Genomic DNA, 72,089 nt, shown 5'->3' with positions numbered 1-72,089 from the left:
GATATGTAAATAAATATATATAAAGATATAAATATACGATTGGTATAAGATATGTAAATAAATATGTATAAAGATATTAATATACTAATCTAGTAAGTCGCCTTACTGAACGTGTGTTCATTAGTCGCCTGGTATTCCTTAACGCGAGGCTTTCGGCATACCTTACAAAATTTCTCCCAGGCTACTTCACCAGTCAGTATTTATAGTTTAATCCGCCAATCATATTGTCGTAAAGAGGAACCCGGGAGTACTTGTATTTATTATCTCATATAGCTAGGAGAATGTATATAAAAACAAGAGAGAGAGAGAGAGAGAGAGAGAGAGAGAGAGAGAACGATGCCAACGTTATTTAAATTATAAAAATATTAATATGAGATATAGTCTTGAATCTCTTTTGAGCATTAATTCTTGAACAGTGACGAAAGAAAAGTAAAATAGATATAAATAATTAAGGCTACATAGAGAAACACACACACACACACACACACACACACACACACACACACATATATATATATATATATGCGTAGTAAGTTATGAAAATATGTCCATAGCAATTAAGGTACACAGAGGCTTCCGCTTTTCATCTCCATAAAAATCGCCAAACTAAAATATATGGAATTCGTGTAAAGGTTTTTTTTTTTTTTTTTTTTTTTTTAAATATACATGGTGTTTAATCTAATTAATCAATTTGATTCTTTGTTATTCACTCCCACGGGTTAATGTTTCCATTAGTGAGCAGCAAACTTCTATCAAACAAAGGTTTAATCGATTTTACTCCTTCCTATTTTTTATATTTTGTATAGCGTAACGCACACTTACGATAGTGAGTAAAAAGGTGACCTTATTTTAATAAATGCTTTTTCGATTTCAATTTGTAGTGTTAATTTAGTTTAATTTTCACTTAATTACTTTTTAAGTTTATTCTGCGTATACGGCTGTTAATTTAGTTTAGTTTTTAACTTAATTACTTATTTTTCTCGTGTATTGTTATCTTTAAGAAAAGTTTATTCTGTGTATACAGTTGTTTACTATTTCACTTCTACAGTTTATGAAATTTGAGATATCTTTAAAGTATATATAATAAATCTATCTATCTATCTATCTATCTATCTATCTATCTATCTATCTATCTATCTATCTATCTATCTATCTGTGTATGTGTTTGTGTATGTATATACGTACAACTCTCCTACAGCTCATACCACGGGACCGATCATGACCAAACCTAGCATGATGATGGCACATCACCTAGGGATGCACATCATTTTCCAAGGTAAAAGTCAAAGGTAAAGGTCATGATGGACTCCGACCTAGGGATGGTGCACACATTTTTTCAAGGTCAAGGTCAAAGGTTAAGGTCATATTTGGTGCGGCTCTACATAAACTCATCCATCTAGGGATGATTCCCACCAAGTTGTGGTTTGCCACCATCTCGGGGGCCAACACTATGGCGCCGGCCAACTTCTTTGTGAATCTGAATCAGATAACCCTCCTCCACACCATCCGCTCAACCAATCTTGAGGAAATTTGGCATGATAGTGGTCCATAACATGGCAAACAATTATTTCACTTTATCTCTTAACTTTGACTTTTCAAAATAACCAAAAACAAAGTAACGGATTATTAAATTCTTTTTTTTTTTAGATGCATATAATTCTTTTGAAAAATTTAATTTTTTATTTTTTACATGAAAGTCACCACTTATCAAGGCCTGGAGGCCACTCGGGGATAAGGGTTATTGCGTGTATAGTAATCAATGGGATAGTATCGTAGTAATCATTAGTATTAGAGATTTGATAAAGTGTATTACTTAAGGGGGGTTATCAGGAATTTGTTTATGTTGGACTTGAAGACATCCAAGTTGTAGTCAGGTGGGAAACAGGCAAACGGAAGAGAGTTCTACATGTGTGCACTTCTAAGAAAGAAGCTAATATAATACTTTCCCCTTTCAGATGCTGCAAAGGTGCCCGTGATGCGCAGCAAAGTCACACGTGAAGCGCGGGTATCTTTGCTATATTTTTGATAAAAATGCGTTTGTGAGACTAAACAAATGTTAACTTTTGTGATTTTTTTGTAATTGTTTCAATTTTTATGTGTAACAATATAAGTTGCTTTAAAGTTCACAGTTGGATTTCTATCACTTCAGATGTAGTTAAAAATTTTGACACTTTAAGCAATACTTATACAACATCCAATTACTCCAAGGATGTCCGCGAAGAAAGTACCCAAGCATACAGGAAAAGTCCTGCACAAAGTGTGGGTATCTTTGCTAGTATATATATATATATATATATATATATATATATATATATATATATATATATATATACATATATATATATATATATATATATACTAGCAAAGATACCCACACTTTGCTAGTATATATATATATATATATATATATATATATATATATATATATATATATATATATATACTAGCAAAGATGCCCACACTTCGCGCAGGACTTTTACCTTTGAAAAATAGCAATCTCAAATTATATATATATATATATATATATATATATATATATATATATATATATATAGTAAAACTGGTAACTCATAAAAATCTAAAGAGAGTGCTCAATACTATTGCAGAGCAAATATGTTTTATTTTTTATTACCGTTTTATCTGTTTGGTTACATATGTTTCGGATGTTGGACTATATTTACGATCAAACAGCCTCGTCAGACCTTACAGAAAAGTTTCGGATCGTAAACATGGTCCAACATCCGAAACATATGTAACCAAACAGATAAAACGGACCCTTAAGAGTTGAAAAAAATGTTCAATAGATCCGGGTGAACCTTTAACCTTTTCGCGGAAAGGTAAAGGTGATAAAGAAGAATTATAATACACTAACCCATATAGGTTGTGGACCTAAAGCAAGCAGTAGACACACGGAACAAACACTTGTTAAAGATAGCATCTATATGCCACTTTGATTCCAGAATTTAGCTCCTCAACCCCCAATCCTACCTACTCCATCCCCTAACCCATCATATAATAAATGAATGAATAAATAAATAAATAAATAAAAATATAATAAATAAATAAATCCACATCCAACCGACCAACCTTCGCTGAACTTCATCCCCTGACCCCCCCCTTTTTTTTTTTACTTAAGAACCTTCTTTTGCTGAAAGTTGATTTAAGAAAAAACTTCGGTTACCACGGGGGAAAAAAAAGAAACACAACGTTTTAAAAGGGTCCCAGATAATTAAAAAAGAAAAATAAATAAATAAATAATACCACGGAAAAAAACAAAACAAAAAAAACTACACGATCACAGAAATGCGAACAAACAAACAAAAAAAAAATTTGAACACACACGCACACATAAACCTAAAGTTTACAAGAAAATATTAAAAAAGAAAAAAAGGCCGATATGCCGTAATGAATGATAAAAGAGATACGGTCAGTTCAAAAAAAAAAAAAAAAAAACTACCCACGAATATTTCATTCATAAATAAAATAAAAACAAATAGAAAATAGGACAGTGTCATTCATAAAAATGTGTGTTAATGTCTGAATTGTTTAGAGAAACTGTCAATCATAATAAATAACAATTTAGTGTCAAAAATAATTCAAAGTTATCAGGAAATATACATTAGATTTAAACAGTCTAGGAGAAAATAAAACTAGTTAAGACGTATGGTTGGCTTACAGATTCAGTTAGAATTTTAGAAGGGGGACAAGAATTAAAATTACGTAAACGGGTATTTAGAGAGTTTTTAGATGTGATAAGCCGATGTTTTTTTAGCATTTGTTTTTTTTTTAGAGATCCTATAATTTTTTTCCAAGAAAAGTGACTTGGTAGGGATTGATAAGCACAAGATGTGCCCCTATTCGAAAAATTTGGGAACCTGGTTAATTAAGTGCTTAAAATAAGCTGGTTGCGCGTAACTACTCCAAGCAAGTGGTAAGACTTGGCTTTATTAATAAACAGGCGTTGGAAAGAATACGAAAATTCTTAAGGGGACCAGTAAACCGATGATAGGTAGTCCCGAGGCAATCACATATAGCTTAATGAAGTAAGAGACAGGCAAAAATATACCGTAGAGTACGTAAGAAACATATAACCTAGTATTTTTTTTAGAGACGCATGAATGTGGGATATATCTGCTGGATCTTGGTTAGGGGAAGTTTCAAGGATCCAAGCAAGGAAATCCGAGTGAATCCGTATGAGAGAAAAAAGGTATATCTTGATAGTTAAAGCCAACCAAGAAGATTGGTTATGAGCTTTGGTATGTCCCGTATAAGATAGTTATAGAATAAAAAAACAAAGCCATACTTGATAAGACTAACCATGCAGAAAGAGACGATCAGGACACTTTTGGGACGAAGGAAGTCGTCCATTTCGAGGGAGGTGGAAACCTATAGTCTGCGGCATATGGGTGGCTGGAAAGTAGCTGATGTGAATCATAGGTAAAGACCCTACAGCCAAAAATTAAATGCCAAGAAGATCAGAATGGTTCTGATCTTATAAAAATATAATAATTGTGAAGTCGGCCGAGGAGGGCTGACTGAAAAAGATTTTTTTTTTTAAAGCCTGATCGTTCCTAGCTGTATGGTTGTGTAAATGTAGAAAAAAATGTACTAAATTTAAAAATGCACACATTTTTTTTGTGAAATATGGAAGGGAGGGATGTTACATGATAAGGGCTGTTCCCTTTTCATGTAAGTATAAAAAATAGAGAGATTCAGTTAAAATAAAAATGAAATACCATAGACGAAATTCGAACCTCGTAATTTAAGTTTAGAAATAGATTACGTGCGAGAATTAGAAAATGGAATGTAAAACAAACGATTGTTTAGCTTAGAGATAAAATAGTTTCAAGAAAAGAATGTGCACTGTCAATTTTGTTATGAAAATTCAATTGAAAGAATGCAGCTACAAGATAATTTAATAAACATGTTTTTAACATATTGGAAATATAGGTTACTGAGAATATAGGTTAAAATTCCTTTTGTAAAAAAAGGAAAAGTTTTGGACACGCATGTCCAGAACACGTGAAAGAAGACACATGTTTTAACATGTTTATGACGTCATGGAAAAATGGGAAGTTCTAGATATAGTTAGAAAACTTTAGAGTTAAGAAAGGAGAAACTGGGAGAAACTCAGAGGGAGTTTGAAAACGACAGACGATAGTCTGCAGTTTGGGATTCGAACGTCTAGAAGCGAGACGGTCACTTTTGAAACTTAGAATGTGAAGCTTTGAATTCTTGATGATGAAAACCACGGCCGGTCGTGAGAAGAAATAAACCCATCATGTGTTTTTATAAACGTCGTCTTTGTGTTGTGATTCTACCAAAAGGTAAAGTGAAAATTGTTATTATATGTCTATATATCTGTGTTATAAAATGTCTTGACATACACATCTCATATCTACAATGTGAACTCTACATCTCATATCTACACTAAGACTGTCTGAACACTCTCCTCAATCAAAGAGCTTCCATCAACACATCTAAGTATGAACATTTATATATATATATATATATATATATATATATATATATATATATAAATCTTCATAACACGAACAATCTCTCTAAGTCTTTCAACATCCCTTTTAATAAGACTGCACTATTAAAAAGTCCTAACAACAAACAATAACAGGAAATACGAACACTAACAATACTAATGAAACCCCTATATATATATATATATATATATATATATATATATATATATATATATATATATATATATGTTATATAGGGGTTTCAGTAGTATTGTTAGTATATATAATTTTTTCGCAAGTTTACCATTTAGATTACTGCTATACCTTTGGATTATCGCTGAACGTGAGAGTAGATTATTCTTGTTCCATTAATCATTACTAGAAAAATGTCTTATAAACAATTACTTAAAATTGAGAACTGTAGTTTGAATAAGCCAAACACGCTGTACGTATTTTCTATTATTCTTCACGAACTTTCTGTTGAACACGTATTTAGCTAGTATTGTCTCATTACTTCTAGATCGAATTATTTCTGGGAGATTCTGACATGATTGGACGTTGTTAATTTATTTACTATTTCCCAAGAGTGGCACATTTATTACGTCTGACTCATTGTCGCTGGTCGCACGTCCGACAGGAAGTGACACCTAAGAAGACAAGTCTCTCTAAAGACGTCCATCAATTCTGAGAGATGCAGATCGTGTTAATTCTATAATATACATTGCTTAGATAAAAAATGCCTGACAATATAATGCTGCTAGATGAAAAAAAAAAAGAAAAGAAAAAAGAAAACTTCACATTGTGTGTTTGTTCCGGCAGCCATCTTTGTTAAATGCCGTGTATGTTTGCTGGTAAACAAATACATTCTGATGTACCGTCAACCTCAAAGCAGAATAATCCCACGATGAGAACAACCAACTAATCTAAAGAAATGGCAAAAACACTAGAGGATGACCCCCAATCTGTAGTGGAATGGGGACATAAATGAATGGTCACATTCAATGCTGCATAGACTAAACTGGTTTCCTTCAATAACTACAAGAAACATTCTCTGCCACCAATAGCAATGGCCAGTGACTCCCTGTCTGAGAGCACATCTTTCAAACTGTTTGGCCTAACGTTCACAGGAAACACGAGCTGGAACAATTATATTGAAAACATTGCCAGGGCCGTTGCAAAAAAGGTAGGCTCTCTCTATCGTGCTAGAAAACTACTGACACCTGAAAGTATCCTGTATCTCTATAAGGCCACCATTCTCCCATGTATGGAGTATTGTTGTCACATCTGGGCTGGTGCATCTGCTACTAGTCTCTCGCTCCTAGACAAGGTTAAAAAAAGAGTCGCCAATCTGATAGGCCCTGAACTGGCATCTAAGCCTCAGCTTTTGTCGCATCGACGAAACGTTGCACCCCTCTGCTTGTTCTACAAGTATTTTAATGGTGAATGCTCTGACGAACTGCAGACACTTGTGCCTCCACGACGCAGACACCCCCGACAAACCCGACAGGCAGCTAAATCCCACTCCCACACAGTAGAGATCCCTAGATGTAAAATATATTTCTACTCCAGTAGTTTCTTCCCCAGAACCGCTAGATTCTGGAATTCCATTCCAGGATCCTGCTTCCCTAACTGTACTGACATGCAGAAGTTCAAGTGCAACGTGAACCGATACCTTGCTTCCCAAATCCCTACATAGTGCCCCAGTAGTTGCTGACCCTGATAGTAGCTCCCTACACCAAAGTGGCAATGTGCCTTGTTTGGGGTGAAAATGTAATAAAAAAAAAAAAAATCCTAACCCGTCGACTTTTCACTAATCAGTTGGCGTTCTGTTTTTGCTAATCGATAGACGAGCTGTATCGATCAGAGAAATCACCAATTCCCATTTTGTCTCTTTTTGACTTGATGGCATTCGATTTCTGCCAACAGACATTTCCGTCTTAGCTCCACTTTTATAATCAAGAAACGAACTCTGTCTTTCTTCACCTCCGTCTCTCTCACCCTCGTCTACATCTCTCTCCCATTCTCTTCTCATACTCTCTTTCCTTCATTTTCTTCCTCTCTCTTCATTCTGCTTCTCCCTCTGCCTCTTTCTTTTCCCTTCTCTCTCTGTCTCTTCCACTCTCTCTTTTAGGCACATATGCAATTCTAACGGGACTCGTGCTCGGGCGTTGTCCGAAACCAAGAATTGCAAACTCCAGAATTAATTTGAAAGGATAAAAAAATATTTACTGCTAAAATACTAAACTGCTTATACCAATTACTATAAATATATATCTCTCTTATTCAACAATTGCTTTATTTAATAATGCACATGGCCAATTGGACGTAAAAAATCTCAATATTTATATAAACAATGCAAACTACTGAGGAGTACTCCATTCTTTTTTTGGGAACTTTATATTTTATTTCTGTTTTTTTTATAATTTTTTTTTTTTTACCCTTATTAACCCAAAAGAAGACATATTGTTACTTGGACGTAAAGGGTTTCTAGTTCCAAGCTTGCCTAAAGGCGAACTATATAGGAAGTTGAACAGCTAAATGTCTGTTCACATTACATTTAAATTTCTGCATGTTAGTAAAATCAGGGAAACAGGAAACAGGGAGGGAATTCCAAGATCTAGCAGTTCTAGGACTATCTAAATTCATACGGCGTGGAAATATATTGCTGGTCATAATATACGCAGGAAAATATTTTCAAATATTTAAAATTTATGCTAATTTATAGGGATGCACAGATTAATCGATAGGTAATCGGTAACTGGTAATCAGTAATCGGCCTTATCGGTCATTTTGCCAGTTAATCGGTAATCAGTCGATTAATCTATTAATCTAACGATCAATTACTTTTCTCTTTCCTATTAAATTTAAAGCATTTCCTCAATGCCAAGTGACTCATCAGATAGTTTTGGCAACATATTAACCGATTTACTTTGACATTAATTAAACCTGGCTGCTATCATAGTTTTTTGTCCTTTTATTACTTTATTAAATGAAATTAAAAATACAAAGTACAATTTCAAATTGTTAAAGAAATATAATTCAACAACTAGATAAAAAATAAATTACAAACAAACAGCAAATTACAATTCTTAAGTGAATAACCATAAGCTGAAGTTTTGCTTTAATTAGACCAAGCTGCGATGGTTATCTTTGCTCTGCACCTGCTGCTGTCCTACTTCCTCGTCTATTCTTGCTGCTTGCCTCCTCTGCTCTCATAGTCTAATTAGTATTTAAAGATGAATGCTCTTAAATTGTAATGTAGAAGCATTAGAATTTCTACATTATCAAGACACAGCCTGTTCCTCCCTTTTTTTTTTACACAGTGATCACCACTTATCAAGGCCCGGAAGCCGCTCAGGGATAAGGGTTATTGCAAGTACATTACGTTAGTGTGGAGATTTGATGAAGTGTTTACTTAAGGGGGCGGTTCATTAGGAATTTGTTAACGTTGGACTTGAACACATTCAAGTTGTAGTCCGGTGGGAAGCAGGCAGACAGAACAGAGTTCCATAGGCGTGCAGTTCTAAGAAAGAAGCTTTTTTCCTAAGTTCATACACATTACAACCTGTACTAAAGAACCCTTTACTCTCCTCTCTCTGGCATGCTTAAATATTTTGAAGCCAGTTTACTCAGTAGTGTTAAGGTCTCCTGTGTCTTTTTCCACCACTGAAATAGATCATCACCTCTTGCAGTTATTGGTAAAGCTACATAATAAATCAAGTTATTTTGTGTTCTTATGAATAAGGGATTTATTTCTTTGGTTTAGATTGTGATTTGTTGCAGTCTCCAGGTTTGACTCAGCTTCTACCTGCTCTGTTTAGATTTGTGACTGTAAGCTTATTTGAAGCTAATTCACCAGACAGACTCAACAGAGATACAGTTTTACTTTCACTTTGATCTTCTTGACCCTCAGCAGAGTTTGAAGAAGTAGAAATGGTGTTTTCCATGTCATTTTATTTGGAATATAAATGTGAATTGTGGATCAAGGAAAGTAGACACACAAGCTTTTATCATTTAGATGAAAACTTTGTTTCCATTGATTCACTGAAATGTTCAACAATGGTAAGGATTCCAATAAAGTCAGAGATATCAGAATTAGATTGGACAACTTATGATAGAACTAACCGCAGAGCTAAAATTGTAGATATTATCATTTATATGCTTCAAGTTCTGTGACTTGCTTCTTTGGTGATTTCTTCAAATGGACCTAGTAACTGGACAATTTTTGAACAAGTCCCTATTGGTCACTTGTTAAGGTAGGGATCTTATTATCAACAAAATACATTACAAGAGCTTTTCGTTGTTCTAAATTTCTTTTCAGCATATAATATGTTGAATTCCACCGTGTGGTCACATTTTGAATGAGTTTGTATTTTTCTCGAATTAAGCTGATCCTGTATTTCAGTTAATTTACTAATTGCTAATGGGATGTGATTAAAGTGAGAGACTATATTTCTGTTAGTTGTAATGGTTGTCTTAACAGCCTGTTGAGAAAATAATGAGTCATTTATTGAGAATTGCAATGTGTGTATGAAGCATGATAGTGATTCTAAATGACATTCCCTGACATCAGCAACCATATTTATTTCTGAATCCCACAAGATAAGGAAAACTTATCCAGAACAGTGTGCAATTCTTCACTTATTCTTACACCTGTGGGTGCACCAAGGAATGGAACAACTCTAAGCATAGCTCTGCACTGTTAAAAGTAGTCAGAAAACCAATGATCTGTCAAACTCAGAAAAGGAACAACATTTGTAGGAGCTGTTCAAATTGACTACAGACATTTGGACAAAAGTAAAAACAAAAATCCAATCATTTCTGGATGAGATTGGCATTTCTTTGACTACAAAGAACTACCAATTTCATCGAGAGATAATTGGATTTTTATTTTTACTTTTGTAAATAAATTGGAAATTAATTTTTCAGTAAAGTACTTTTTTGATGGAATGTTGCGCTGTATTATAAGGCATATTTGTTCCTGGATCTCGCAAGACTAAGAAAACTTTATTGGAGATTTTATACTCATCAAAAACATTGTGCAATTCTTCACTTATTCTTGCACCTGCGTGTGTACCATGGAATGGAACAACTTTAAGCTCTGCATTGTACAAACTCATTTGAAAGCCAATGACCTAGCAAAATCAGAAGACATTATTTGTAGTAGTTGTCCAACTGTCTGTAGTTAACGAAATGTTGCTAATTTCATCAAGAAATTATAGAACTTTTGTTTTTATTTTTGTCTGAAATTATTTTTTCAGTCAAGTACTTTTTTGATTGAATACTGTAATTTTGAAAAAAGTTTTGCAATAAGTCTATTAAATCCAATGTCAGATGTTACAGAATATGGTTGAATATCAACAGCATTTCACAGGTAATAGTTCTATTGTTACCTGTGATCATTAATATCGCCAATATTGATTCTATAGTAGTTTGATGTTCCTCTGAAGACTCGTACTTGCTGCCACTTGTTCCTGAAATATTTGTCCTTGAACATTCATTATGGTACCTTTTCTTATCTGCAACTTGTGCTTCTTCTGGATAAACTTTTTTCAAGATGGTGTAACATGTTAATCGTTGTAAAAGTTTTGCTGATTTTGCTGCACCTTAATGTGATTGTTTGATATAATTTGCTGTCTTCTTTTTCTTATTCTTGAGATTAGCGAATCTCTCGATAAGGGCTTTCTTTCTAAGGTAATTGCCCTTGACATATCAAAGGCTTTTCATAGGGTATGACATAAGTTCTACTCCACAAAATCCCCAGCTACGGTATAGCCAATAAACACAATCTTTAGCTAGAATATCCAAATGTAGTGTGGAAAAGTGCGCACTTCTAATTATAAGAAGGGAAAAACTTGAGACAATGCAAGACATGGAACTACTCAACCAAGTGAATAGAGCACACTAGGTGAACATAACACGTATAAATATTTGGGAGTTCTGGAATTAGCTACCATCAAAACAATAGAAATGAAGGGGAAAATTGGAAAGGAATACCTGAGAAGAACAAGAAAATTCTGGAAACTAAACCATATAGTAGAAATCTAATGAAAAGTGCCAGTGCCGCTAGTAAGATACTCCGGACCTTTTATAGATGAAAGAAGAACTGAGCAATCTGGATTAGAAGACCAGGAAACTTATGCACTAAACCCAAAGGATGATGCTGACTGACTCTACGTTAAAAGAAAAGACAAAAGCTTGTTTGTATTGAAGACTATGTGAATGACACACATAAAAAAGAATTAGTAAAATACATAATGCAGAACACAGAAAGGATAATTAATGAAGCAAGAGACACTGAAAAAAAAAATGAACAAAACAGAAAGCAGAGAGGCAAAGGAAAAGATAAGAAGAGAAAAGAAAAATGAAAGAGAAACAACTACCCGGACGATTCATAAGAATGACAAAAGATGAGAGTATCGAAAACATATAGAAATGACTACGAAAACGAAACCTAAACAGAAAAACTGAGTCGTTTGGATCATCGAAGTTAAGCAACGTTGAACATAGTCAGTATCAGAGGAGTAACCATTCGTGAATACCAGGCGCGGTCTGTAGGAAGACTTGGATACGACCCCACAAAAAAAGCAAAAAAATTTGCCTAAACGAGATATATATGCGATTATTTTTTACAAGGGATTCACCACTTATCAATGCCGGAAAGCCACTTGAGGATAAGCGTAAATGAGTTAATGAGCAGCGCAGTGATCATTAGTGGTTGAAATTGGATAGAATTTGGTGATTTAAGGGGGTGAAACATCAAGCACTTGTTTGCATTGGACTTGAAGACGACCATGTTGTAGTCAGCTGGAAACCAGCCAGCGGAACAGAGTTCCACATGGAAGCAGTTCTAGGAAAGAAGCTTTATTTATGGAATCTGATCTAGGTACAAATGAAGAATAGGGAATTGTTGGTAGTGGTTTTAGCTAGACAAGTGCTTTCTGGCGGGAACAATGATAGATGCTCGGACGAGCACTTGCCATGAAAATAACGATAAAGAAAAGACAGTGTCGCAACATGTCTTCTGTGGGAAAGAGCTTGTAGAGGGAAGAACTGTTTTGAAACCAGTTCTGAAATATGTCAAAGCAAGATAGGGTGTTCTGAGCAGCTTCCTCCCAGATATGGCAATAGTATTGTGTTTTAGGGCATATTTGCTTCTTATACAGATGGGGCCCGTTTGTGAATTTAATATTTCTATGACTTTTTGGGGGGAGGGGAGTCGCTTTTATTGTATCAGAGACGCTGATACTGAGTTAGCAACATTAGCCACATACAAATGACCAAGCCAGCTGCGCGATGTGACAGCAGAGATAAAAAGGACACACGTGTTCCAAGAAGCAGGAGACGTAGATGATTCGAGACGTGTTTAAGACACGAGATAGCGGAAATAGAAGTGTTACACACGTGGCCCGTGAGCGACAGAGAAAACGTGTCTTAAGCAAAGTCGGGCAAAGAGCACAACGCGTTCGACACGACAGAGTCTTGTTGAAATGAAAATGAAAACGATTCTAACCCCATGCGGGTTTAACCGGCTTCCTCCAAAGGAAAAAAAGTTTTATTGGAATATAAAATTCACAAGCGGTCCCCAGTCGCATGTATATCCTCGTTCGGGGAAATAACGACGTAAGGTTTTTGCAACTCTTGCAGGGAGGTGTCCTCCTACATACAACATGTGGAATTCCCAAATCAGTCACCCATCTGGTGTTGACTAGTCTCAACGTTGCTTAACGTTGGTGATTTAATGAGAATCAGTGTATCAATATGATTATGTCGTACTTTTTAAGCATATTAGAGTACGAGAAGACTTTTGAACAAGAGACAAGGCGTTATTCTGGAAGTACCTGTAAATAAATGTCTGTTGTTTCAATTAAAAAAGTGAGTCAAAGTTTTTTCTTGCGTTTGTCTGCATACAGCGTGGGTTCCGAGTGTTTACATGCAACGACTGCATTACACAACCCGTCTAGAATGAATGCTACCGGAAGTGGTGATCTATTAGCAAAAAACAAAAAACAAAAAAAAACAAAAAAAAACAAAACAAAACAAAACAAAAAAAAAAACAGGAAAAAGCAAAAGCAGAAAAAAGAAGTTATCTTCAGAATATGAGAGACATTCGACCGTTAAAATAAGTAGAAAGTACAAATAAAGCCGATGTGAATGAGGTCATAAGAAAGGCACAAATCGCCATTCGACGTTGATTGTTGTTAATTTTTGGACAAATCACCAGAGTTGTATTTGTTGACATCCGAAGCATTCCGGGTTCGTTGGGTGAAGAAACCGGTTCTCTTTCTACGCATAACCCATTCGCCCTGCTAAAAGCCCCCCCCTCCCCGCCCCAATCCCAATCCATTACAAACATCCGTTCATTATATTTACTTTCCCTTCTCCGTTGAACACTCCGCCTCCTGGAATGACCCCCACTCACACGTAAGAACAATCGCAAAATATAATACAGGATTGTAAGTAGAAATTTAGGTTGTTTTTATTCTTTTAATTTTTATTTAATTTATTTGTTATTTATTAGGCATTTACATCAAGTGGCTTCACGTCTAGTCTGGATCGATTTCCATAAAAATCAACCTCATTTATATGTGTTTAAACTATGATATTTGAATGCGTCCTCGTATATCTACGAAAAGGCTCTGTTCGTCTCATTGTCAGCCGGACAATTTGTGAAGACTCATGTTAAATAACAAAAAGAATAGAAAGTGGACATTGGGCTTACATCCGGCAACCCCTTAACCCTCGAACTTCCCTTATTTTGTCTTCTAGTCCTCACATTCTATGAGCGATGTTTCTGACAAAAGAGAAAGAATTGCTGTCGAAATTGGAGTCGGAATTCATCTATGTAACATTTATCGTTGGCGAGTTTTTTCTTCAAGTATCAGTAGTTTTTTACACCCTTACATCAAGTGGTTTCATGTCTTGTCTGGAGCGATTTCCTTAAAAATCATTTAGATGCGTCCTAGTGTGATACCCCCCTCCAAGTTTTGGAAAGCAGCGAAGAAAGAGAAAAGAAAATATGACAAAAGTCAAGAGAAAATGAGTTTATCGATGAACAAAAGTATAGGAAATAGGGTTGGTGGAAGATAATGGATAAGAAGTTGTTCACCAAGGAAAAAAATAGCCGAGGTGGGATTGTTGGTCAAGACGTGGCGATGATTAGGACAAAGAAGGTCATTATATTTTACAGTTAGTTTTGAAAGAGTCAATAACTTTTTGGACAGTTGACGACAGTTGAATATAATTTGCGGACAGTCTTGAGTTTGTGACAATTTACTGCAGTTCAGTTGAGACAGTCGAAGGCAGATCGTGGTTCGAAGGACATAGGTAAATGCATTGATCGACCGAATGACGAACATATGCTCAACAGTAGATGTAGATGTGAACTTAGTGCATAAAGAATCAATGGTGTCACCCCACACCTATATATATATATATTTATATATATATATATATATATATATATATATATATATATATATATATATATATATATATATATATATATATATTCCATCACCACGCTGCTACGTGTCAGCCAAGATGCCTGACATGTAGCAGCGTGGTGATGGAATTTCTTTTCCCCAAACACCAGGTTTATCATAAAAAAAATCAACATTTTGTTCATAACATCAAATGGAAACAACATCTGACGAGTTGGTGATGACTGGATATTTTTATGGACACATAGAATCATAAAATTGCCATCCCATAAACGAAACGGCTGTAATGAAGAAATCCAGGATGAAATAAAAAAAAGTTATAAAAGAGAAAAATGTAAGTCTTTGAATTTCAACAAAGTTTTGCACTATATATATATATATATATATATATATATATATATATATATATATATATATATATATATATATATATATATATATATATATACTAGCAGGCCGCCCGGCATTATGATATTTTGATTAATGCAGATTTCGTATTTACTTATGTACTTATGAAGACATTTTTTCTGTAACGATAAAAATCAAAACGTGAAAGAATAGCTATTACGTTACGTATGCATGTTCATAATGCCATCGTTCGACTTTCACTTGGCAAATTCCATTTTTTTATATTTCACATTTTACACCGATTTTCTCCGGCTAAAACCCAAATATAAAGTTTCGGATGGGTTCGAATACTCTATATATAAAGTTACATATCTGTAGACAAAATCTGAGGAGTTTGGTAGGCAAGATTTTTAAAACAAACATATATGCGCATACATACATACATACATACATACATACATATATATATATATATACATGTATATATAGAAAGAGGTTTGTATTTACTATAGCCTTTTTACACAAACATTACGCAAAGTATAAATCATGTAGAATATCTACATGAATATAAAAACTGAAAAAAGAATTCTAATAAGAAATTAATTAAAATGAATGTTTAGAAGAATATGAAAATTAGCTAGATCTTTTGCAGATGAATGCAATTCCACGACTCATATATAAGAAAGTTGTATTTTCTTTTTTACAATAACTAGTAAAAATGATTTTTATACGAATATCAACACACACACACACACACACACACACACACAAATTTATAAGAGTAGAGAGAGAGAGAGAGAGAGAGAGAGAGAGAGAGAGAGAGAGAGAGAGAGAGAGAGAGAGAGGCACCCAGATAAAAAGAAAGAAGAAAAATTATGTTCATATTTGAAAATATTTGCAATGGAACTCAGTTTTAATGGCGTGACAATACAAATCATGGCTGATAAAACTTGTATCATAAAACTTGTATCATAAAACTTGTATCAGTTTGGGTTGTCACAAATAACGAAACTAGTCAAGTTATATTTCGAATATTTCATTTGTTATCAATCTAAGTCTATATAATTAAAAATGTCTTAAATTAAATAGCCGCATTGGCGCCTTCCACATACTTGCTCTGTCGAGAATCAGTTTAATCACGCTTACCGTCGCCAGTAATGCTCACAGACCTTCGTTGATAAAGAGTTACACAAGAATGCATAATCAAACCACTTGGTAAAAGAGATGAAATTCTTAAGATGTCTTACTGGATCAATTTCAATTTAAAAAATCATTCTTTTTGTCTCAATTCGAAGTTGACTATAACTGCATTCAATGGGACAAGCACAAATGCAAAAGATGTCGGTTCTTATCTGACTAATGTTTCGCCTTGAACCAATGTTTGGTAAAATCAATGTATTTATTAGAGTGTAATCCTGCCAAGAAAAGGAAAACGCGCTCTCCACTCTCTGTCTCACACACATACATACATAGACGTGCATCGTTATAGTGAATGAAATCACAAAAAACAAAAAAAACAAAAAAACAAAAAAAAAAAACAAAAAAAAAACGCCAAAACCTTTGCGCATGCGTATTGGGTAATAACGCATTTAATGTTCACACATATTCATCCACCAGAGGTCGCCCTCTTGTTACCACTAAAACAAAATACACACACACAAAAAACCCAAAACGATTAAATACCGATTGTACCAACCAACTAACCAATCAACTCGCACGCATTAAAAAAGATATGTTTTAACAATCGAGTTGTTATGAAAACAGACATCGATACTAATGTTTTGTTAATGGTGTATAACTTAAAAATGTAAAACAAACGAAGCAGGAATGCAACGTCTTACAAAATCTTGACGATGACATTCGGACAGCAATTTTAACAAAATAGTTTTCTACCTCAAACTTACAGCAGTTTGGAAATACGCAGACGACGATACAAGGTAAGTAATTTTTGTTTATAAATGCATAAGTATTAGAAGACTCGAAAGATTATTTTTAAAATGCGTCCATTTAATTTTCACTTAGCTCTCTCTCTCTCTCTCCTCTCTCTCTCACACACACACACACACACACACACACACACACACACACACACACACACACACACACACACATATATATATACTAGCAGGGCGACTCGACGTTGCTCGGGATTTAAAGAGGATTAACAAATGTTCCACACTTCTAATGCTTTTATTGTCATAGAATCGGTGAAATCACTCATTCGTCAATCAAATCAGTTGATTGCCTGATCTAGTGAGGAACTCCCTGCTGTGCACTGGGAGAAAGCTTCACATGCCTCCCTGTAGTGACTTAGTCCACAATTTATTATAGTCTATATTGCAATGTAGAGAACTTACTGTTGATTTTATGAAATTATTTTTAATTTTATGTAATGACTTGAATTAAGTTTAATATACAAAAAATCAAGTATAATGATCCAATTATAGTCCAAACAGAAGCGTTCATTTTGAACGTACCTCTGTCTTTACAAAGAACCTACTGTTGATTTTATAAAAAATTGCTTTACCGATGATAGATAAATTAAAAGAACGGTTTCGATTATCGATTATCGGTAATTATCAGAGATTTTTTTTTGACAAAACTTAACTAAGATCACTCTCAGACTTATACACTAAAGCTCCGTAAATTTTAAAGAAAATTTGTCTAGTTGTTTCGGAGTCTATAAGGAACGAACTCGCACACTCAAAGTTGCATTTATATATATATATATATATATATATATATATATATATATATATATATATATATATATATACACGAATGCTTTTGCTGAATTTGCAACGCCACTAAACAATTGCCACGAGAATAAAGGGAATTAAGAACTATTAAACACCGAATACATTTGACAATCTAGAGTGTTCGAACGAGCGGAGGTCTGTGTTAAGCAAAAAAAAAAAAAAAAAAATGGTAGTAGGCAGGCAGGTTCGAACCCGTACCGCGAATGAGGAAAAGAACGTGAAAAAAAATAACGTGACGTCTTTGCCGTTGCGTCCATCGCCAATCCGGAAGTGATGAAGGTTTAAATTAAGGCTAGTCAATCGAAAAGAGAGGATGACTTTCGAAAATATCGGCGAATAAAAGCGGCTCTTCCTTGTAGAAAAGTGCCATGTTGAGGGTGACGGAATTCGTGTTTTTAGCCAAGTTTTCGATATTTTTCGTCCGAAGGATCGATCTTCAAAACGATACCGATCTCATGATAATCCGTCGCCTCTGTCGAAAGTTTTAGGCAGACATACAAACACATACATACAAACACATACATACATACATACACACATACATACATACATACATACATACATACATACATACATACATACATACATTTAAATAGACAGGTGAGATTTATATTATAGACTAGCCTGGATGCCCGGCGTTGCCCGAGTGTTTGGAAGAGTTTGTTGAGCAATAAATAAATAAATAAATAAAATAAATATAAATAAATAAAATTAATATAAAATAAAAAAACGTGGTAGCAGGCAGGCTCAAACCCGTATCACGAAGGAGGCAAAGAACGTGACCCCCCCCCAACAACAAAAAAAGCATGACGTGTTTACTTTTGCGCCTATCGCAAACCGGAAGTGAAAACAGCGACCCCTCCCTATAGAAAAGTGCCTAGTTGAAAGTGAAGAAATTAATATATTTTACCAATTTTTTGGCATTTTTCGTCCGAAGGGCCTGGCTTCAAAAACTACCAATCTCGTAAAAATCCGTCGTCTCTGTCGATAGTTTTAGGCATACATACATAATACATACATTTAAAAAGACAGGTGAAATGTATATTATAGATAATAGACTTACAATAAAAATCGATTATGCAGAATGAATAAGTCCAGAATTTGTACTAAATACCGCTTATATCAGTTAATTAAGACAACATTTTAATTGGAAAATTTGAAAATCAAATAATGTTACTTATTATTATGATATGCAAGTAATATTAAGAAATAAATTGTTTAATATTTCTTGTAGATTTTCTTTTGTTGACATTATTGAAAAATGTCTCTATTTTAAGAACCTTCCTATATCTTATTTAATACTGCGGAACAGATTAGTCTATCAATAAATAATCTAAGGATTTGGTGTTCAATCGATACAGTAATCCAGCAATTTAAAGATAAATAACCGTTTTAAAGTGGGCGTGGGGCGTATATGTGCGCCATTTTGAGTTCACTGCGTACACTTTTCTTCGATGTTTTAACTTAGATGTGACTAGTTATTCGCACTATAAACAAGACATAACCAGATATAAAGAGAAACGCTTTAAGGAAACAAAAGTTTTGACAGCGGTGACTGCTTTGAACATTAAGAATAGTAGAATTACAAAGTAAAAAAGATAAAAAGATTTTTTCATAAGTTTCGATTGTCTACGAGACAAGGTCATAAGTACAAGAACACACACCTCTATCGCATATATATATATATATATATATATATATATATATATATATATATATATATATATATATATATAATGGACTCTCCCGTCGTGTTCGACGCACGAGGGCCAAAAATTCGCTCTGTTTCACTCTGCCTTCAATGCTTGTGCCGCATGTGTGACACGAGGCCAGCTCTGCTCCCACAAACCAAGCCGCCCGACTCACGGGATACAGGCTGGAAAGGTGCTGTTCCTACTCTTGCTCTACGAAGATTTGTTTGATTCGATAGCCGTGTGTCAATGTATGTGTTAATGCCCGCAAAACATTTTTCCCTCCACAATTTTCTATCTGCAGCATCTTCTTCAAAGGTTTTTGGGTTCAGGCCTGCGTGCTTAAGATTGTCTTTCAGCTTATCCCTGTACCTCAGAAATGGACGACCCACATTTCGATTACCCTCCTTCAGTTGACTATGCTAGTTGCTTAGGAAGACGGTTTTCATCCATGCAAACAAGGTGACCAGCCCACCGAAGCTGAGACTTCACCAGGAAGGCCTCAATACTTAAAATGTCGCACCTAGCAAACAATCCCGAGTTAGGGGCCTTGTCTTTCCATGTTAATTCACATATACTGCGAAGGCGACGGTTATGGAATGTATCCAGTTGCTCAATCTGCCTACGGTATGGGGTCCAGGCTTTCGATCCATACAGGAGTATCAAAACAATCACTGCACGATAAACTGAGATTTTGGCCTTCAGAGTCAAACCTCTTTCATTCCATACTCTTGATCGCAGTTTGCCTAAGGCATCAGTCGCCTTTGAAATTCTGCTCAATATCTCATCATCAAGTGATGCTGACGAATTCACTTTACTTCCGAGATATGCAAAGGATTTAACATACTTTAAAGGCTGTCTATTCACTAAGATTTTCTGAGGCGGTTCCACATATTCTGGTCTCGGAATATTCACACCACCTTGCTGCAACGGGGTGGGCTTTGTTTGGTAGATAACTTTTGTCTTTTTAATACTAATCGTCAAACCAAACGCTTTTGGAAAACTTGTCAACTAATTCTTATGCTTCTTCAATTGAAGTAGCCACGAGTGCATCTCGTCTGCAAAAAGAAAATCACGAACCATTTTGCTTCTTGTTAGTGTTTTAGCCTTGAATCTTTGATGATTAAAAAGACCCCCCGGTAGTTCTAAACTCAAAATGGACACTTTGCGTGTAATCTTTAAAAGCATGCTCGAGCATGATTGAAAAGAAGATGGCAAAGAGCACAGGTGCCATAACACAACCCTTTTTCGTACCGGTTTTTACATTGAATGACTCAGAGAACTTTCTGTCTGCTCTTACACGTGCGTCCATATTCTCGTGAAAGGATATTATTACATTTAACATTTTTTCAGAGATTCCAACTTTATTCAAAACCTTCCAAAGTGCGACTCTGTTGACAGAGTCAAACGCCTTGGTTAGGTCGATAAAAACGACAAACAGATCATGATTTTTCTCACGCGCCTTCTCTGCAACTTGGCGTAAACAGTAGATCATGTCGATGATTCCCCTTACAGATCTAAAACCACACTGCGTCTCAGGATAAATTTTGTCTACTAGATGAATGATTATCCTGTTCAAAATAACCCTGGCTAGTACTTTTCCAGCCACAAAGAGCAGTGATATTCCACGGTAGTTATCACAATCAATGCGCTTTCCTTTATTCTTGAAGAGATGGATTATTGACGAGTTCCTGAAATCCTGAGGTACAGACCCGCTTTCCCAGATCCTGATGAATAACTCCGAAAGTTTTTTCAAAAGTGTGTTCCCCCAAACTTGAATATTTCAGCCGGTATACCATCATCAGCTGCACACTTTCTCAGTAGCATTTGTTTTACAGCTGCGAGAACTTCAGAAAAATTAGGAATCACATCTAGTTCTGGTATTTGGATTCTTGCAGGCAAAGAACTCAAAACATCATCGTCAACACCAGAAGAAGAATTCAACACTCCTTCAAAATGGTCCTTCCAGGGGTTAAGAATGTCATTCTTATCAGTCAACAAGGTTGTACCATCTGCCCCCATAACGGGTGAAGTACCACATTGTTGTGGTCCAAAAAAAAAATATATATGATGGACTCTCCCGTCGATTTCGACGCATGAGCTTCCGCTACAAGCAAGTTCCTCGGAAGTCCACTCAGATGAAGGTTATGCGTATGAACCCGTCACACTTTTTGGTATTACTGCTAACCTTTGTCAGTGCAGATGACTGCCACTGGACAGATTATACAGTATACCGCAGGTTTTTACATTAGAGGTGCCTTCTCCTAGATTCATATCTTAACAAAGACTGGGGGTGCATCTCTCTCAGTGAATTAATGCGCCCCAACCTGGAAATTTCTACGATTGGGCGGGGTACATACAGCGCCTAGCCTTCCCAAATGGTCAACCATCTGGTACTAATGAGATTATTATTTTATTTACAATTTATTACTCTTGTTACATATAGGGGTTTCATTGTGAGAGATGCTTAGAAGAGACTTATTATACGCACAGTCTTAGAAGAGTCTTATTACAGTGAGGGATGTTGTAAGACTCAGAGAGAGATAGAGAGAGAGAGAGAGAGAGAGAGAGAGAGAGAGAGAGAGAGAGAGAGAGAGAGAGAGAGAGATGTTGTAAGAGTTCTAAAGAGATTGTTCATGTTATAATTCTTATATATTAAAATGTTCTTTCTTAGATCTTGCTGATGGAAGAAGGAGAAGAAAGAGAAAGCTCTTGGAGTGAAGGGATATAGTGTTCAGACAGTTCAGGCATTATGATGTTGAGACGTGTATGTAAATACATATAACACAAATATATAATACAATTGGACTTTACCTTTGTATAAGAATCATAAACACAAGACGAGCTTTACAAAAACACTTGATGGTTTATTCTTCACACGGCCGTGATTCCATCATCAAGAATTCAAAGTCTCACATTTTTCCTTGAAGTGGCGTCTCGCTCCCAGACGACTGCCTTCCTCTGAGTTTTTTCACCGACTGTCTTCTAACTAAAGTTTTTCTCTATTCCTAGAACTTTCTATTTTCAGTGACGTCATACACATGTTAAAACATGTGCATTCTTTCACGTGTCCTTGACATACGTGTCCAAACTTTTCCTATTTCTCAGTAACCTATTTATCCAATATGTTAAAAACATTATCTTATAAGCTGCATTCTTACAATTTAAAATTTCATAATAAACTTGACAGCTCACATTCTTTTCTTGAATATTTATCTATTTCTAAACAAATGTTTCGTTTTACATTTTTAAATTCTCACACGTAATCTATTTCTAAACCAAGATTACGAGGTTCGAATTTCTCTATTGCTATTTCATTTCCATTTTAAACTAAATTCTCCATTTTTATACTTACATCAAAAGGGGACAGCCCTTATCATGTAACACTCTTTCCGTCTTGTAACTATGAGCTTAGCTAATGTAATATCTTCATTTTTTCTTAGTTTTATAATTTATTTTATTGTGTTACTAGCTGAAGTATTCAGCGTTGCCAGGTTGTATTTGATACAATTTGAACATTCCGTTTTCATACATCATTACCTTATTGATTAAACGGAACATTAATTCATAATGGCTTCTTTTTCCATAATTCCATGAGGTGGGAGAAGTATGTGCGTTTTGTTTTATGGGGGTCTCATCAGTAGCAATAATTCTCTTTTCTAGTTTAATCTTCCATCTTTTAGTTCTTCTTTCAAAATATGATGTAATAATCTACATATGAATTAGTTTTGGGACGATTAATTGGAATCAGAATTAGGAATCGGAAAAATCGGAACTTTTTACGGTATTGGGATTGATATTGGAATCCATAAAATTATAACCTAATTTCTGATTTCAAAGCGATTCTTTTAAAATTTTTTTTTTGACAATAAAAATGAAACGAACATAATTTTTTTTTATTAGAAGTTGTTTATTTACAATATAAGACTGAGAAGGGCCACAGAATGGGTTATAAATCTCATTAACAGATTTAACATTGATTCGCAGAGTTTAATTTATTTTATTTATTGGAATATAGCTTGCCTATTCCCTTTGTAACTTTTTCGCATCTATTCGCTAAATGCCCATATGACCCAATCCAAGGAAATTAACTTTATCATAAAAAGGTTTTAAATGCTTTGAATGGGGTTTTTAAATTTCGTTGCCGCCATCTGTATATTGGCGGGGTCTCTCATCGGCTTCTTCTGAAATAATTAAAGTCTTATTTTACGTTTGTTTGGATGTAATATATACCCAGATAAAACTAGAACAAATTAAAGATTTTATGTTTCGCAAATATAAAACATAATTTCTTTGGCCGTTTATAAAATACTAGCTGAAATACCGTGCGTTGTATTTGATGCACCGTATTTGATATATGTGAATATTCAGTCCTCATACATCATTATCTTATAAATTAAACGAAAAATTAATTCATAATATCTTCCATGACGTAGGAGCAGTAGGTGCGTTTTATTTTATAGATGTCTCGTCAGTAGCCTTAATTCTCTTTTCTAGTTTAATCTTTTTAACTTTTAGTTTTCTTCTTTCAAAATATTATGTAAGAATCTATAGATTAGTATGATAGCGTGTGTGTTATTTTTGTGTGTTATTCTTACATCTTTTTTCTTTAATAGTGACTATCGTTTAATTGTTATGACCTTCCATTTTTTTCTGATAAAAAATAGATTTACCAAGAATTCTTTATAAATTTCGGTTTCGAGTTTAGTTGATGACACTCAAGTCATCTATTTTTCATAAATAATTTTACCAAGAATTCTTCATAAGTTTTGATATCAATTTCAATTATAGCTGAAAGAACTCAAGTTATATATATATATATATATATATATATATATATATATATATATATATATATATATATATATATATATAATTTTATTTTTTTCTTCATAAGTATTGGTTTCATTTCGCTTCAAACTGATACACCCAAATCATATGGATATATTTGTTATTTTTGAAATCATAACTTTATAATATATAAGAATCGAATTGACTCTATAATAGTATATACGAACATATTTAAGCGTATTTTTTGCAACTGGGCTACGCCGAACGCCCCTACTAGCTTAGGTAAATACTTTTGCAGTTTTAACAAAAGAGCTACAACAATATCAGGGCGTCTCCATTTACGCTGAGCATCCACAGAATGCCAACATTGATATATTACATATAGAAGAATCCGCTGTGGAATTTTCACGGGTCCCGTTAGTTGCAATTATTATTTTATATCATAGTGCATATCTGAAAACTGTATTTGTTTTTAACTATTTAATGTACAATATATATAAAGATGGCATAATTAATCTATTCTGTTAATGAAATAATTAAAATTCAGTTTTCAGCAGTGCATATCTAAATTTTGGTAATTGTACCTGTAGCATTAATTTTGAAGAACCTCTACATAAACAACATTTTGTGTGTGACATCTATCAAGGGTGTAAAAGCAGAGGTTTTTAGGACTTCCAATATATAAGAGCCAGGTACGTCCAAGGATGGAATACTGTTGCCACATCTGGGCAGGAGCTGCTAGAAAGGACTTGGCCTGCCTTGATAGAGTTCAAAATAGACTTCGTAGCCTCGTAGGAGATGTCCTTTTCTCTTCCTTGCAACCTCTATCTCACAGAAGAGATGTTGCGAGTTTGTCTCTGATGTATCGTTATTTTCATGGAAAGTGTTCGACTGAGCTTCAATCTATGGTCCCCCCTCGCCAAACTTTCACAAAAAACACTCGTTTAGCTGTAAACACTATCAAAAATTCCCCCACTCTTTATCTGTGCCTAAACCTAAACGTAGATTCCATGAACAAAGCTTTTTTCTTAGAACTGCACGCCTGTGGAATTGTCTTCCGTTTTCCTGCTTTCCGGCTGACTACAATATGGTTGTGTTCAAGTCTAACGTAAATAAGTTCTTGATGAGCCGTTCCATATAAGTTATCAACTTTACCAAATTTTCATTACTAATGATTACTATATTGTCCAATTTCTACCGTACACTCTTTAACCCTTATCCTTGAGTGGCCTCTTGGCCTTGATAATGTGGTAATGCCTATGTAAAAAAACAAAACAAAAAAAACTAACAGACAACTGGCCATGAGAAAAGCAAGATATCTGAAGATTAAGTCCAACAACTTTTTGGCTTTGCCCTTGAGCTTTATTTATTTATTATGGCAAAACTAATTTTATTGGGAATTGTAAACGCTTGGACTGAATGGCATGTCAGAAGGAATAAGAGGAATCCGAGAAATTAACATAGTTTCACCCTTAAAATTTTCAGTTACTATAATGGCTTCCAAAACAGTTTTCAAAGATTTTATTGCTAACCATGTGACATTACACAGTTTAGGTGAATCAAAATTTCTTAATAATATAACTTGAGCTCCTTCCTTCAACATCAGGTTATAATGTGGCATTCCAGGCGGTTGTAGTGAATTCTACAGAAAATTCTACTGCCTGATCTTCATCAATAACACAATCAATGGATCGATAACTCTTGCAAAAGATTATAATCGATCATATCAACAGCATCATTTCTAGGGGCTAAGATTGCTCTTTCACGAAGTTATCCAACACTGCGGACATTTTTAACAATATCTGGGAAAACCTTATTCATCAGGTAACCAAATGAATTTACAGTCTGTCCACATGGTAATTTGTACAATTGAAGATCTCTATTCAATATCATTGAACTAGTACCAATGAAAAGAGGTGGTTTGAGAAAAGTGCCGCAGACCGATCATCAAATAAATGTGTCCTCATAATGATATTCTCCAAACCAAAAACCAAAAACGTGGTTACCACACAGTATTGCAGAAGTGCCGGATTTTTTTATATCTCATTTTAAATGGAAAGAAAGAATTCGACACCAAATCAAACGTTCGGTTTCCCAAGGACAGCAGCGTTTTGTTTTTATAGATAAACCACTTATTGCAGGGTATAACTTTTTGTCAAACCCATATCTCTTTTTAACATTCTAAGGGTGACTTAATATAATATCATAATTAAGTATTAATAATGTAAAGTTCTGGTGTAGGATGATTTCGGAATACGATGGAAAAAGAATAGAATTATATTTACAATATTGCAATGACTTGGCAACTGCCAACTGCAACTTAGCAACGTAAAACCTAATGTAATGTCTGGCAGCCATTTTGATTCCACAACCGTATGCGCATGCGTGTAACTGTAACAGACGACAAAGCAAATATTTTTTCAACCACTCCATTGGCAAAAATAGGATGTTTATTCCGAAAGCTGTTCTTAACATGGGGAGGTGGGGGTGTTTATTCCGAAAACCGCCCTTAACATGGGGAGATTGGGGTGTTTATTCTGAAAGCCGTTCTTAACATGGGGAGATTGGGGTGTTTATTCTGAAAGAAACAACCAATCAATGGAAAGAATCTGTTATTTTTATTTCTCTTTTTTTATTACAGATCAGTGAAAAAAGAAAGCTGTTTTATTTGAAAGCAAGAATGATATTAAAAGGTGAGTGGGAATCATTCTGGCATCAAATCGCATACGAAGCAGATTTTTAAATGTAGGATTTATTTATCAATCTATACAGGTTAATGCAAACAGATGAACATCTTACTCATGTACATTACTAATTGCTCGGTTATGAAAAAATGGTTGCCATGGATTACATTAGTTTTTACGTTGTATAACAAATGTTTTATATCTGGTAAACTACTTATCAGCCTCAAATTTAACTGTAATATTCGTTGCCAGCATACCCGAAAACGTATCAAGTCGATATTTCGAATGTGAACGGTGAGTTGTAGTTAATATAAAAAATACCGAAAAATTTATTAATTTTATTTATTGCGGACTGTTATCCTCATCTGTTTAGCTGTTGTTTCACGACGTTTCAGCCAACTATTCCTCTGGTAGTTACCACGACGGGATAGGAACCCCGAATCTCCCAACTGCATCCACAGCAATTACTGCCTTCCGTAGTTGTTTTCATCTCACCTGTGGCTACAGTTAGGAGATTCGGAGTTCCTATCCCGTCGCGCTTACCACTGACGAAGGCCAGAGAAAGAGGCCGAAACGTCGTGAAACAACAACTAAAAAGATGAGGATAATAGTCCACAATAAATAAAAATTAATAAATAATACTCATCTCAATAATGAATTCCAATTAAATAATATATATAATATATATACCGAAAAACTAGCCTAATTATTTAAAAAATGTCATTGAAATTAATATTTGTTTTCTCAAAATGTAATAATTATTTATATATTATTAGTACAAAAATTTCTATCTTATATTAAAATAAACCTTTGTGTTGTCATAATTTTCTTTAAAATGTTTGATTTCAGTAAATGTTTCATATTTGAGCTGGTGCATCTTCTACTAGTCTCTCGCTCCTAGACAAGGTTCAAAAGAGAGTCGCCAATCTGATAGGTCCTGAACTGTCATCTAAGCTTCAGCCTCTGTTCCATCGACGAAATGTTGCATCCCTCTGCCTGTTCTACAAGTATTTTAATGGTAAATGTTCTGACGAACTGCAAGCACTTGTGCCCCCACGACGTAAACACCCTCGACAAACCTGACAAGCAGCTAAATCCCACCTCTACACAGTAGAGATCCCTAGATGTAAAAGAGCTTTCTACTCCAGTAGTTTCTTCCCCAGAACCGCTAGACTCCGGAATTCCATTCCAGGTCTCTGCTTCCCCAACTGTACTAACATGCAGAAATTCAAGTGTAACATGAACCAACATCTTGCTGCTCAACTCTCTACATAGTATTCCAGTAGCTGTTGCCCCTGATAGTAGCCCACGCAGCAAAGTGGCAATGTGAATTGTTTGGAGTGAAAATGTAATAAAAAATGTGTAAGAAAAACTTTCTAAAAAACAACACACGCATTCGAAAACTTTAGAAGTTTGGGTTGAAATTAATATTTGTTTATTTAATCGATGAATGAAGAAAAAGAAAAGATATATAGGATGTCTTCGTCTTATTTCTTTACAAAAAAGAAAAAGAGAAATTATTTATAGAAAAAAAGAAATGTTATTTAAAGTAAAGGAAAAGCTTTTTAAAGAAAAGAAAATTATCTAAAGGGAACAGGAGTAATAATTTGATTTAAAGAAAAATAACATTATTAAAATTAGGTTATAGATATTTCTAATTTCAGAATTTCGAGTAATATTTGTGTATTACTTGGAAAAAATAAGAAAGAGGAAAAGAAACGTAGGAACATGACATTAGCCCAAGTAAGCTTTTCTGTCAAAACTGCACTCAGAATCTGTCTCCTACCATTAAAGATTTCCTTAGGAAAAGTATCATTTTTTTTAAATTGAGTTTTGTGTTTGTGAGGAATTTCCGGCAAAAACATAATTGTCCAAAAATATTTATCGTCTTAAAAGACAGTAAAAATTCTCTAATAAATTAAAAAAGAAAAGTTTTATTTTCCAAGCCTGTAAATAAATATTTTTTAGTTCTCTTGACGTAAAATACGTTTAAATATATTTAAACTCATGCAGATATTCCCATTAATTAATACAAAGACATGATAGCAAAAAAAAAAAAAAAAAAATTACTTAGTGCCATCAGCTAGAATCGAAACCAAAACATTTTGCGTTCCAACCGCATTCTCTAGCGATGTTGTTATCGAGTGAAAGATAATAAAGTCTAAATATTAGCACACTTGAAAAAAAAAATCAATTTTATGTGTGCATGCACTGAAAGAAGTAAAAACATGTCGGCCAGTTGAAATGAACATTTCGCATTTCAACTTGCTAATATATGTCTGTACGCGTTATTCATCAACCCAAACAAAGATTTTACTCGTCATAAACCATCCCTAGTGTATAATTACTATTTCCTGTTAATTACAGTATTATGTGATCAGTAGTTTAAGAGTTTATCTGTTAAATATTTACACACATACGTCTGCTGTTTTATTTATATAGATTTTATATTAATACAAGATACAAGTGATTCAAATTGTTCAACAGTTAAACCAGCAGAATAACTATATTTTACGAAATAATAACATTACAAACACTTTTATATTGCGATGTATAAACAACTTATTGGACGAACCATGTTTGGAAAACCCAGACGACTAACACAGGGTTTTAAACCTTAAACATGATCAACGATAAGGATGTATTTAAAGCTCCCTTCTTCCCAAAATCAAACAAACCCAGAAACAACCAATCAATGGAAAGAATCTGTTATTTTTATTTCTCTTTTTTTATTACAGATCAGTGAAAAAAGAAAGCTGTTTTATTTGAAAGCAAGAATGATATTAAAAGGTGAGTGGAAATCATTCTGGCATCGAATCGCATACGAAGCAGATTTTTAAATGTAGGATTTGTTTATCAATCTATACAGGTTTAAGCAAATAAATGAACATCTTACTTTACTTTATATATTAGATGAGGAATATATTTTTTTGGTTACAACTGTTTTATTTTACTTCTGCTTCTGGGCCCAACTCTTTTCCTGATCTACATTAATGATCTTCCAAATCACATCCTTACATCATTTGTAGACATCTATGCTGACGACACTACCATTTATGGTAGCACATCTAAGACAGTAAACGACCAAGTTCTCTCCAATTCTCTCTCCTCTGATCTTGACCACGTAGTACAATGGGGTAAAGAATGGCTGGTTACTTTTAATGCATCTAAAACCAAGCTTCTCTCTTTACATCATCAACATTCTGATCCACATCTGACATCAATTGAAATGAATGGCTCTCGTCTTCAGGAGGCCTCAAGTTTTGACAAACTTCTTGGCTTGACCATTTCATTACTCCTGATCTTAAATGGAACACGTACATCAAATCTGTTGCCAAGGCCGCTGGAAAAATGGTGGGATCTTTCTATCGATCCGGTAGATATCTCACTGCTGATGCTATTCTCTATCTATATAAGAGCCAGGTACGTCCAAGGATGGAATACTGTTGCCACATCTGGGCAGGAGCTGCTAGAAAGGACTTGGCCTGCCTTGATAGAGTTCAAAATAGACTTCGTAGCCTCGTAGGAGATGTCCTTTTCTCTTCCTTGCAACCTCTATCTCACAGAAGAGATGTTGCGAGTTTGTCTCTGATGTATCGTTATTTTCATGGAAAGTGTTCGACTGAGCTTCAATCTATGGTCCCCCCTCGCCAAACTTTCACAAGAAACACTCGTCTAGCTGTAAACACTATCAATAATTCCCCCCACTCTTTATCTGTACCTAAACCTAAACGTAGATTCTATGAACAAAGCTTCTTTCTTAGAACTGCACGCCTGTGGAATTGTCTTCCGTTTTCCTGCTTTCCGGCTGACTACAATATGGTTGTGTTCAAGTCTAACGTAAATAAGTTCTTGATGAGCCGTTCCATATAAGTTATCAACTTTACCAAATTTTCATTACTAATGATTACTATAATGTCCAATTTCTACTGTACACTCTTTAACCCTTATCCTTGAGTGGCCTCTTGGCCTTGATAATGTGGTGATGCCTATGTAAAAAAAAATCGCATACGAAGCAGATTTTTAAATGTAGGATTTATTTATCAATCTATACAGGTTAAAGCAAACAGATGAACATCTACTTTACTTTATATATAAGATGAGGAATACATTTTTTTTGGTTACAACTGTTTTATTTTACTTCCGCTTTGTTTAGCGGAAGTCAATTCTTGCCGGTGTCATCATCATGAGTTGCATCTTCCGCATTGTGCGTATTGCGAACTCATATGACTTATTTTTCGCTATTCCTTCCGATCCAGGGCAAATTGGTTGATGGACGCCTAACTGCTGAGAGATATGCAATTGGAAACAGTGTCTCTCCACCTTCTCCTTGGCTTCCTCTCTTTTTCCTTCTAGCATATCCTCATAGCATAAATTGGTTGATCGTTTGACAAGGCGAGCCTGTCCTTGTTTTATCGTTATTTCCATGGCAGATGCTCGTCTGAACTCCAATCTCTGGTCCCCCCTCGCCAATCTTTCACGAAAAACACCCGTCTAGCTGAATCCACTGTGAAAAATTTCCCCCACTCTATATCTGTGCCTAAATCAAAACGCAGATTCCATGAACAAAGCTTCTTTCTTAGAACTGCACGCCTGTGGAACTCTGTTCCGTCTGCCTGCTTCCCTCCGGACTACAACTTGGTTGTCTTCAAGTCCAATGTTAACAAATTCCTAATGAACCGCCCCCTTAAGTAAACATATCAGCAAATCTCCTCACTAACGTAATGTACTTGCAATAACCCTTATCCCTGAGTGGCTTCCGGGCCTTGATAAGTGGTGATCATTGTGTAAAAAAAAAAAAAAAGGCCGGTGTATACAAGGGAAAGTTTCTTCTGATTATTACTGGCATGACTCTACTTTTGAAAACTTTACATAAAAAGTAGCTTTTACTTTGAAAATCTATTTAAAAAGTTTACATTAAATATAGTCTTAATCTTTGCTTTTAAATATATGTAAATAAAATATATGGTAATAAAAAATATTTTTTGATTTTAAATTACATTTTTTTTTCATGTAAATATTTCAGTGTAAATACTAAAAAAATAATTTTATTTCAAGATATCAACAAAAAAAAAATCAAATTAAAAAGTATTTATCATGTAAACTTAAAAAATTCAATGTAAAAGCAAATGATATGTTTGAAAAGTATTTTTTAATAATATTTTCCAAAGTACTTTTAATATGTTTTAAAGTAGTTTTAATATGTTTTAACGTATTTTTAATGTTTTTAAAGTGAAGACTTTATTATTATTATTATTATTATTATTATTATTATTATTATTATTATTATTATTATTATTATTATTATTAAAAAAAAAATAATAATAATAATAGTAATAATAATAATGTCTGTCTGTCTGTCTGTCTGTCTGTCTAGTATATTTCCTACAAGTTTAACGCAAAACTTCATCGCTTCCAGTTTGCCATTTTCCATAGGGGTGTCCCCAGGGCTTCCTTATTGATTTAATTATTCAGCCTTTCTTCGATTTGCTGTGACTCTTCTTTCTTGTCTGTTGCGAGATCGAAACTTACCTGCATAATGGACTCTTCCAGCACGTTATTACGATGTGAGATAACACTCGCAGAGAGCAGTATTGTAATACCATAGAATCAGCAGGAGTACTAGTAATGCGCAACACATACGACTACCCATATTGAACACCACCAGATAGTAAGCTCCGCTTACCCTTTATCCTATCCTGGTAACCATTTGTTAATATATCTTTCTTATACCTAATCAGTGTTTCGTGTTTTCCTTTCGTGATTCCAACCTTGGGTCCAAATCACTGTCTTTCAATCATTCGGCATTTCTATTTGATCCGGTCGCTATTCCCATATCCATTAGTGTTTTGTATCTGTCGGATCCGGTTATTCTGTTTTTGTTTTCCCTTTGTTTACATTTATTCATTTTTTTTTACACAGTGATCACCACTTATCAAGGCCCGGAAGCCACTCAGGGATAAGGGTTATTGCAAGTACATTACGTTAGTGTGGAGATTTGATGAAGTGTTTACTTAAGGGGGCGGTTCATTAGGAATTTGTTAACATTGGACTTGAACACATCCAAGTTGTAGTCCGGTAGGAAGCAGGCAGACGGAACAGAGTTCCACAGGCGTGCAGTTCTAAGAAAGAAGCTTTGTTCATGGAATCTGCGTTTTGATTTAGGCACAGATATAGAGTGGGGGAAATTTTTCACAGTGGATTCAGCTAGACGGGTGTTTTTCGTGAAAGATTGGCGAGGGGGGACCAGAGATTGGAGTTCAGACGAGCACCTGCCTTATTATTATTATTATTATTACTATTATTATTATTATTATTATTGCCTCACATGGAGCTTCCGCACAAGTCAACAAACGATCTGATTGGAAACCTGTGGTGTTCTCTGGAGGCTGAGTGACAACAAGTCTCCCCAGACGTCCAGTTCTCTCCACCTCCTTCGATAGCATTTGCAAATGAATTTGCATCATTACAACAGCCTCTTACCATTGATTTCTCGCCGGCAGTGGCCATTGGTTTATACTGGAATTTGAGTGGCACTAAGCCTCCCCAAAGTCCCAGTTCTCTTTGACTTGTCCAACTGAGGTCTGGCTGGTGCTCTCTCCTCGGTCTTTCAGTCCTTCTTGACCCTTCTCAGTTCTTTGGTGTCACTTTTTATTGGGAGGAGCGGTGGTGAAACTATGGGGGAGTGCATGATGGGGGTGTAGAACTTGTAGATATGCAGCTCCGGTGTTCTTCATTCCCTGTAACGCTTAGTCGTTATATTGTCTTCTTGTATTATTCTGCGCATTCAAGGATTTTCCTTAATATTTCCGTCGTTTTCATTATCGTTAGTCGTTGTATTTTTGCAGTTATTCCTCTGATTCCAATTTCTGACATTGTTTTTCCGAAGTTTTTCAGAATTGTTCCTAGTGCTTCTACTATTATCGGTACTATTTTGATTTTCTTCATCATCCAAATCCCTTTTAACTCTCTGGTTAGCTCTATGTATTTGCTTCGTTTCTCCTTTTCTTTCATACTCACCCTGTGGTCAGCTGGGACAGCAAAGTCTACAATTTGACAGGATTTTTCTTTCTTGTTAATTATTACGACATCTGGTCTTCTTGCTTGGATGGGGTTGTCCGTCTGTATGACCATGTCACATAGGATTTTGTGGTTCTCGTTTTCGAGTGCTGTTGCGGGTTTATGCTTGTACCATTTGTCTGTACGCTTTAAATGCAGTCGTTTGCACAATTCCCAGTGCACCGCCCTTCCCACTTGGTCATGCCTGTTTTTGTATTCCTTTTGGGCCAGTTTTCTGCATTCACCTATTATTATTATTATTATTATTATTATTATTATTATTATTATTATTATTATTATTATTATTATTATTGTTATTATTATTATTATTATTATTATTTGTATTCACTGGAAGTTCTCACACAGGTCATGATCAAGTATTGCTCACTGACAGTAGCCAGTGGTGTTCCCTGCAGTCTGGGTTGCAACAAGTCTCCCCAGATTTCAGTATTCGCCACCTCTTTCGATAACATTTGCAAATGAATTTGCTTTATCGCAATAGCCACAATGAGCATTGGTCTTCACTGATATTTGGGCGGCAATAAGCTTCCCCATTGTCTTAGTCCTCTTCGCACTCACGCAGTGTAAGGCTTGTTAGTGCTCTCCTCCTCCCATCGGCTTTTCTATCGTCCATGACCTTCATGACTATTTGGTGTGGCGTTAGTTGATGCTGACACTTTTTTATTTGAGGGTGGTGTGGTAAATGATACAGTTTCAATTTCCGTGATTCCATGCAGTGTTTCGCTGTGTTTTACTTCTGTAGCAGTTTCTATATGTCCGACTAGTGCCTGTAGCTTATGCATAGATGTATATCTTAACTTCTTGTATAGAATCGCATACATCTTCCTTGCAATATTTTCATGACGCCTCTTGTACTCCTTTCCTGACGATGTGTTGTACGTTTTCACCTTTCTTCTTCTCCTTTCTTCTTCTTCTTCTTCTTCTTCATAATAATAATAATAGTAATAATAATAATAATAATAATAATAATAACAGCAACAACAACAACAATAATAATAATAATAATAATAATAATATCATCATCATCATCATCGTCAATATCAATATCTTAACTTCTTGTAGAGAATTGCACGCGCCTTTTGAAGCCTTGCGTCCTTGTGAGAATCGATCCATGTGACTGTCGTTATTATTATCAATGCAGTCCGCAAGACATCCTGCGGAGGCGTTGCGCCAAGGGTGCAGTCTTCAATGCCCAGACACAGAACTGTTTTTTTGCATCTCTTCAAATCTGTGATATCCACAAACCGTGGTCTCGATGCAGACTGGCAGGTAAGTAAACACGTATTCTTGCAATTATCTTTAATCACTTTTCACCCTAAGTAAATTTCATACTAACCGAGCGCGTTGAACTCCGAAGCTATGGGTTTGGACTAGCAACGAATTATACTTTGTCCGTTGTCGTTGCTCGGAGTTCATGTTGTAAAGATAGACCTTCCTTCCGTAAACAAAATCTCTTAGCGTCGGTTACTAAGGTCTATCTTTACAACAGGAACTCCGAGTAAGGTTACACGGTGTTTTTCTCTGTTTATTTTTGCGTTGCTTCGCTTTTTCAAAGTCGCTGATGAGCTGTATGGATTTCATTCAGCCACAAATGGTTGATTCAATACAATAAAACCACTGGTCCGCCTTTGGAATATGTGTTTATATAGTTTATAAATAAATCAATCAATTATATATATATATATATATATATATATATATATATATATATATATATATATATATATATATAGTAAGTTATAAAATATATATGGCGATTAAGCTACACTGAATATTCTGCGTTTCATCCACTATGCGCTTATAAGCCTGACGAATCCTATAGTTGGATGAAACGCAGAATATTCAGTGTAGCTTAATCGCCATATATATTTTATAAATTACTAACTAGCTCTACCTACGTATTGAGCACTTTTGAAGTAAATACTTAAAGTTTACGCATAAATCTATACTTTCGTATATTAGGTTTATGTGAGTAAATGAAGTATATATATATATATATATATATATATATATATATATATATATATATATAGAGAGAGAGAGAGAGAGAGAGAGAGAGAGAGGACATAGCTCTGAAACTACCACCTCACTACCGCTCCTACCACGGTGAAGGCGGATTGACTTTTTGGGGACGGTGAAGCTGTCGGTGGTGAAAAAAGAAATGTCTTCCGGCCATTTTCTGTTTTCTCGTTTAAACTGAAAAACGACGATTAAATCAGTGTATTATTTGATTATTTATCGCATCAGCTTGCCCGAAGACATTCCGGCATTTATTTTCATCGATCATTGATCATACAATCCGTGGCAGATAATTTTGAGTGAAAAACTGACGCTACCTAGTTTCGAACCCTGTACCCCCATCGTGGCACAAGAGTAAATGTTAACATCAATTTGCAGCCCTCTTGAGTTTAGTCTACGCCTTCTTCCAAGTCAAAACATGACACATCGCTCAATACGTCCTGTGTCTGACATATAGATGGCGCCACTAATAAAAATCTTTATACATTATATTATATATATTACAAAAAAAAAAAAAAGGTTGAAAAATATATCACAAAGGCAAGCTACCAACATGAGGCTAACTTATTTTGTTTCAACTTATTTTAAAGGTTTATTTACTTTGAAACGAAAATAGTGTCAAGTTTGTTTAGTTATAATGAAAAAAAAAAAAGATGGATTTGGTATAGCAATTTGGACCCTCAATAATGGCTCAACTATCGAAAATTAAACAAAATATTGGTAGAAACTCATCTTATAACTATCACTAATTGTGCGAAAACGTAATCCTCTACCAGTATTTTTTTTAGCGAGGGTAGAATGCTCTCGTTTCGTCAGCCATGACCCGGCAGAAGCCAGGTAATTCAAAGTTGTATTCTAAGTATCGCCCCCACTGAGTATTGAACCTTCAACATCCAGAAGAGTGTCTTGTACAACTAGATTTTACCCAGTATTTTATCCGTTACGTTGTGGTTGACATAACGAAAATAAGCTACCCCGAGGATTAAATAAGGAGTTCCATTCGAAATCCTTTGCAGATTTCCGAGTTCGACAGAAAGATTCTCAAGTTCGACAGAAAGATTCCCGAGTTCAACAGAAAGATTTCCGAGTTGGACAAGATACACATGAGGAAGATCAGAGGTAAAACCAGTCAAAACGAAAATAACACTCCAAATGAGAGCAGCAGTCCGAAGAATCCAAAAAATATGACTAATAAATCCTCATCTCAAAAACTCGGAAACAGAAAGGAAACTGGTTACATCTTCTAATTTTCTAAATAATAATCGTATTTTGGGTGTCACCTGAACTGAGGATTGAAGCTTTAACTGCTAGAAGAGTGTAACGTTTACAACTGAATCACTAACTACTTTATCCACTGCGCCAAATAATAAAGATGAACAGTAATATTAAATTAATTATTTTCTATATTTTTGCCAATCTTTTCTTTTGCAGATGTTGGTATTTCCGACGATCAAATCCAATCTGTATCAGATTGCAGAACGTTTTGGCCGGAACAAATGAGGGATTGGAATCTCACATTGCGCAGAAGAACGAGAGAATATACCAAAACTACGTTGGTCACACAAACAAAGAAAACAACAGAAACATTATCACAAACAACAAACGCAACTTCCGTCCAAACAACTCTTGTTGATGACAACGTCTGGTCCTCAAGTGTTACGTTGTCGAATAGTTTTGAATTTGATACTCCGGAAGCAAATACCTATATCCCCATCATCGTTTGTGGAATGGTTGCCCTCGTCGTTTTTATTGCCATTATAATTTTCTGGCAAAAAAGGTCTGACGTCAAAAAGTAAGCAGTGTTTCTACATATAAATTTAACTTTACAACTGAAGCTTAACTTTAAAGCTCAAGCTTAAAAAAAAGCTTAATATTAGACTTTACAAAGCTCAATTTCAAATTAAAAGAAGTTTGACTATTTATGTACGACACATAAAAGCACGACAAGGCGCGACAAATGGCTCCTGCTGATTCTTTATTCGTGTGCCATTAAGGCACGTCATTCGAGCAAGCTGGGATTAATGTGTCAAGAGTAAAAGGAAGCAAACGATTTCAAGTTAGACTGATTGCGATGCTGTTTTTTCTCGCTAAAAATTTTTGTAAAAAAGATAAAACAATTTTTCTTTCAGACTGACCAAGATTTATGATCATTAAATACTTTGTTAATATATTTCCTTTTTATTGTCATTTTTTGTAAGCATTTAGTATTTAAACAGTTACTATAGAAAAACGAAATCACTATAGAAAGACAAAAGCATATTTGCCACGTTAAAAAGGAAATATGCTTTTCTTTTAACTGAAAGGAACATTTAATCTTTTTTTATTTTCATCGAGTCTGAAAAAAAATCTTCTTTACTTTTTACCATGGTTTTTAGCGAAAAAAAAAACCCCCAACAAAAACAGCGGGAGCAATTTGTGGTAGTTTAATTTGTCGTGCCTAAATTTGACATGCGTTATTTTGTCTTAACTTAATTTGACGTTCCAAATTTTGTGCCTAAATTTTCGTACGTTAATATGACGTGCTTGAATAGGTCGTATCGAAATTTATCGACCCTAATTGTATCATGCCTAAATTTGTCATGCCTAAACGTTACACTAATAGATAATCAACAGGTGAAGTTGTCGTAAATTTGTCGTGCATAATTTTCTTGTGCCTAAATTTGTCGTATCTTAATTTGTCATAACTTAATTTGTCGCCCAAAAGGTTGTTTTGCCTAAAGTTTCGTGCATTAATTAAAGCACGACAAATGTACGACAACTAGCTCTTACTGAGTCCTTATTTATGCGATATTTAGGCACGTCATTTGAGCAATGATTCTCATGTCAAGAATAACAAGAAGCAACCGATTTTAAGTTAGATGGATTGCCATGCTATTTTATGCTAAAATTTTTGGAAAACATTAAAAAAAGTTTTATTTTTTCAGCCTGAGGTTGAGAAAACTAAATAATTTGTTGATATATGTATTTTTCATTGTAATTTTTTGTAAACATTTACACTCAAGCAAAAAACATTTATGATTTTAAAAACATAAAAAATACGTTTTTATTTTAACTTGGGAAATTTCTTTATATTTTAGCCACGTATTTTCTTTAAACAAATATTTCCCCAAAACTGATAAATAATTTGTTTATTTTTTTTACAAGCATTTTTAGTGAAAAACAAACAAACAAGCAAACAAAAAAAAAAATAAAACAAAACAAAAAACAAAAACAAAATGAACCATTTGTTGTGCATTAATTTGTCGTACATCAACAGTTAAACCCGTCGGGATTCTTTTAATTTGAAGTTAACAATGGAAGGCCATTAAAATAAAAAAATGTTCAACCCATTAAAATAAAAAAGTTCAACCACAATTAAGAAAACTTCACACCAAAATAAATATAGCCGCAAAGAATATCTGTGATACTTCGAAATAACCTGTCTGTTGATAAGTATATATATATATATATATATATATATATATATATATATATATATATATATATATATATATTCTAATGCATTAACCTGATAAAATTTATTGTATATATTGCGAACCTCTTCCTCCTGATGAGAAGATTTGCATTCTTCGAAACTCCATGGAATAAGGGGTTTTCTTGTTTTATATGTACTACTTGTCGAATAATTAAAATTTTGTATGCGTTCCTTACAGGTGTAAAAGCTTTTAAAAAAATTGGAAATATTTTTTTTCAATTTTAGGAATTTTATATTTTATATATATATATATATATATATATATATATATATATATATATATAATTTACATAAGGAAACACGTTGCTCCCTCCCATCATTATATTTAGCCCCAATCCTCCGACTCTCTCGTCAATGACCATCCCTCTTGAAGAAGCCCGCATAAATCGGGCGAAACGTTGAGTATCCAGGTCCTTCCACCTCCATTTTATTTCATATATATATATATATAAAATAAAATATAAAATTCCTGAAATATATATATATATATATATATATATATATATATATATATATATATATATATATATATATATATGTCTGTGTAGTATATGTTTATGGAGAAATATGTTTAATCAATTATATTTCACCTTTTATTTATACCAGTCCTTTAATTTATGAAGCTCGATGTAATTACAGAGCAAATACAAATACAAAAATTGACAAAATAATCACATGACTGATTCTGCGCTACGAAACAGATACTGTCAAGAATTGTGAATGTCAACGTATTTAAAGAAATAAACGGTAAGATGATCAGCATCTTGACATTTAGAATTTGGAATATAGATATTTGTCATTTATATATATATATATATATATATATATATATATATATATATGTGTGTGTGTGTGTGTGTGTGTGTGTGTGTGTGTGTGTGTGTGTGTGTGTATTAAGTTAAGGCGATAAAGCGTAAAATTTCATAGGAACTTTATTACACTATCAAGTCAATAAGGGTTACAGAAAGAGGAACGAGGGAAAAATCTCTATTGGTCATGACATTTCGAAGCTAAATGCTTCTCGTCAGAAGTGGATAAAACGCCGGCATTATAAAAAAGTAAAGGCATTATACAAAAGTAAAGGCAAGTGGACAACACCGTATTTGAAAACATTCAGAGTATAAATAGAAAATTTTTTTGAATTCGGAAAAATGTTTATTGGGGGCAATATGATGGGGTAGAAAGGGACGAAAAGCGATATGATGGTGATAAAAAGGTCAGAAAAGAATAATAAATTTTAAAAAAATATACAAAACAATATATAAGAAAATGAAATACTAAAATTTTTTTATATATACATACATTGTATATATATATATATATATATATATATATATATACTAGCAAAAGTACCCGTCGTTGACTAGGTTCAAAAACAGCCTACAGAAAATCGACTCTGATTTATGAAAGTATGATAGGTTATGAAAAGGAAGGGTTGTAATGAGATAGCCTCGAATTTGGGGGTATCAAAACCAAAGCAAAATATGATGAAAGTAAGAATAAAATAGATAAACCCCATAATTTATTATACCATACCTGTTCACACGGAAACACTTATCACAATATTCTGTGGATCTATATTAAAAAACCTTGTTAAACTTTGTGACATATTTCCATTCTATGGAGGTCAGGTGCGAACGAACACCCCATAATTTTATTATACTATATTTCTTCAAACTGAAACATAATTATCAAAGTATGCTTACGCAGATAGATATGAAAAGTCTTTATTAAAGTTTGTGCCTATTTCCATTCTATGGAGGCCAGGCGCGAACGCAGACCCCCACACTTTTATAATACCATCTCTATTTAAGTTAAAACATACTTATCAAAGTATTCTTATGTACATCTATATCAAAAACACTTGTAAACGTTTTCTTTTAATTTTAAATTTTTTATTTCCATACTTTGGGGGCCAGGCGCGAACGCAGGCCCCACAATTTTAATGAACTACCGTTCTGCCAGATCAAACATACCCATTCCTGTGTCTCGATACATCTTCTATCATTATATGTAATCAGTTTTTTAAAATAGTAAACCATATAGGAGCCTATTCGTGACCACACACACACACACACACACACACACACACACACACACACACACACACACACACACACACACAGCTTTATATTATATTATATATATATATATATACATATATATATATATATATATCTGTGTGTGTGTTGCTACGTGAGTTCATTAAAAGTTGAAATTCGATTAGAGATTAAAATAAGAAATGGCCAAGGGATGTTCAGAGACTAAAATCTTGATAGAATCTTCTGCGAGTCTTGAATCTTCTGCTTGTTCAACAGAAAAAGATTGTGTTAAGAAGACAATCATAAATCAATGTGGTAGGTTTGTGCTAATCGATTTTCTCGCGGAGAAATAGCAATCGAGGCTATTTCGAGGAGGAACAGGTCAAAGATGACGACACAAAGTAATCACTTAGCGATGCAATATTGCTGTCCAGATGAGAAAGGTCAAAGGTCAAAATCTATATAGGACTTTTACAATTATAAGTTGCTCTTTGAAGACAAGAGGGATTCCGTGTTAGTATATTATAGTTTGGATATTAGAGTTCTAGCAGGTAAGCCAACACAGATAGGATTCAAACTCGGCAGGTGCGAATCCCAAACAGTGTTTGAAGTGCGTGATAGACGTAATTTATACCGTCGTTGACTCTGGTGTCGGCTACGTCGAATTCGAATCTTAACCGATCTATTGTGATAAATATAATAATAATGATCTTTTAAACGCCTCGGCCGAACGCTCACAGGAAACATGAGTTGGAACAATTGCATTGAGAGTATCGCAAGGACCGCTGCGAAGAAGGTAGGTTCTCTCTACCATGCTAGAAAGATACTAACGCCCGAAAGTATTCTGTACCTCTATAAGACCACCATTCGCCCATGTATGGAGTATTGTTGTCATATTTGGGCTGGTGCATCTGCTACTAGTCTCTCGCTCCTAAACAAGGTTCAAAAGAGAGTCGCCAATCTGATAGGTCCTGAACTGTCATCTAAACTTCAGCCACTGTCCCATCAACGAAATGTTGCATCCCTCTGCCTGTTCTACAAGTACTTTAACGGTGAATGCGCTGACGAACTGCAAGCACTTGTGCCCCCTCGACGTAAATACCCCCGACAAACCCGACAAGCAGCTAAATCCCACCCCTTCACAGTAGAGATCCCTAGATGTAAAAGAGCCTTCTACTCCAGTAGTTTCTTCCCCAGAACAGCTAGACTTTGGAATTCCCTTCCGGTTCCCTGCTTCCCCAACTCTACTGACATGCAGAAGTTCAAGTGCAACGTGAACCGACATCTTGCTGCCCAACTCCCTACACAGTAGCCCTGATGCCTATATCTCTGATAGTAGCCGCCTACAACAAAATGGCAATGTGCCTTGTTTGGGGTGAAAATGTAAAACAAAAAATATACGCTAATACTGCTGGGAAAGGTAGTTATGAACCTCCCAATCCCACTAACTACTAATAAATAGAAACGTGCGTTCAATTAATTGTATACACTGAATCGTATTCAATAAGAATTGTGCTTTGGCATTAAATAATACTAAAATGGTTGATATGCCGTTAAATAGAGCAAATCAAAGGAAACAACACAATGCTTAATAAGTTGCTATCATGATCTACCAGTTTGGAATAGCATCTCTCACTCTCATTCTCTCTTTATACATACAGCCATACGTACTTATATATATATATATATATATATATATATATATATATATATATATATATATATATGTGTGTGTGTGTGTGTGTGTGTGTGTGTGTTAAGGTTTGTGTTCCTTGATAGAAGCGCTGGTTGTTTGAATAAATTAAATATGTATTAGATACGCATTATTACAGATATTTATTTTGTTTGAAATTTATATTGAAATTTATTAATATATTTAGAAGATACATTTCATCATCAATATGTCTTGTTGCCATGTTATTGTTGGAGCATAGAATCAGTAGAAGTCTGTTTGTTGTTTTTACGGTAGTCTTTTCAAATATCAGAATGGTGCGTAAGTCACGCGGAATTCACGTCAGGCTTTGTGTTCCTTGATAGAAGTTCTATCAACAACAGCAACAGAACCCGAAAAAAACAGGAAAAAAAAAAAACAAAACAAGAAAAACTTAACCACATTAGCAGTATGGGTTAAGGAATTAAAGAAAAATAAAATTGAATATAAATTAAGATGGTCCATAGTAGATAGAGCGAAAAATATAAACTAAGCAAATAAAAAAGATGCAGTCTTTGTATACTAGAAGCATACCATATACTAATATCAGAAGAGAAATTATTAAACAGACGACAAGATGTAATTCACGGATGTCTGCACAGAAATCGATACTTAATTTCACGCATTAGACCAGATTAAAAACAAAAAACAAAAAATAAATAACATAAACGGAAATGTAGAGCGAGTAGCATAAAAAAGAAAAAAAGAACAGCATAGATTAATACACCATGTAAGAATAATGTTAACATAAATAAAACAACAAAATTGATCGTAAGAATATAATAAAAAAATGGATAAATATAATTAAAAATAAATAAAATGAAAAAGAAAGTAACAATTAAATAAAGAAAGGGAAAAACAAAACGTATAATATAGGTAACGAAAAAGATATAAGGAAAGTAACTCTAGTAATAAAAATATATTCCATGATAGTGACCTCCCCTTGAAACAAAGACATTAACTAATAAATAAGAATTCGAAACTAACAAAAGGAATATTAGAATAAACACGCATAAATGCAGAAATAAAAATAAAAAATAGGAAAGAATAAATAATAGGAAAAAATGGAAATTAAGACAAAAAATAAAAAAATACGAAAGTATGGTTTAAAACAGAAATTTTGGTTAGTATGACACCCAAGATGGCCGACCTGTAACAACGTGGGGATGAAATTTCTTTTCCCCAGACACCAAGTTTATCATGTACAAAATCAACCTTTGGTTAGTAACATGGAATGGAAACAACATCTGATGAGTTGGTGAGAACAGGAAATTTTTATGAACACACAAAATCATAAAATTGCCATCCCATTAACGAAACGGCTGTAATGAAGAAATCTAAGATGAAATCAACAAAAGTAACAAAAAAGAAAAAATGTAAGTCTTTGAATTTCAACAAAGTTTTGGACTATATATGCTCTGCACCTATAAAATAGATACATTAAGCTTCACTCGAAAATAACGGTGATTCAGTTTTTATTATAACAATCTCAACCGTTAAACGAAAACGGTATAGATTGAAATTAACAATATTTCAAAAATAAACATTTATAATATATTCAAGCAAACATTATTGAATGCTTTGCTTTATTCTTTTTTATTTTCATATAATCTTTTTTATATCGAAATCGAAAATATTAATAAAAGTTCCATAATATCCTTCCCGATAAAGAGAGCAATAAAGCGTTCTCATGGGAAGGTTTGGCTCAGAAACCAACCCTAGAATAATGCAGAAGTCCTGTTAGCTACCGTATAGCCATGATTGTCGCTCTTTTACGATGGTAAGGAAGAGCTGGATGCTGGGTCTAGTAAAATAATAAAAAACAAAACAAATGTATACTTAATTTATAGCTGATAGCGACTACACAATGATGATGATGATGATGATTTTATAATCTTCGATTTTCACAGTTTAATCGGCGGCTTTTGTTGCTTTGGTAAAAAGGAGAAGGCAAAAAGTATTTGCAATCCGGGTTACGAAAATACGATAGCAACGTTTGACTCTCGCTTGGATATGACCACAGTAAGTATATTGTGTATAATTACCCGCCTATTTTTCTTTCTCTGTCTGTCTGTCTGTCTGTCTATCTATCTATCTATCTATCTATCTATCTATCTATCTATCTATCTATCTATCTATATACTAGCCCAGTGCTCTTTTCCGGTTATACAATATGCTTAAATATATTTTAATTTATGTAGATTGTGTATGTATGTATTATAGAATCAATCCTCTATTGATTATTATATATTACAGGGAATAATTTTCCCGGTGGACTAATTCGTAAAAAAGAATAAAATAAAAATAAAAATAAATAAATAAATAAGTAAATAAATAAAAAAGATTAAAAAAAATAATAATGATAATGTCGTTCATCACATTCCGTCTGTGTTTGTTTACAATATCACGTCAGCTGATATTTGGCTTGATGATAAATGCCCTGGAAAATTCACTTTTAATTAATGTTTAGTTTAAAAGTATACAAACGAAGAAATAATTTCAAATGGTAATTCTTCTTTTATCCTAAATTGAACTCATTATCAATAATAAAAAAAGCAAAATGGTGAGGTACACTCGGGTTTGGACAGAGAATCATTCGATATGTAGTCGAATGCTCTACCACTAACCTGTATCTCCAAATTTATAAATCTGTTTTTTTTTTTTAAGAAGGAAAAATTTGCTGAAATTTTATTGTCTTCCTTGGCCGGTGTAACGTAAAATATTCCCCCGTATTTTTTTTATCTATAAGAGAAAAAAGCTATTTTTAAGATCGGGTTTTTCGATTTTGGATATTTTTTTATGAATTTATGTGCATATCTAAGAACACTGCCAGACATATAAATTAACTTTGTGTGAAATTTACAGAAGATAGGCTCAGCCGTTTCGGAATGTATGAGGAAGAAACTCTCTTTTTCTCTCTCTCACACACACAAACGCGCACACAAAGTGATTATTATATAATAGTAAAGATTATATAAAATGAAACTTTGTGTGTGTGTGAGTTCGTTCCTATTGATTCGGAAACGGCTGGACCGATTTCTTTGAAATTACATACAAATTTAGTTTATGTGCCTGGGAGTGTTCTTAGATATGGTTTGTATCGGATTGCGTTTGATAAGTATCGAAAATCGATAATCGAAAAATCCGATTAAAGAAGGAAGTCCGATTTCGAGCAAAGTTAACACTTTTATACAACCTAACGCCACAAGTGCATTTGAGCTGTTTTACCACCGCACAAACAGAAATGCCAAGCCTATAAACTCAACTTTAGATTCTTTTATAAGACAGGTGCGCGTTCGAAATGAACGTCTCTTTTTAGGACCCAATTAAACCATAACACTTAACTTTTGTCATTTTAACTTTAATTCAAATGATTATGCAAAAATAATTAAAAAAAATCAACACTTGGTTCTTTGATAAAACAGGTGCGCTTTCGAAATGAATGTTTCTGTTCAGAGAACAACATTCATTAACACTAAACGAAAACGGATTATAATGTCTACCATCGTTTTCCTCACTTGCATAAAACATTTTTATCCTGTCGCAGAAAGCCTTACACATTTTCAATTTCCATTGTTTCGCACAATTTATTTGCGCATATTTCCTTCTTATACGTCTTAGACTTTGTACCAGCGGAAATAGTCGCTTTTCTAAAAGCATTTATGTTAATCGCAACCAAAACAAAACAATGACATTTTCTTTCAACGTCTGCTTTGTCAGGCTTCTGAATACTTTTTCCTGGGGGTGGGAGGGGTCCTTCGCCCACTTTAGTGGCTTCGTTCAGATTTGTCTTTACTTAGTTTAAACTACTCAATAAAAATAATTATAAAGTACAGGTTGGAACGATAAATTTTTCGCTCGAAAGATAACATTATTTTAAAAATTTTATTGAAAAAATCAATTTAGGTAACTTGATTATGTAGTAGAGCTGACATCTATTCAATGTTGCCGTCTTCAGCCTCAATCACTGCCTCAAATACGTATCCGGAACTGGGAGCATATCTTTTCCACAAGCAGCGACAGGAGCTCGGCCAATACTCGGCGAATGGTGGCGATCAAGATGGCTTTGGTGTTGTAGTATGTCATGTTGGTAATGTTCTCGACGTATGACCAAATAAAGTAGTCTCGTGAGTTCAGGTCGAGGGGAAATGGGCCAGTGAGAGAAAAGGTACAAAGTCGTAGCACTCCTTCTGAAGCCAAGCCTGAGTCGCTTTGGACTTGTGAACCGGCATCAAGTCCTGTCGCCACACCCAGGGTCTGCCTGCGGCCACCTCATTGCACCAAGGGATCAGCACACTTTTCAGCACATCTAGATACACTTTGATGTTGACTTTCAAGCCGACTTCGAAGATATAAGGCGGCATGGTGTGGTTCTTACTTGAAACATCATAACCGTGCCCGGAAACTTCGTTGAGTATTACCCTCAAGCACTGAACCGTCTAGATTTGCATTTTGATGGTTTTAGCAATCGTTCTGTTGTCATAACTTTGATCGATAGAGAGCAGGAGTTGTATAGCGGCGCATCTCCAACATCGCTCGTGTAACATTGTGTCACGTGCAAACATGATAGAGGGCTCCTATCGCTCTTGGGATTAGGATAAAACTGGCCAACTAGTAGATGGTCTGCAAAAACAAAAGAAAACCGGTTTTCATCAAACGGAAATGGAATCATATCGTCTTTACTAGGGCGATAATTTTATCATTCCACACTGTAATGCGGTGATTAAACTTCACATTTTTCTGTATCGTTGACTGCATTGTTAGGTGAAGGTATAGAATAGTTACATAGCACCCTACCCTCCGCATGCTAATAACGGGTTTCATAATGATAATGTTATTATTTTAGCATGATACCTTTATTTCATCAAAAAGGAAAGTTTTTTTTTGGGGGGGTTTACTTCGATGCATTTCTATATCAATAAATAATACTTTAATATTAGCGGGATCTGTGAAAATTCCACGAAGTGTGAATGGAGACGCTCTGATATTATTTTTTGTAAACACTGCTAAAGTATTTATCCAAGCTAGCACGAACGCCCGGCAAAGCCCGGTCGTAAAGCACGCTTACATATGATATTTTAATTCTTGCATATTTCTTAAAATATTATTATAGAGTTAATGATCTATCGATTTTTATATATTATAAAGTTGCGATTTCAAAAATAAAAAAGAATATATCCATATGACTTGGGTGCATCAGCTTGAATCGAAACCGAAATAAAAAAAAAACTATGAAAAAATGTATGTATATATATATATATATATATATATATATATATATATATATATATATATATATATATAACTTGAGTTCCTTCAGCCATAATCGAAACTGAAACCAAAACTTATGAAGAATTAAAATTATTTATAAAGAATAGATGATTTAAGTGCCATCATCTATAGTCTAAACCGAAATCAAAACTTATGAAAAATTCTTGGTAAAATTATTTATCACAAGAAAAAGAACATAACAGAAACACTAGAGGATGACCTCCAATCTGTAGTGGAATGGGGACAAAAATGGTTGGTCACATTCAATGCTGCTAAGACTAAGCTTGTTTCCTTCAATAACTACAAGAAACCTTTTCTACAACCAATAGCAATGGCCAAGAACACATTGCCTGAAAGTACTTCTTTTAAACTCCTTGGCCTAACGTTTACAGGGAATATGAACTGGAATAGATATATTGAGAGCATTGCCAAGGCTGCTGCAAGGAAGGTTGGCTCCCTCTACCGTGCTAGAAAACTACTTACGACTGACAGTATCCTATACCTCTATAAGGCCACCATTCGCCTATGTATGGAGTACTGTTGTCACATCTGGGCTGGTGCATCTGCTGCTTGTCTCTCGCTCCTGGACAGGGTTCAAAAGAGAGTCGCCAACCTGATAGGTCCTGAACTGTCATCTAGGCTTCAACCTCTGTCCCATCGACGAGATGTTGCATCCCTCTGCCTGTTCTACAAATACTTTAATGGTGAATGCTCTGACAAACTGCAAACACTTGTACCTCCCCGACGTAACTACCCCCGACAAACCCGACCAGCTACTAAGTCTCATCCCTTTACAGTTGAGATCCCTAGGTGCAAGAAAGCCTTTTACTCCAATAGTTTCTTCCCCAGAACTGCGGGTCTTTGGAACTCCTTTCCGGGATTCTGCTTTCCCAACTGCACTGATATGCAGAAGTTCAAGTGTAATGTTAGCAAACATCTTTCTACTCATCTCCCTTCATAATGACCCCGCTAATTAAGTCCCTAATAGTAGCCCTCCTGCTTCAAAGTGGCACTGTGCCTTGTTTGGGGTGAAAATTGAATTTAAAAAAACACTTAAACGAACCGGATGTAAGCGCAATAAACACACACACACACACACATACACACACACATACACACACACACGCTATCGTATTAATATATAGATGATCAATTCTTATCTAAAAAACATTCTGGAACATAAGTAAATTTCACCTTCCAGTCTATTTCTCTTCTTCTATATTAAGCATCACTATAGTTCAATTTTGGGTTTACCGCGTTTTTTTTTTCTTGTTTATTCTTTCAGGGAGAACACGTCTACAGTGAGATACCCCATCTTAACCCTGAGTCTGTTGTGAACCGCCCTTTACCACAGACACCACAACAACCACGAGCGTCGACGTTTGCAGGATTCGGCTGTCTAGACGTTGCCATTCGTAAAGAACAAGCGCTGGTTCAGCGGACGAACACCGCTTGTCAAACGTACGACAAACTGACAAGCAGAAAAGACCGCGGCCTCATCGACGCACAGGAACGCTTCGCCAACGAACACCGAGTGTCCCGCGAGAAAACCCGTCACGGAAAAAAGAAAATGGCCGCTCGGTTGTCGGCGTCCGATGGTAAGACCCAAGTCTCTGAACAACAGCAACAAGAGACAGACGAAAGGAGAACCGGAAAACACAGAAATCACAACGTAACTAGACTCGGAATCGCGAGGAGACTGGATGGGATTAAAGAGGATTTAGAATTAACGATGATTCCAAATCCTTGTGACAGCACGGAAACACTCGACTCGGAAAATATTGCTGAATCTTCAATTGAAATAAACAATTCCGATGAATATTCTGGAGTTTGGCATGGGGTTTCGATCAATAGAAAGCAGAAATAAATTAGATTGGCGCGAATGGAATCACGTGACTTTAAATGACGATGCTGCTTAAAAAATAAATAAATACAATTTAAAATCTTTAACTTTCTAAATACACGCCTTCAATAAGTTTCCAGACTTTTTTTGTACACTCATTTAAAATTGTCATAGACTCTTGAAAATTCAGTATGTTATTGCTATACATCTTATGAGATGACTGATCAATTTTTATGAGTTCGCGTTCAAATGAATAGTTATAGCACACCCTATTAAAGCCTGATTGTCACAGCTGGTGAATTTCAAAAATGCAATCTGGACGTGAGGACACTTTAGAAGAGATATGCAATAAAATTTTGTTTTAAACTTGAAATAAATGCCACATAAACGTATGGAATCTTCAGACTGCTTTTGGACTATCTTGCATGTATCAAGCGTCGGTTTTCGATTGGCATAAGAGATTCAAGGAAGCAGTGAGTCTGTGATTGATGATGAGAGGTGTAGGAATAGTAAGGAAGTCAGAATACTAGATTTGATTGGCCAAATAAAGAATTCCATGGATAAGGATTGTCGTGTATCTATAGAGACAATAAGTGCACGATTTGACTATTTGACCAAGATGGGCGTCAAGACAGTTCCTTACGATCTTTATAGTCCAGACCTTGCTCACTGTGACTTTTGGTTATTCTCTAAGCTCAAGGAAAACCTTAGCGGCTGTCGTTATGAAACAAGTGACGAGATGAAAGAGGCTTCGACCAGTATCATTGACACGTTACCACAAGAGGAGTTTTATGGGTCCTTCCAGAAGATGTTGGAACGGTACAACAAGTGCATTGCAGCCGGAGGAGATTACTTCGAAGGAGACTAGAGTGTCATGTGTGTACTATCAATAAAAGTGTCCATACGAAAAAATATCTGGAAACTTATTGAAGACACCTCGTACATGTTTTTCTGTTTACCAATCTATTAAAATATCGTTAAAAATATTAATAAAATTATCTGATTATTTTTCGTCTGTTCTTCCACGTCTGTATATTTCTCAGATCAACGATTGCGATGTTTCCATTCAGTCTCAAGAAACAATGGACACTCCCTGTAGAAGTAGCTGCACATGCAATTGTGAGGTAACCACACCTCTTCTGAATCGGCACTGCTTGGGTCTAGTGGCAAGGAGAGACCCAAGACTGACTAGAAACAATGCCGAGATAAGCGGAGAGCACATACAAAACCAAAATTCCCAAAATGATCACTTATTTTATTACTGACCAGGCTCAACGTTGCTTAACTTTGGTGATCTTTGGTACGTGATGTACCTCACTCACACAATTGTGATAATTTCATGTTAAAATGTTTTTTTTTATGTTCGTTTAAAGCATATTATTATATCACGTGTCCAAAAAGTTACTGGAGGGTTTTGAACTTAAATAGATTCCAAACCCTTCAGTTTCTTTTTGGACACACCTAGAATAAAAAATAATAACCAAATATAATAAATTATAATTATTCAAATATTTATTGAAAAAAATTATTATTCGACGGTTTATATAAAAAAAATAATAATAATCGATCGATAAACAATATTAAGTATTTCTTTTGCGGCACGTCGAGACCTTTTTTTTTTCTTGTACACTTTTTTTTCATTGTGTGTATATCTTTTTTCTCTGTGCGTATGTGTGTATGCGTTTTTCTTCTTTTTTTTCTTAATTATCTTTTCATTTCGTCTAGTATTTTTTCGTGGTATATTTAATGGACCCTAAAACGTTGTGTTTTTCCGTGGTAACTGAAGTTCTTTTTTTTTCCACACCCACCCTTCTATGAGTGGACTGGTACACGAACACAAAATTAACGTATGTTATGTAGTTCTTATTAGAAGAGATGACGTTATTATATATTTGTTGTTGTTCATATTGGAGACATAGACAGGGTATATATAAAGAGGGATAGGAACATGTAATACACAATGAGAGGGATATAGATATATAGGTAGAAGAGAGATTGACATTTATACAGTTTGACAGTTCTGGGAGTGTTTCTATAAACATTATCTTTCTTTAACACATATATTTTTGAGATGATGATTCTCAGTTCTTTTATCATAAAGAAGGAACCACTCATTACTTAATACTGAGAGGGAGACGCATTCTTAAAATGATAGAGACACATTCTTAGATGAGTTTATACACAAGTTCTTTTTACAGGTGAGTGGAACACAAGTTCTTATAAATGCCTTTGTTTGTTGAACGACACAACACAAGACAGCTGTTAAAACATATGATGACGTCCTTTATTTCTTTGACCGGTCAATGATTTCGCATCAAGGAATTCAAAGTTTCTACATGATTTCAACTTCTACCTTCGCTTCCAAAGGGATGTCATCTCTGTCTGTCCGACCCTATCCCGGCACTGACTTCTCTCTCTAACTGACTGACTGCTCCCCGTTTGTCTCCTAAAGCTTTAACTATATTGAGAACTCATCTCTTACTCATGACGTCATTGCATGACCAAACAACGTGCATATCGATCCCGTGGCCTGACATGCCTCACGTTGTCTAAAACATGCCCAAAACACGTTCATCGTCCACACATGCTTGCAAAGAAGAATTCTCTAACCTAATTTTTCGACATCTACTTTACAAATATGTTGATTATTTTCCTATTTCGTTTCAAATTCGTTATTTTAATTTCATTTCATTTTCATAAACAGAATTGAATCATCAAATTCCTTTTTTATTAACATTACTAACAACGCATTCCTTTTCAATAACATATCTGTATTATTTATTTTAAACTCTCGATTGGAATTCTCCTGAATCTTAATTCCGAACCTAGCTTCCCAGGTTCGAATTCTCGGACTATCCTATCTCATTTTTACTTACTTACAAGAACAGACAACTGTTCTCTAACATCTCGAGAAACAATAATAATCGATCGATAAAAAATATTAAGTTATCGACATACAATAATAATAGGTGGATAAATAATATTAAGTGATCGATAAACAATATCAAGTGATCGATGAACAATATTAAGCGATCGATAAATAATATTAATTGATCGATAAACAAGAATAACAACCGATAAACAATAATAATCGATGTATAAAAATGATTAATTGATCAATAAACAATATTAAGTGATCGATAAACAATAATAAGTGATCGATAAACAATAATAATTAATCTATAAACGATTTCCAACTTACTCTTTATTTCCATGACTGTAACAATATGTAGAAATATAAATGTAATGTGAACAAACACCTTGCTCCACAACTCCCTTTAGTCTATTTTAAGGGTCTAAATAAGCGCTTTGATTTCAGAAGACCAGCGCTCAGTCTGAAAGGGCGCATTCAGAAACACACAACCAACGATGAAATGAATTATAGTGATGAATTTGCATATGCTTTTGATTGATTGATTGATTGATTGATTTTGTTTCACGGCATATCAACCCTTTTCGGGTTATTTAATGTCGAATCCAAAGATTTTGAAGAAAAATTTTTTAATAGATATATTTGTTGTTTTCAAGTCGGTTTCTATTTAACCCATAGTTGGGACCCTAACAGGTACTAGCACTCCGGGACAGAGTGGACCTGGGAGCAATGGTAATTAAAGGGTGGCTCAACACTCCCCAAACCCCGCAAGCTGGGGCCTCACCACTGGATATAGTTTAAGGTCATATCCAGGACCGCATATGCTTTTGTAATGACGAAACTTGTTTTTTGCATGAATGGCACAAGCTTTAAATGCAATAAATTTATCAATAGATTCATGCCGAATAAGAAGTTAAAAACACCATAGCTATTGTAACGTAGCCAATGACGTAATGATGATATAAAGCCAGATAATATCCAATTCAGCGTTCCTATTTATTTGCCTCCCCACGAGGGCAAATGTAGACAAAAGTTCGGTTTTTAATGTGAGGAAAATCCAGCTCCCCCAAAAGGGTCACGCTGGATAGAAACAAAAATAAAAATTACATCAATCTAGAAGGATTTCTCCTCCATTTACCGAGCACAGAAAAGGTGAAGTGTGATATCAGAACAGATACTACACATTGTTCATAGCCAAAAGGACAAGCAATATTCAATTCTGTTGCATATTGAGAGAATAGGCTGACGAAATATCGGTGAATAAAAAGTGAAAAAAAAGAACAGATTCTGTCATAGTAATTACTAACATGGATGCCCGGCGTTGCCCGGGTGTTTGGAGGTGTGTGTTCAGCAAAAAAAAAAAAAAAAAAAAAAAAAAAAAAAAATTAGTGAGCAGACGGGCTCGAACCCGTACCGCGCAGGAGGAAAAGAACGAGAAAAAACAAAACAAAAAAAGTGACGTCTTGGCTGTTGCGTCCATCGCCAAACCGAAAGTGACGAATGTTTAAATTAGTCCATCGAAAACCGGGGATGACTTTCGAAAATATCGGCAAAAAAAGCGATCCCTCCTTGTAGAAAATTTCTCAGTTGAGGATGAAGAGAATTAATGTTTTTAGCCAATTTTTTATATTTGTCGTCCGAAGGATCGAGCTTCAAAACGATAACAATGTCGTGGAAATCCATCGGTTGTGACGAAAGTTTTAGGCATACATACATACATACATACATACATTTAAACAGACAGGCGTGATTTATATTATAGAAGATGATATGCAGACAAATAATATCCATGAAATATATGCCCAAGGATTTCGCCATTTCAGTGTTGCATATTAAGAGAATAGGCTGACGAAATATTTTGCAAGTTATGTCATGGGCGAGAGAAGGTAGCTGAAAAAAATCATCTTACTAGACGTATAAAAAGAGCACTCAGTCTTACAAATAAAATGGCGGAATGTAATTTTTCGCTGTCTGTTGAATCATGATTGAGTCTACGATACTCTCTTTTAATAATGGACTCAGCGTCACCTCCCCCCAAACGTAAGCGATATAGTATCTCATGTGCCGTGTATAACTGCTAAGCTGATTGTAATAAAAGTAAGCACTGGCTCACTTCGAATATGCCTGTGTTGAAAATGACGGCGGAAGGAAGACTTGAAATCGATGATCTTTGAAAGAGTTCTTTAAAATAATAGCTCAATGACAAGTAATTTCGTCCTGCAAAATATACAACTGATCTACGGACTGTAATTTAACATAGGATCAATGAAGCTATCGACGGGGGTTTCCTGTCTAGAGCAATAGCTCTTGACATATCAGAGGCATTTGATAGGGTTTGGCATAAACGTCTTCTCCAACACAAGATTTCCAACTATGGAATATTTGGAAATGTCTTCTCAATCATCAAATTTTTTCTCCCCGATAGGTTTTTACGACTAGTGGTCGATAGGAAGAAATCCGAAGCTCAAAGTATCAACACCGGCGTGCCTCGATGATCTACTCTGGGCCCAGCTCTTTTCCTGATCTTATTCATTGATTTCCAAAGTAACATTCTAAGTTTATTCGTCGACATATACGAGGGGCGTGCAATAAGTAATGCCCCTGGCCCACTTCCCATAGCAGTAGAGCAACGAAACTTGGCACAGTTATTAGTCTTTCCCTACATAGGAACCACCCAGAGTTATGCATTTCTCCCATTGTTTGATGCAGCTCTGGAGACCGATTTTGTAGAACACTGCAGGTTGGTCCTCCAACCACGACGTGACTTCAGAAATCAAGGCTGCATCATCTGAGAAACGCTTTCCTTTCAAAAACAACTTCATGGCTGGGAAGAGGTGAAAGTCAGAGGGTGCAAGGTCAGGAGAGTAGGGAAGATGGGGAAGGATTTCATAATCACACGCCCGTGCTTCTGATCTGGCGACATGCGAGTTGTGGATCGGAGCGTTGTCCTGCATGAGGAGGGTACCTTTGCTGATCTTGCCCCGCCTCTGGATTTTGATAGCTTCCCTTAATTTCCTCAAAAGTGAAGCATAATAGGCTCCTGTAATTGTGGTACCCTTTACCAGGAAATCTGTCATCACTACTCTGTCCTGGTCCCAGAAGACTGTGAGCATAACCTTGCCAGCGGAGGGCTGCACCCTTGCCTTCTTTGGAGGTGGTGAGTCCAAGTCCTTTAACTGGGCTTTGGTCTCTGGATCATAGTGATGGACCCAGGTTTCATCCTGTGTAATCAGTCTTTTGAAGAAATTTGACTCATCTTCTTGGCACATCTCCAAATTCATCCTCGAGCACTCGACGCGTTCTCGCTTCTGGAATGGTGTAAGCAACCTGGGAATCAATATGACAGACACCTTATGCATATACAAATAGTCATGAATAATAGTTTCCACAGACCCTGTACTAATATTGACATCTTGGGCTATTTGGCGAATAGTAATGCGCCGATCTTCCAAAATAGCAGCCTCAACTTGACGGACAGATGCCTCATCAATGGCAGAAGGGGGGGGGCGACTTCCGGCCATGTTTGAATTCACGATGCCAACATTTTACAAGGTCATATGATGGGGCATTATCACCATAAGTTTCTTTCATTTCATCAAAAGTCTCCTGTGGTGTGCGTCCTTTCAAATACAAAAACCGGAGCAAATACAAAAACCGGATCGACATTCAACAGGCTCCATTTCACACCTGACTCAGTTCAAACACCTGTAAAACAGAAACCACAATTAGTTCAGAGCTGTAATTTGCAACATAACCCGTAGAGTTATAAATCATTGCACATGCAAAATTTCAGCTAAATCAGACAACTGGAAGTGGGGCAGAGGCATTTCTTATTGCCCGCCCCTCGTATGTAGATGATACTATCATTTATGGCAACACTTCAAAACCCAATAACGACCAAGCTCTCTGAAACTCTCTCCTCGTAGTTTGAGCATGTAGTGCAATTGGGGTAAAAAGAAGGTTAATTTTAACGGATCAAAAACCAAGCTTCTATAATTTCACCATAAACGCCCTGATCCCCAATTGGCTCTAATTGGCATGGATGCCTCTCTTCTCATAGAAGCTTCCTGTTTGGACAAGCTTCTGGGTCTGACCTTCATTTCAACATGTAATGGAAGACTTACATCAAATCTGTTGCCAAAGTCGTCGGAAAAATGATGGTATCTCACTCCTTACTTAATCCTCTATCTTTATAAGAACCAGATATATCCTAAAATGTAATAGTGTTGCTACATCGACGAAATGTAGCATCCCTCTGCTTGTCTCTAAGAATTTTAATGGTGAATGCTCTGACGAACTGCAAGCACTTGTACCCCTCGACCTAAATACCCCCGACAAACCCGACAAGCAGCTAAATCCCACCCTTACACAGTAGAGATCCCTAGATGTACGAGAGCTTTCTACTCCAGTAGTTTCTTCCCCAGAACTGTTGGACTTTGGAATTACCTTCCGGGTCCCTGCTCCCCCAACTGTACTGACATGCAGAAGTTCAAGTGTAACATGAACCGACATCTTGCTGTCCAACTCCCTACATAGTACCCCCTGAAGCTTAGGTCCCTGGTAGTAGCCTCCTACATCAAAGTGGAATGTGTCTTGTTTGGGGTGAAAATGTAAAAAAAAGGAGCTGTTTGAAGCACCCTATGCTGCTTTGTTCAAAACTGGCTTTAAAAACCTCGTAGTTGATGCCCTTTTTTTTATCCTGTAGCCTCTTTCCTACAAAAGAGACATTCCGGACCCGTTTCTGTTCAAGTGCTCGTCTGAGTTTCAATCTATAGCGCCCATTTGCTAAACTTTCACAAAAATACTCGCTACCTACAACCACTATCAACAATTCCCCAGTCTTTATCTGTGCCCAAATTTAAATGCAAATTCCAAGAACAAAGCTTCTGTCCCAGAACTGCCCACCTGTGGATATCTGTTTTGTTGGCCTGCTTTCCATCTGACTACAATATGACCTTTTTTTTTTTACACAGTGATCACCACTTATCAAGGCCCGGAAGCCACTTAGGGATAAGGGTTATTGCAAGTACATTACGTTAGTGAGGAGATTTGCTGAAATGTTGACTTAAGGGGGCGGTTCATTAGGAATTTGTTAACATTGGACTTGAAGACAACCAAGTTGTAGTCCGGAGGGAAGCAGGCAGACGGAACAGAGTTCCACAGGCGTGCAGTTCTAAGAAAGAAGCTTTGTTCATGGAATCCGCGTTTTGATTTAGGCACAGATATAGAGTGGGGGAAATTTTTCACAGTGGATTCAGCTAGACGGGTGTTTTTCGTGAAAGATTGGCGAGGGGGGACCAGAGATTGGAGTTCAGACGAGCATCTGCCATGAAAATAACGATAAAACAAGGACAGGCTCGCAACGTCTCTTCTGTGGGAGAGAGGTTGCAGGGTAGAGAAAAGGGCATCCCCCACTAAGCCACGAAGTCTATTTTGTACTCTGTCAAGGCAGGATAGGCTGTTTTTAGCAGCTCCTGCCCAGATATGGCAACAGTATTCCATCCTTGGACGTACTTGGCTTTTATATAGATAGAGAATTGCATCCATAGTGAGATATCTTCTGGAGCGGTAGAAGGATCCCACCATCTTTCCAGCGACCTTGGCAACAGACTTGATGTACGTGTTCCATTTCAGATCAGGAGTAAAGGTCAAACCCAGAAGCTTGTCAAAACTCACCCAGACGAGAGCCATCCATCACAATTGATGCCAGATGGGGATCAGAGCGTTGATGATGTAAGGATAGGAGTTTGGTGTTGGATGCATTAAAGGTAACCAGCCACATCTTCCCCCACTGAACCACGCGCTCAAGATCAAGTCCAATGTAAATAACTTCTTATTGTCTCTTTAACTAATCAAATTATACCCAATTTCCACCATCAACGATTACTATACTGTTTTCCCGGTGACCACCGAACACTCATTAATCATAATCCTCGAGTAGCTTTCGGGCCTTGATAAATGGTAACTCCTCCTGTAAAAATGACAACAACCACTTCGCTGCAAATAAAGATAGCGTTATGATGTAGATGGCAGTGGAGGAAGATGGGCCCGCATCACGCGAACTTTCTTTAATTTGTTACCGAATTTTTCTCGCACTTCAATTTTCTTAAATGAAACATTAAGGTGTAATTATTTTCGCTTGCAAGTAAATACTTTCAAGCGAAAATAATTACACCTTAATGTTTTTTTTAAAGAATTTTTGCTACTTTGTTTCTGAAACTGCATTTTCACAATTATTTAGTCAGCGTCACGTTTTTGGAAACAAACAAGATTATTCAATTATTTTGTAGACATCTTTTGTTCCGTTGTTTCTTTGAAACCATTTTATTCTTTGTCTCTGTAAACAAAGCGATAAGAAATCAACACCTGCACAACTCGCACGGCTGATTCGATTTGCTTAACATTTACTTATCATTTATTTATCACTAGTAGGACTATCCGGTGTTGCCCGGGACAAAATTTAACATAACTTCCAGTCTTGATGAATTTATTGCACTTATATCCCCTCGACAAACAAACAGCACAATTTCACCCCATTTAAACTGCTAAACTTTTGAATTCCTATCCCGCTTACTGCTCCCCTGACTGTGCTGAAAAGTAAAAGTTTAAATGTAATGTAAACAGACATTATAGTCTATTTCCTTACATGAACTCCTGTAAAGATAATCCTAAATAGTCGCCCCTTACGTTCCAAGTGGCAATATGCCTTGTTCGGGGTGAACAAGAGTAAATAAAAATATTCTTTATTTTTCCTCTCTTTTCTATTTGCCTAGTCCAGTTCTCTCTCTGGACATGCACGTACTCACACACATCTCGCATCTGTGTAAGGGAAATAACTCTGTGAAAAAAAAACGAATTACTTTCCTTTGCATGATAATATTAAAAGATGTATGTCCGTATTGATAACATTAAATGAAACAGTATATATATATATATATATATATATGTATATATATATATATATATATATATATATATATAATTTTACTTTATACAACGTTTGCATTTGAAACCTGTTGAGACTAGTGATCGGATGACGCTGGATTTCGAAAGAAATCACAGCTGAGATATGTATGCATATATGTAGCCAATAATATTTGCGTGAAGCTCTGCTTGTTTTTTAGCTATATTTTATAAACACCGAAGTTTCATTGAATATATATATATATATATATATATATATATATATATATATATATATATATATATATATATATTATGACTATTTTTAATACCTACAGATACTAGTGTTTCATCAGTGCAGAGAGTCGCGATTACCGCCGGTCGGGTGATTCAAACCCAGCCACGAAACTATCTCTTACTTCATTAGCAGGAACAAACGGCTCGAGCGGCGTTAACCGTGACGAGAATATGATTGAAATTAACATTTTTATAAATTGTAAATGTCATTCAAGAAGGCCGAGAATGATCATGTGATTTTAACATCACGGTCTTCACAGGTGGTTTTAAGTGATCGACTTATTTTATTTCAACGTAACATGCTCAACAATAAGAACCGATTTCTTAAAGGGGCAGGCATAAGTATTACTATAATTATTTTTAACTTATTAGAGAGCGGTTATTTCAACATGGAATAAGAGTGATAAAAATAGATCAATAGATGAGAGAGAAAGAGAAAGAGATAGATAGATAGAGAGAGAGAGAGAGAGAGAGAGAGAGAGAGAAAGAGAGAGAGAGACAGAAAGACAGACAGACAGACAAACAGAGAAAGTGATATCGGTGAATTATGGCTGACTTATTTTCCTCATCTCAAAAATTCGGAAGCTTTCTTTCTTCAGTTTAATCTGGCGTCTCAGAAATTCATTTGTTTTTTCATTCACTCATTTTCATTATTTTCTCTCGCCTCTTTTGTGCGTTTATTTTTTAAAATTCCACACCTTTTATATTGCTATTAATCATGCATCATTTCGATCTTTTTTAGCAAGAGGTCAATAAAAGAAAAATATATAAAAACAAATGGTATCAAAGACAAGCTAAATTGCTCTTTTATGTACCTAGATACATTTTTGTAATTTAACATATTTTAAAGCGTTTATTCAGCTAAAAATGTATTCTCTGTCCAGTTAGAATAAAAGAGCATTGTAACCATAATAATTGCACGAGATGACATTTTTACACGGTTGGTGACATTTATTGCATGGGTTTCTACCATTATTTGGTTTTAGTTTCGATTTCTGAGCGATTATCAAAGGTCCTCGGGTAATATTTTTCGTCATCAATTTATTTTAACCGAGAAAAGTTGATATTTTATTTTAAACAAAAACACTTTAAAATCTAAAAAAAATACTTATCTCTATAAGTAGGAAAGTTACGTATCGCTGTTTTGATACTTCATTGTAATTCAGCTTCTTATTCCAGCGGCTTCTTTCCATGAACCACAGGTTTGTGGAACTCTTTTTCTGCTGACTGTTTCCCCCCACTTTTAGTATTGTTTCTTTTTTTCAAAGCTAAGTCTCATGGGAATCTTCTGCCTTTGTCATAATCAACTTTCGTTCTTGTTAGTCCCCTATATTAAATGGCCTCATGCCTTGTCTAGAGTGATTTCTATAGAAGCGCTACTTCGGCCGGATCTTAATACAAATCACCAGACAGAGCTAGCTCTCAGTAGACGGCATCAGACAAGCTTATGCCCTAAATCTCAATCGACAATTTTCACAAAGTTTGACTCGAAAGGAGTATTAGGCGAAGACTCGTGCATTCGTCGAGCACAACTTGTCCATCGCCACGCGTATTTATTGTAATACATTTAGTTTTTCGCTTGTGTCGACTCGAAACGGGTAGTAGGCGAAAGAAGACTCGCGCGTTAGTCGAGCGTAACTTGTCAATCGGAACGCGTATTTTTCTTTTACTTCTTTTTTCTCTCTACTTTTTGTTTTTCCCGTTACTTCTTTTGCTTTTCTTTTTCTTTCCGATCTTAATCCCTACAGATGCATTTCAGTTCGTGACGCCACGCTCACGCCACGCTAACGCCACGCTCACGCCACGCTCACGCCACGTCTCAAAATGCTGACGTCACAACTAGAATAGAGAATAGTAGCATCAACATAGTGTTAATCTTCTAAGTTTTATTCCCTGGAGGATCATTGATAGGGAGAACAAATAATATTTGGCATAGTATATGAACAATATAGTATACGAACAATATAGTATATGACCAATATAGTATACGAACAATATAGTATATGAATAATATAGTATATGAACAATATAGTATATGAACAATATAGTATATAAACAATATAGTATACGAACAATATAGTATATAAATAATATAGTATACGAACAAAATAGTATATGAACAATATAGTATATGAACAATATAGTATACGAACAATATAGTATATGAACAATATAGTATATGAACAATATAGTATATGAACAATATAGTATATGAACAATATAGTATACGAACAATATAGTATATGAACAATATAGTATACGAACAATATAGTATATGAATAATATAGTATATGAACAATATAGTATATGAACAATATAGTATATGAACAATATAGTATACGAACAATATAGTATATGAACAATATAGTATACGAACAATATAGTATATGAACAATTTAGTATACGAACAATAAAGTATACGAACAATATATTATGTGAACAATAGAGTATACGAACAATATAGTATACGAACAATATAGGATACGAACAATATAGTATATGAACAATATAGTATACGAACAATATAGTATACGAACAACATAGTATACGAACAATATAGTATATGAACAATAAAGTATACGAACAATATAGTATATGAACAATATAGTATATGAACAATATAGTATATGAACAATATAGTATACGAACAATATAGTATACGAACAATAAAGTATACGAACAATATAGTATATGAACAATATAGTATATGAACAATACAGTATACGAACAATATAGTATACGAACAATATAGTATACGAACAATATAGGATACGAACAATATAGTATATGAACAATATAGTATACGAACAATATAGTATACGAACAATATATTATATGAACAATATAGTATACGAACAATATAGTATACGAACAATATAGTATACGAACAATATAGTATATGAACAATATAGTATACGAACAATATAGTACACGAACAATATAGTACACGAACAATATAGTATAGGAATAATATAGTATACGAACAATATAGTATATAAACAGTGTAGTATAGGAATAATATAGTATATGAACAATATAGTATACGAACAATATAGTATATGAACAATATAGTATATGAACAATATAGTATATGAACAATATAGTATATGAACAATATAGTATATGAACAATATAGTATATGAACAATATAGTATACGAACAATATAGTATAGGAATAATATAGTATACGAACAATATAGTATATAAACAATGTAGTATAGGAATAATATAGTATACGAACAATATAGTATATGAACAATATAGTATATGAACAATATAGTATATGAACAATAAAGTATACGAACAATATAGTATATGAACAATATAGTATACGAACAATATAGTATATGAACAATATAGTATTCGAACAATAAAGTATACGAACAATATAGTATATGAACAATATAGTATATTAACAATATAGTATATGAACAATATAGTATACGAACAATATAGTATATGAACAATATAGTATATGAACAATATAGTATATGAACAATATAGTATATGAACAATAGTATATGAACAATATAGTATACGAACAATATAGTATATGAACAATATAGTATACGAACAATATAGTATACGAACAATATAGTATATGAACAATATAGTATACGGACAATATAGTATATGAACAATATAGTATACGAACAATATATTATATGAACAATATAGTATACGAACAATATATTATATGAACAATATAGTATATGAACAATATAGTATACGAAAAATATAGTATATGAACAATATAGTATACGAACAATATAGTATATGAACAATATAGTATATCAACAATATAGTATATCAACAATATAGTATATGAACAGTAAAGTATACGAACAATATAGTATACGAACAATATATTATATGAACAATTTAGTATACGAACAATAAAGTATACGAACAATATATTATGTGAACAATAGAGTATACGAACAATATAGTATACGGACAATATAGTATATGAACAATATAGTATATGAACAATATAGTATACGAACAATATAGTATATGAACAATATAGTATACGAACAATATAGTATATGAACAATAAAGTATACGAACAATATATTATATGAACAATATAGTATACGAACAATATAGTATATGAACAATATGAACAATATAGTATATGAACAATATAGTATATGAACAATAAAGTATACGAACAATATAGTATATGAACAATATAGTATATGAACAATATAGTATACGGACAATATAGTATACGAACAATATAGTATATGGACAATGTAGTATAGGAATAATATAGTATAGAAACAATATAGTGCATTAACAATATAGTATAGGAACAATATAGTACAGGGACAATATAGCATATGAACACTATAGTATAGGAAAAATATAGCCTAGGAAAAATATAGCATATGTAAAATATAATATACGAACAATATAGTATGTGAACAATATAGTGTATGAACAATATAGTATAGGAACAATATAGCCTAGGAAAAATATAGCATATGTAAAATATAATATACGAACAATATAGTATGTGAACAATATAGTATAGGAATAATATAGTATACAAACAATATAGTATAGGAAGAATATAGTATAGGAACAATGTAGTATAGGAATAATATAGCATAGAAACAATATAGTGTATAAACAATATAGTATACGAACAATATAGTATATGAATAATATAGTATATGAACAATATAGTATATGAACAATATAGTATATGAACAATATAGTATATGAACAATATAGTATACGAACAATATAGTATATGAATAATATAGTATATGAACAATATAGTATATGAACAATATAGTATATAAACAATATAGTATACGAACAATATAGTATATGAATAATATAGTATATGAACAATATAGTATATGAACAATATAGTATATGAACAATATAGTATACGAACAATATAGTATATGAACAATATAGTATATGAACAATATAGTATATGAACAATATAGTATATGAACAATATAGTATACGAACAATATAGTATATGAACAATATAGTATACGAACAATATAGTATATGAATAATATAGTATATGAACAATATAGTATATGAACAATATAGTATATGAAAAATATAGTATACGAACAATATAGTATATGAACAATATAGTATACGAACAATATAGTATATGAACAATATAGTATACGAACAATATAGTATACGAACAATATAGTATATGAACAATATAGTATACGAACAATATAGTATACGAACAATATAATATATGTACAATATAGTATATAAACAATATAGTATATGAACAATATAGTATACGAACAATATAGTATACGAACAATATAGTATATGAACAATATAGTATATGAACAAAATAGTATACGAACAATATAGTATACGAACAATATAGTATATGAACAATATAGTATATGAAAAACATAGTATACGAACAATATAGATTATGAACAATATAGTATACGAACAATATAGTATATGAACAATATAGTATACGAACAATAAAGTGTACGAACTATATAGTATATGAACAATATAGTATATGAACAATATAGTATATGAACAATATAGTATATGAACAATATAGTATACGAACAATATAGTATATGAACAATATAGTAGAGTAATAATATAGTATATGAACAATATAGTATATGACCAATATAGTATATGAACAATATAGAATATGAACAATATTGTATACGAACAATATAGTATATGAACAATATAGTATACGAACAATATAGTATATGAACAATATAGTCTACGAACAATATAGTATATGAACAATATAGTATACGAACAATATAGTATACGAACAATATAGTATATGAACAATATAGTATACGAACAATATAGTATATGAACAATATAGTATATGAACAATATAGTATACGAACAATATAGTATACGAACAATATAGGATACGAACAATATAGTATATGAACAATATAGTATACGAACAATATAGTATACGAACAACATAGTATACGAACAATATAGTATATGAACAATAAAGTATACGAACAATATAGTATATGAACAATATAGTATATGAACAATATAGTATATGAACAATATAGTATATGAACAATATAGTATACGAACAATATAGTATACGAACAATAAAGTATACGAACAATATAGTATATGAACAATATAGTATATGAACAATATAGTATACGAACAATATAGTATACGAACAATATAGTATATGAACAATATAGGATACGAACAATATAGTATATGAACAATATAGTATATGAAATATATAGTATACGAACAATATAGTATATGAACAATATAGTATACGAACAATATAGTATACGAACAATATATTATATGAACAATATAGTATACGAACAATATAGTATACGAACAATATAGTATACGAACAATATAGTATATGAACAATATAGTATACGAACAATATAGTACACGAACAATATAGTACACGAACATTATAGTATAGGAATAATATAGTATACGAACAATATAGTATATAAACAATGTAGTATAGGAATAATATAGTATATGAACAATATAGTATACGAACAATATAGTATATGAACAATATAGTATATGAACAATATAGTATATGAACAATATAGTATATGAACAATATAGTATATGAACAATATAGTATACGAACAATATAGTATAGGAATAATATAGTATACAAACAATATAGTATATAAACAATGTAGTATAGGAATAATATAGTATACGAACAATATAGTATATGAACAATATAGTATATGAACAATAAAGTATACGAACAATATAGTATATGAACAATATAGTATATGAACAATATAGTATATGAACAATATAGTATACGAACAATAAAGTATACGAACAATATATTATATGAACAATATAGTATACGAACAATATAGTATATGAACAATATAGTATACGAACAATATAGTATATGAACAATATAGTATATGAACAATATAGTATATGAACAATATAGTATATGAACAATAGTATATGAACAATATAGTATACGAACAATATAGTATATGAACAATATAGTATACGAACAATATAGTATACGAACAATATAGTATATGAACAATATAGTATACGGACAATATAGTATATGAACAATATAGTATACGAACAATATATTATATGAACAATATAGTATACGAACAATATATTATATGAACAATATAGTATATGAACAATATAGTATACGAACAATATAGTATATGAACAATATAGTATATGAACAATATAGTATATGAACAATATAGTATATCAACAATATAGTATATGAACAATATAGTATATGAACAATAAAGTATACGAACAATATAGTATACGAACAATATATTATATGAACAATTTAGTATACGAACAATAAAGTATACGAACAATATATTATGTGAACAATAGAGTATACGAACAATATAGTATACGAACAATATAGGATACGAACAATATAGTATATGAACAATATAGTATACGAACAATATAGAATACGAAGAACATAGTATACGAACAATATAGTATATGAACAATAAAGTATACGAACAATATAGTATATGAACAATATAGTATATGAACAATATAGTATATGAACAATATAGTATATGAACAATATAGTATACGAACAATATAGTATACGAACAATAAAGTATACGAACAATATAGTATATGAACAATATAGTATATGAACAATATAGTATACGAACAATATAGTATACGAACAATATAGTATACGAACAATATAGGATACGAACAATATAGTATACGAACAATATAGTATACGAACAATATAGTATACGAACAATATAGTATACGAACAATAAAGTATACGAACAATATAGTATATGAACAATATAGTATATGAAAAATATAGTATACGAACAATATAGTATATGAACAATATAGTATACGAACAATATAGTATACGAACAATATATTATATGAACAATATAGTATACGAACAATATAGTATACGAACAATATAGTATACGAACAATATAGTATATGAACAATATAGTATATGAACAATATAGTATACGAACAATAAAGTATACGAACAATATAGTATATGAACAATATAGTATATTAACAATATAGTATATGAACAATATAGTATACGAACAATATAGTATATGAACAATATAGTATATGAACAATATAGTATATGAACAATATAGTATATGAACAATAGTATATGAACAATATAGTATACGAACAATATAGTATATGAACAATATAGTATACGAACAATATAGTATACGAACAATATAGTATATGAACAATATAGTATACGGACAATATAGTATATGAACAATATAGTATACGAACAATATATTATATGAACAATATAGTATATGAACAATATAGTATACGAACAATATAGTATATGAACAATATAGTATACGAACAATATAGTATATGAACAATATAGTATATCAACAATATAGTATATGAACAATATAGTATATGAACAGTAAAGTATACGAACAATATAGTATACGAACAATATATTATATGAACAATTTAGTATACGAACAATAAAGTATACGAACAATACATTATGTGAACAATAGAGTATACGAACAATATAGTATACGGACAATATAGTATATGAACAATATAGTATATGAACAATATAGTATACGAACAATATAGTATATGAACAATATAGTATACGAACAATATAGTATATGAACAATAAAGTATACGAACAATATATTATATGAACAATATAGTATACGAACAATATAGTATATGAACAATATGAACAATATAGTATATGAACAATATAGTATATGAACAATAAAGTATACGAACAATATAGTATATGAACAATATAGTATATGAACAATATAGTATACGGACAATATAGTATACGAACAATATAGTATATGGACAATGTAGTATAGGAATAATATAGTATAGAAACAATATAGTGCATTAACAATATAGTATAGGAACAATATAGTACAGGGACAATATAGCATATGAACACTATAGTATAGGAAAAATATAGCCTAGGAAAAATATAGCATATGTAAAATATAATATACGAACAATATAGTATGTGAACAATATAGTGTATGAACAATATAGTATAGGAACAATATAGCCTAGGAAAAATATAGCATATGTAAAATATAATATACGAACAATATAGTATGTGAACAATATAGTATAGGAATAATATAGTATACAAACAATATAGTATAGGAAGAATATAGTATAGGAACAATGTAGTATAGGAATAATATAGCATAGAAACAATATAGTGTATAAACAATATAGTATAGAAACAATATAGTATAGGAATGATATAGTAAAAAAATATAGTATAAGTAAAATATAATATAGGTAAAATATTGTATAGAAAAAAATATAGTATAGGAAAATATAGTATAGGAAAAATATAGTATATGAACAATGTAGTATAGGAACCATATAGTATAGAAACAATATAGTATAGGAAAATATAGTATAGGAAAAATATAGTATATGAACAATATAGTATAGGAATAATATAGTATAGGAACAATATAGTATAGGAAAATATAGTATATGAACAATATAGTATATGAACAATATAGTATAAGAAAATATAGTATATGAACAATATAGTATAGGAAAAATATAGTATAGGAATAATATAGTATAGAAACAATATAGTATAGGAATAATATACTATAGGAAAAATATAGTATAGGTAAAATATAGTATAGGAAAAATATAGTATAGGAACAATATAGTATATGAACAATATAGTATAGGAACAATGTTGTATAGGAACGCCAGTATGATAAGGTTTTATAAGCAGCTTCAACCAAAAGGAAAAGACCGAAAAATATACAAGCTTTATCACTAAGACTGAAGAAAAACAAGTGAAGCATGCACGGTTCCCCATGAGTGCACAGTGAACGAGGCATAAAAGTTCAGCATTTGCCCCTCATTTAGCGCCAAAAGTCCTCAAGGCCTTAACACATTTAAATTTGAGTTCAGCATCATGCAATACTGCTAAATAGACATACACAGAAAATTGTAGACAAATATGGTAAAACAGTCCCAAAAAGAGCCCCTGAGTTATCGCGAAGTATAAACAAACAAAAAATTATATAGAAATCAGTTATTTACAACTTTTCAGAATGTTTTATAAAGATCCAAAGCATTTTTGTTTTTTTAAATAAGCACAAAACTGTCAATTTTAGCCATTTTAACCCGGAAGGCACCCCTAACTGGGCAATCTGAGTTTTCACAAAAAATTCGTTCCGTTACTTTTTACTCATATCATGTTTAATGTTTGTGCAAAATTTCAAAAAAAAATCCAAGACGTAGTTATTGAGAAAAGTGCGAACAGACGAACGCACGAACAGACGAACGGACAATGGTTAATTTACACGTCCACCCCTCCCCCCTTTTTGTCGGCGGACCAAAAATACTATATTCTGTCGAATGCTTTAAGATTATTTTTGTGAGACCGAAACTTATCTGCAGCATAGAATCTTCCATATTACGATGCAAGATAACACTCTCAGAGAACAGTATTGCAATACCGTAGAATCAGCAGGAGTACTACTAATGCGCAACACATACGACTACCTATATTGGACACCATCAGATAGTAAGCTCTGCTTAGCCTTTATTCTCCTCTTGTAACTATTTGTTAATATATCTTTGTTACACCTAATCAGTGTTCAGTGTTTTCTTTCCATGGCCCCAACCTTGGATCCACATCAATTATCAACGCAAAAACCTGACTCTCTATTGAATTATTTATAAACCAACCAATATGCTCAGTTATAACAGTTAAAAGATCATCAGATGAACGAAAACCATGGAGCAATACTGAACATTACTTAAAGCAGAAAATGAACCAGTTTGGCATTAATCAACTCTTTAAAAAATGTTACTAATATGAAGGGCACTAACAAGGCGCTAATTGGGTCAGATCATCATCATATCGTATGCATCCGAAGGTTCTATTGTTAGCATTAGTTTCCTCGATATTTTTCTGGTTCATCCCACAAAAATCACTTTCACTTAGGATGTTGGCAACCTTCACATGGTCCCTCTCGTAATCCCCAATGTATTTCTAAAACGATTTCCCACTAGAAAAGTATCAGGAGAACCAATGCTAACTATAGAATATTCGGATGCATACGTTATGATAATGACTATTTGATGAATTTTTTTCTTTCCTTTTTCTTTTCTATCGTTGCATATTGTGTTTTTACTTTTTTTCTTCCAAAATCCATTGCATTACATTAAGTCTTTCGTTTTCTTCTTCTTCTTCTTCTTCTTCTTCTTCTTCTTCTTCTTCTTCTTCTTCTTTATTTATCTCTTGCCACTTTTCCCGCCACATTTTCTATCCCGTTACCAATTTTAATCAACCGAAATAAAA

General features: G+C 33.7%; 1 protein-coding gene across 1 annotated transcript; it reads left to right on the top strand.

The window, feature by feature from the left end:
• Nucleotides 1-29,933: 29,933 nt before the first annotated feature.
• LOC145252415 (uncharacterized) lies at nt 29,934-50,665 on the top strand. Its single transcript, XM_080111802.1, has 5 exons — nt 29,934-29,983; nt 35,336-35,542; nt 37,724-38,084; nt 45,431-45,542; nt 50,077-50,665. The coding sequence occupies exons 1-5, from the start codon at nt 29,971-29,973 to the stop codon at nt 50,656-50,658; spliced, it is 1,275 nt and encodes a 424-aa protein (XP_079967928.1). The 5' UTR covers nt 29,934-29,970; the 3' UTR covers nt 50,659-50,665.
• Nucleotides 50,666-72,089: the final 21,424 nt, after the last annotated feature.

The sequence above is a fragment of the Euprymna scolopes genome, chromosome 29 (genome assembly GCF_053919585.1).
Source record: "Euprymna scolopes isolate OS-2025 chromosome 29, ASM5391958v1, whole genome shotgun sequence".
NCBI classification, from domain to species: Eukaryota; Metazoa; Mollusca; class Cephalopoda; order Sepiida; family Sepiolidae; genus Euprymna; species Euprymna scolopes.
This window is presented reverse-complemented; position numbering and strand designations above follow the sequence as displayed.

Coding starts and splice junctions, on each gene's coding strand:
- LOC145252415 (XM_080111802.1), top strand. Junction 35,543..37,723: donor GTCTCGATGCAGACTGGCAG/GTAAGTAAACAC, acceptor TTTCTTTTGCAG/ATGTTGGTATTTCCGACGAT. Junction 45,543..50,076: donor CTCGCTTGGATATGACCACA/GTAAGTATATTG, acceptor TTATTCTTTCAG/GGAGAACACGTCTACAGTGA.